The following is a 72,089-nucleotide window of genomic DNA, read 5'->3' on the forward strand; positions in this document are numbered from 1 at the left end:
TCACCTGTTCTCCATTTCCCTCATTAGTCTCACAGTATAAATACCACACACACTTTGTCACAAAGCATTTGCATCAAGCCACCTGTACCTGAAACCTGTTCTTTGTTACCTGTTGCCTAAAAACCTCTTACTGACCATTGCTCTTAACTTTTATGTTACGTGTATGCATTCTGTGTTTGGCTGCATTTCAGTCCTGAGTGAATTTTAATTTCTAAGTTACAGTCAGTTCAAATACCGCCATCCCCCAGGAGCCTACTTGATTGTGAAAGTTAGCAATCATGTCAGTGTAAAACAAAGCAAAACAAAAACAACTCATCATGAGAAGCTTCTTCAGAGAGCGAATTTTTTAACAGGATCAGTTTACAGGGGCAGAAAACGGAAGCTCAGTGTGAATATGAATGCCAAAACAAATTTATCTGAATTACTGTGAATACAGGCTCAAACTCAGCTGCTTCTTTCACACACATACACGCACACACACATTCAGAGACTAAATACACCGTAGAGACAAATCCCTAGTTGATCTTTCCCATGAACATGTCTCCCTGCCTCAGGATTCTCCCCCTCCACCAGGCCCGAGCCTCAGTTCCCTCTGGGCCACGGTGAGGGATTGTAACTATTTTCTCCGCAACGAAAACCTCAAACACAACAACAGCAAGTTAGTCATCGCGACCTGCCATAACATCTTGATTTGTGTTGTGGCGTGGGAGCTGCGATGCACACACACACACACACAAACACGGCTCTCTGCAGCACCCTTTGAGGGATCAACTCATCAGTTGTGCATGAAAAAGACTCCGGGTTCTGGAAGCTCCCTGCGTCTCTCCACCAAAAATGATTTATGAGGCCGAATCATTCACAGCGCTCACTTCCTGTCAGTGAAATCTCCAGACGTCCTCCTCTGTTTTATACTGTCACGTCCCATCTAGATGGCTGGCTGTGGAATTTAGTGCACGGCTGGATTACTCTTGTCTGCACATGTGTTTCGCTGCGGGAAGCTCTGTCCCGTTTGACCGTCCTCGTTCTGTTTTAACGCCTCTTTTCTTTTTTTTTTACGCACAGACTCACTTTGTGTTTTCCTTTTTATTTCTTAATCATCTCTTTGGCAGTCAGTTAAGCATTCGTACTGACAGAAATACAGTGTCCTGTAAGACTCTCAGGCTCCTAAACTGCTCCAAACTTTGGCTTTGAGTTTGGCTTCATCTGTTGACGACTTCCTGTGATATTTTACAGCCTTCTGCTCAGACACTTGAAGATGCTGAAACACTTGTACGAGAGCAGACAGAAAGTGGCCGCTAATATTTCAGTGACTTCAGCAATCATCCCGACTGAAAGATCCACTTTTGCCTTTTTATTGCAAATTAAGCGTAGGCCTCCAAGTAGCGACATGCTCGGGTGATATTTATTGATATGCAACAGCCCCTAAGCGCCTAATTGGCTGTTTTGGAACTGACCCGACCTGCGATGGCTCCCTCAGCTGCCAGCTCTCCTCCCAAAATGGCTGCCCCGACCACAAGCCTTCGGTCGGCGCAGCACTTTTCATAGAGCACGGCTGTAAATTTTTCTTTTCCCTTCTCTCCCCTTCGCCTCTAACGTCTTCATTACCCGAGTCGTTTTGTCAGCACACCATTGAGCGTAACAGAATCCCATACTGACCAACATTTAGGTCATTTCCTCCTCTTAAGACCAGATATTGCGCTGCCGCAAAGGTAGCCATGTTGCCAGATTGGAGGCCTGGGTTGCCAGATTGGGGACCCGGCTAATCTAATTAGAGAGTGAGGGAAAGAGGCCCAAGGGGCCCGCAGGAGTGGGACTGTGGTGGAGCCAGGACTGGTTCCCCCTTTTGAAAAACTATGCACCGCAAAATACAATGTGGTAATGTCTGCGGGCCTAATTCTTCCGGAGGGGAGAGAGCCGGACTCTATCCTGCAGACAGCCACATCCCTCGCTTCAGAGGGAGAGAAAAAGAGGGAGAGAGGGGGGCAGAGAAAGAAAGAGGGAGCAGAAGAAAGAGTCCGAGGATGATTTATGTCCTGCTGTGCAGACGCAGAAATAAATCCAGCGACCTAGCGCAGAGGGGGAAGCAGGCCATAAAGCACAGGATCAATTCAGAGCTGGTTCCCTTTTTTGAAAAACCCCAAATGAGCTAAAATCTCCTCCCATGTCAAAACCAATCGCTTTGTTTTATGTCATCAAGGCCTTTTATGATAGTTGTTCCCATTCTTAAGAGGGAGGCGTGGCCGTCTGTCTGCCGATGACATATGAGGTTCAGTCTTTGGAGTGAACCCGGGGCTCTCGGAGCTGATAATTAGGGTGCTCGGTGGTGAACGTGCTGATAGCTGTGTGGGAGGCCTCTTTAAGAGAGCGCCACTAATTTGAGCCGTAGAAGTTATTGGGGTTATTGCTCCTCGCTTTACCTCCAGCTCTCAGTGGTGCGTGGGACCTGCACGCTGTCTTAGATGTCACACACACTCTCACAGAGTTACGTGCACCTCCAGGTGGCGGAGAGACGTGCATATATTTCACACCCACTCTGCTATGATCAATTTCACCTCCTCGCATGCGTCCAGTGAAGTGTGCAGCTTTTACAAGGGAGCGAGGGATCACTTTCAAACTCCCACAGAAATCCCAGCTTCTTTCCATCTCTATTAAACGGACCTGATGTTGACCAGTAAAATGATCGCGATGCTTATGCGTGACCTCTTGAATCTGCTCGGAGGACACACATTTATTTGTTATGGTATCTGAGTGACTGAGGTGTGAAGTGAGCTTCATTTATGTCGCGCTTCTTTAAAACAATAGTCACCGAGTTCTGGACAGAGGGAAGTAAAGAAGGAGAGAAGCAAGTCGAACAAGACGTTCTATCAAACATGAGCACAAAATGTACAAACCACAAAACAGAAGTTATAAGACCATGAAAGAAACCCCCCCACTTCATTCAGTCTTTGCAGAGGTTTCAAAGTTCAGGAGCAGCAACAGCAAACACACCAACATCATTACTGAATATCTCAAACTACACTGTGAATACAGCCGACCTTCAAGGCCACAAAAAACAGCTTATTTTGCATCATTTTGCCAGAAAATAACTTTTCTTAATGTTTATTAATTTAAACTTTGTGGACCATATAAAAAACTCATTAATTAATAACAATTTTATGTTTCTAAAATGCAAATAAGAAATTCAAGCGCTTCATTTGTTTGTACATATTAAAGCTGCAGTTAATAATAGATTTTTATTCACACTGGATCGAATGACCGTGTGTGATGTTGGAGGTGTTTCTCATGGTGTCAAACCCACAGAGGATTATCACCGACTCTACAGAGAGAATACAGCCCACAGATTTAGACACTGATCACACAGATGGTTGAAATACGTGAGGCACATTTTTTTTTCTTTAAATGAATGTAATCAATCTACCATGTATTCATTTACATTTTATTTTATTTTATTTATTTGACAGTAATCAGTGTGTAGAGATCTGTGTGGGTACATGAGACCCTAAAAAAGTGGGTGGGTCATGGAGGGCACCACCAGTTTGTTCCAGGAGCTTCTCCTCCATGATGGTTGTTCCAAGTACTGCACTTCCACTGCCACACCTTCTCCTTTTCTATTGAGATTGTGGTAATTGCAGTTTGTAAAGTCGTACAGCTCTGGGTATCCAGTAACCACTACCACCAGCTTCTCCTCCATTGTTTACCAACTGTAAACTTGTTGTCGTGACTACCACAGAAGGCCCGCCTCTCAAATCATCCAACTGGACAATGGGGAAAAAGCAGAGCTGACGTAAGGCGCTTTTCTGCTCTGAGTTAAAGTTCTTCCAACTCTGTTATTTCAGAGCACTCCAGCAAAAATACACTTAGAGTGCAGAAACCCAAGGTGCATCACAACGTAAAAACAGCAAGCAAAATGCTTCATTCTCATTAAAAACAATTACAAAAAGCCACCTCAAGCTGATTGACACCAAAGGCACCCTTTAGCATCTTTATAAGACACACTGGGGTTTCAGCAAACTCAAATGTAAACCATGCGAGGCAATTCTTGATGCTGAGAGCAGCTGACGTAGTATGAAGAGCAAGAAAGTCTGTGCAGGTGGATGTGTCAAACAAAAGCGGACTTTCACCCAGGAGCTGCAGTTCATGTGCCATTCAAAACCAAGTCACCATTGTTTTAGCGTAATGTTACCTAATTTATGTACAGCTGTTGAGCAGTGACGTCACTTACATGATGTATTCACATTACGTAACAAAAGTACTTATTTTAATCTAAAACATGACGAAAACAACATGACCTAAACCTAACCCTGACTGCATCGCTATTAGACGCTGAGGGGTGTGAAAAGGCATTGGTTGCTGTTGACCTGGGAATGAGGGCTGGTTGGACGTTTCGCTTAAGTTGGTGGAGACCAAAGCAGAGCTACATTTGTGCTTAATATTGTACATTGTCCCTTAACCCTTAGATGCTCAAGTGGGGTCAAAAATGACCCCAGGGGTTGTTTTTCTTCAATATCTATGGAATTAAAAGTTTTTATCATTTCACGTTTTTGACATGAGGCCATTTGCATTTAAAAAAAAAAAAAAATTATATACATTTTATGAAATTGTTGTTTTTGTATCACTACCCTACTCTTCCATAAGTGGGGTCAAAAATGACCCCAAGCATTTCCTATGGCATATCAGGGGTTAGACCTAGGAATCTTTGATTCTTATCAACTGTGACTGTCTGACTGTATACATTTACTGTCACACTTACACATCTAATGCCAGCAGTCTCACCACCCAGGAGGATTTTTATACAGCAACATACATGTTAGTATTATATTTGTTTTATATCTTGGAATCCTATGACGTTATAAAATATGAACTTATTTTCCACATCCATGACTTTTGTGTGATAAAGTATAGTATTATTGTCATCAAATTAGCCTACTTTGTAGTTAGCTAACAGTAGCTAACTTAGTTAGCTATGATGATGATATTTATAGCTTCCTTGTAATCAAATCTAACCATTACTCTGTGTGTGTGTGTGTGTGTGTGTGTGTGTGTGTGTGTGTGTGTGTGTGTGTGCGAGCGCGCATGTTAGGTCGCCTATTATGCTATTATTGATTATTCAGTGATGTCATTAGTAAGTGTGTGGGTGTGTGTGTGTGTGTGTGTGTGTGTAGTTAGCTAGCTTAGTAAGCTAGCTAACATTATTACATTTGTTGTGTAGAGATAAGCAGACTTACTGTGATATTTATAGCTTCCTTGTAATAAAATCTAACCCGTTAGGTAGCCTATTATACTATTATTGATTATTCAGTGATGTCATTAGTTGTCCAAATGTTAATAAAGAGCGATAAATGAACATGTCAAACATGAAATCATTCTTTTGTTGACCAAAATTTAATACAAATCATCATCTTTAACCAAAATGAAAGAAATTGCTTAAGTTTATCACATAAAACGCATTGATTCTAATTGGGGTCATTTTTGACCCCACTTATGGAAGAGTGTAGGTATTAGTAGGTCATGCATCTAAGGGTTAAAAAATGTATGTGAATAAACAACACATTCTCAGTCGGACCTTGTCACATATTGACATTTGGTCATGGACTTTCCACATCAACGTATGATGTGCAAGGTACCCTGGGTGTGTTGGTTGTTGACGTTCTGGGACGCCATTTCAAGTTCTGTCTCCATATGTGGTTACGTTTTGTTTTTTGTTTTTTTACCAACACACACACTTGGTTGGGTTTAGGAACAAAGAACAGGGTTTGTCTCTACAATCTTATGGGCAGCGAACACCGGATTCCCGGGTGAAAGTCTGTGATTGCTGGACCAAGGACTGAAACATTTGCTGCTGTTTTTATTCACTTTTTTTAAATCATTTTTTGCACTGTGGGCACCCTTGTTTTTGTGCACGGATATTCTAAATAAATTGAAATCTTTTTGCATTGATCTCAGCCTGTGAACCTTTTTTTGTGGCTGTCCAGCCCAGTTACACTGGTGTGCAGGTATCTCCTCTGCAGTTCTTTCTTGGTTGTCCATTGTACCGATGCACCCAAGATGAACTTTTTTGTTGCTCTAAGTAGGCGTGGTTTAACAGCAGCCCTAAGACTTTGCTAGGCCCATCCACCACCTATCCCACCCAGCTTACTCGGACTTCTGCCCACTTAACTTGAGGGAAAAAAAATCACGTTTAAACCAAACAAAAACAGAAAAGAGAAAACAAAATAAAACAAAATAAATGCGTTCCCCCTAACATATACTTCCTGGCTGATTTCAGCACAAACATTTTTAAGCCATATCACAAACTGCAGTGAGTCCTACTGTAGATTCTTCACAACACCATGTTTCTGATTTTAAAATAAAAGCCACACACATCTGCTGATTGTGTCAGAGAGTTGACAGTCTACAGCCTTCTGGATATTAATGTTCTGGTCATTTACTCTCATTATGATTTCACTGTAGCGAGCCCAAAGGAAACACATTTTCAGCAGGATACAAACACCCGCTCTTCCTCTCTCTGTCTTTCTCACACGTTGTGGGTCCCACACAAAGCTCTCCGACTCTCTGACGTTGACTAATTGTGCTTTGTTGTGATTAAAGCCACCAGATGCTCTGAAAGAAACCGGCCAAAAACCCCGTAAACTCACAGCTCTTTTTCTATCGCCTGCTCTTTCTTGTGGAGAGCAGCAGGAATGTCGGCCATCTTCCCATCCACACGGGACGCCACAGCGCGCTCGTTTTTTAAAGAGCGTGTTTACAGTGAAACGTTCCGCTGATGTGGGATAGATTTATTACTTATTTACTCTCCGGCTTGGCTCGAGCCTTTTGTTGGTCCGATTTCTGATCACTTTCGATGTCTCGCGCCAGACCACGAAGTGATGGCGGCATGTAAACACACCCGACACAAGCTGGGATCCAGGAATGTGTGTGTTAGTGTTTGTGTGGGTGTGAGAACGAGGCAGGGAATCAGTGTATTTATACCCACGCCCCTGTGTCTGCATATGTGTGTGTGTCTGTGTAGATACTGTGTGTGTGTGCAGAGTGTGTGAATGTGTTTTTGTGTGTGTTAATGAAGACATTTTCACTTTTTATTGTACATATATGCACAGATGTTGATTGCACACCATGTGTCCAGTGATGGTACATTTGCTCAAGTAGCCTACAATTTTGAGGTCCTTCATTTAATTTGAGAATATCAGTTTCATGCTTCTTTACACTTGCACGTCACTACATCTCAGCTCATATCACAGCTTTAGTTACTTTGCAGATTAAGATTTTACAAAGAAAATGAGATCAGTTTATAAAATGTATGTGGAAGCATTCAGCAGCTACGTGGTTTTACAGTTCTGCATCCGTCAGCTGTCAGTGACTGGGAGGACAACGACAAAAGCCAACTCTTGACACATCTGCTAACGAGACCTCAGGAGCTTAGCTGTCCACATACTGAGCTAACCATCCGATCACCAGGCTCTGATTTTTCCACATCGTAAACAGAATCCTGTGATCCATCTTCATCATAGAAATTGAGGATTTCAAGGAGAAGCGTTAGACGCGACTGTAACTGCCCCCATACCTGTTAGCCTGTTGCTAACACCAAGCACCTCACTAGCATTAGCTAAGCATTTTTTTTTACGTTAGTTTTATGCTGCATTCCAGGCAAGTGTCTGAGTCCGTAAGTCACCACTTCAAGTCACGACTCACGACTTCGTAGCGCTCCAGGCAAGTCACGCCAAACTGTCAAAGCAACATGGCGGACCGTGCAGGGCTTATGTTTGTTTATGATCACTTCTATCGCCAATTTGAGCAAAACAGAGGAGGAGAAATGGCGCATAAGGTCACAGATGCTGTTATACTTTGTATTTTATGTTATCTGTTTGTTTGGAAACGTATTTTGTATTGATTTATTCTTGCACTGGAAACCAGCTGTTAGAGCGGCTGCCAATAATGCGTTAACATTAGGGTTATTTTTTGTCTATTTCCCACCTGTATCACCTGCAATCAACACCGCATCCACAGGGCTGCCATTGTTGTTTAGAGGAGTAAGGTAATTGGTTTAGAGGGCTGTGTGACGTCAGAAAGCGTAACTGGGAGTACTTCGATCTGGTACGAGTTCACGGGTTTGAATGCTGTTCCAGTGCACTTTCACGGGTAGAAGGTTGTAAAAACACGAGTTACGGGTTGCCTGGAACGCACCATTATAAACTAGCCATAGACTATGACCATCGTCTACATTAACCTTCAATGTTAAAAAATTTGTAGAAGTGAGAGTAAAAACAAAAGATGTGTAAAGACGTGTGCTTTTGTAACGTTGCAACATTTATACTATCTGAACACATATAGGAAGTCTAAATGGTCTAAATGTTTTTACTGAGCGGCACTGCTACTTTTACTAGAGTAAAAGTTCTGAGTACTTCTTCTACCACAGCATGTGTCCTTGTGTGTCTTTTAACTTGGTGTGTGTTCCCACAAGTGTGTGTGTGTGTGTGTACGCTGCCTCCCCCTCAGCGTTTTGTAATTGGTCGGTTGTAATCAGCGCCTTATAAAGGATCAATCAGGTGGAAGATAAACACGGCCTGGTTGTGTAACACACTCCATTAAGAAGGAAAATGGATCCCAGTGTGTGATCACAGCACATCGTTACACTATTTACTCTAACGACTGCACTTTTTAAAAAAAAAAAAAAAATACTTCTAGTGTTGGAATCACAGATCATTCTGATTTAACACTCTTTACTAATGCAAATTTTAAGCAAAAACTGGTTTATTACAGATTGGTTCTTGTATTCATAGTTTTGGCAGCAGAGTCTTGAACTGCAACATTTTACTGTTTCCCAGTCTGACCTCTTTTTAGTGATGCCATATTGTTGACTATTAATTATTAAAAAATTATGGTCGGATAAAGAAAAGTCTGCACACTTCAGCTCCCTTTAGGTGCATTTATTCCAACATCCTGGAGAATTAAAACCTTAAAAAATGATGGTCGAAACTTTATAAATAACACCCACGTTGTTATAAATCAGAATTATCCTGTAGTGATCCATAATAAGCATTATGAGTGCTGAGAACCAGAGGGGTGTGAGTGACAACTTTGGGAAAATATGAGTTTTATATATTAAATGATAATTCTTTACGTGCTCCTTCTACAAACAAAGGGAAACATCCAATCCTGAGTTATTTATCAAAACCAAACGATCTAACACACTGAACAATTTGAGGCCAAAAGCACTCATGAAAAAGCAAAAAGTGCAATGAATGTCAAAATATTGTTCAATATATAGTGATCCTTTAATATTTTTAAATTAGGGCTGTCAAGCAATTAAAAAAATAATCAAATTAATTACATGCTTTGTGATTAATTAATCTAAATTGATTGAATAAGTTTTTTTTCTGTTAAAGTATTTTAAAAAATTCCATTCAAATGAATTTTGCTAGATGTTTCATAAAGCTGCTGGATTTTGGACACAATTGTCCCCTGTCCTCTCACACTTAACTGGTCTGCAGTCCATTGCAGTCCATTTTGCAAGGGAGTTAGTCGCTCACAGATAGACTTACTCAGTTTGCGTCTGAACGCCTGGTTGAGTGTGGCTCGACAAGGCTGGCTGCTAGTACTAGCATTAGAGGCTGTGCTAGCTCGGACCTCTGGGTTCGTTGCTAAATGCTTTGCGTTCAGGTGGTATTTCAGGTTTGAAGTTCTCCGATGGTACGGAAATTCCTTACTGCAAAAACTGCAGAGAACAGTGCTTCCATCAACAGCTCCATCTGGGTGTTTTTTAAATGTAAATGTTCCATTCACAGGGCCAGGCAGCTTCATCTCGTCTGCCTCCGTGTGACAAAGCCACTGTGGCCTTCAGTGATGCGCCAGGTCAGAGGGCACCACGGAATGTGATTAATCAGCGTTCATTTCGTTTACGTGTTATTTTGACAGCCCTGATATAAATATGAATATTAAACACTGAATTTAATAAACAAACTTGGGACAAAGTACGACCTTTTTTTGTTTTAGTTTTCCTGTAAAGTTGGTCAAATATTACAAACACGAGAATAAAAATGGGATATTTTGCGGTTTCACTGAAGTAAATAACAACCTGGTCTCACAGAAATATGTTAAATGACCACAAACTCTTAACACTACGTTATGTGGCGGTGTCACGTTATGGGGTAAAATTACACGCCAGCATGACGGAAACAATGCCAACGGGAGGTCACAGTTTAAAACATGGTTAACATGTAAAATGGCAGGAGTTTGGTATGGTTTAGGGAAAAAATTCTTGGGTAGGTTTGGTACGGGATGTAAGTACGTCGTAACGTGACGTAAAGTAGGTAAAGTAGGGAGGTTAACACATCAACACAAACAGCAGCCTCTTGGGTTGAAGTCCTGTGTTTGTTTGACCCATTCACCCTCCCACCCTACACAGACTGTCTTGCTAGTTACACCACGTATTGTGCAATGTCAAAAAAAAATGTATGCGTCCCTCATGATAAAGGATCATAACTGACTATCAATCGTCATTGTTTTAGTGATTGTAACACATTACGTGCCACCACCATGCAGCGTTAAGAAGTCGTTGACATTTCACGTAGTGGCGTAAGGTAGTTGTGAAGGGCTCCAGTGCACGCTGTTGTGCACATATTGTCTCCTCAGTAATCAGAGCCTTGACACTGGATAACATTAACATACATATTACCCAACAATCAACACTGCATATCTATAAATGACAAAAAATACCAGAGATATCAAGAAATTATTGATTTAATTTTACAATTTTAACTGTTTTTTTTTTTTTTTAGTATATTTGGAATAAGAACGACAAAATAATCTCAACTCATAGTCCACTTACTAGATTTTATTTATTTATTTATTTATTTAGCTTCATGATCATAATAACTCATAATTTCAGTATTTCCTGCCCACAAAGGACATTCTGAGGAAAAAAAAAGCACACCTGTAAATGATGGAAAGGGTCTCCAGAGAGTTGTAAATACTGCAGAGAGGATCATTAGGCTGAACTTGCATCTATGGAACTGGATCACAACCTACACACAATGCTGCAAGAAAAAAGCACAGAGCATCATTAGAGACACACATCACCCGGCTCACACCATCCTCAGGCACAAACATTCAGCACACAGCCTGACACAGCAGCTTTTTTTCTGCCACAGTGAGACTAATGGCAAAGCAAATAAGGATGAACTACAGTTACTCATATACCTCAGTTTATGTGCAATAAAAACTGGAAATGTGCAATACCCATACCCTGCAGGTGGAGATTATATTTTTGTATTTTATCATACTTTTTAAACCTGTTTGTGTGCACTTTATCTTTTACTATTTATTACTTGTGTATATCTGACCTGACTCAGAGTGTTTTTTTTGCCTGCAGGTGATTGTCCTGGTACTGTGCTGCAGGCTCACCATCACAATGTCACAGATCACTGGGGCATTCAAACTGATCTGAGCCATCATTAGTTATTACTGTACGAGTCTAAATGTCTGCTGTGGGAAAATAAAGTCTATTTAAATAAATACATTTACAAAAACACCACGAGAAAAGTTTCCCTGCTGTTTGTGAATTTCCGGCTGTCTGCATGCTGCAGTTTATGTTAACGGATGGACTGAAAAAATGTCCAAAGAAATCCCCTTTTGAAATGTTTATTCTCTCTTGTAAAATCAGAGAACATGTGGGAGGACAAACATGCTCAATAAAATGATAAGTGCGGTCTTCTATAATCCTTACGTATGAGCCTCACAGTTACGAGATATTGGTGTTTTGTAGTTATACCAAGATATACACAATTTAATGAAAATAATATATTAAACTTACAAACTATTACATGCATCACTTAATTTTCAATGCCAGTTTATTACCAGTGTGTCAGAATTAAATCTGGTCTGCACAGACCCTGTTATATCCGAGGCTATGTGTCATGTGCACCAACATGTAGAGTGTAACTCTCCTCTGTGTTTAAAGTTTGCAAAACGTAGCAGCATTTTGGACAAATTACCCAGAGAGGTCTTTAACTGATGAACAATAAAAATAAACAGCTGCAGCTGTTGTTTGTCCACTTGGCAAATAGTAGTAGTAAAAACAACAAAATGAAATTCAATGCACAGAATTCATTTACTCAGTTTATTTATTCAGCTTGGAGAACATTGATAACGAGGCCAAGATCACAACAAGTGTTCAACAACGTCATTTTCTTTGTTCAAAGGTGCAAATCTTCTTAAAAAAGATAATTTTACATCTGATTTCTTGTTCAGTTTGAGTTTCTTATTTGTGTATAATAAGTAAATCAGTCAGAGAATGACTCCACATGTGGTGTAATCTGACAGTTTTGTAGCTAAAATCCAATATCATGAATATAAAGTTAATATTCCTGCAATGATCTCTGGTCAGTGAAAGTATTCCCTTTCTTTTTCTCTTATTTCTTTTCCTGTCATCTCTATTTTTTCCGGGATATTTCTTCGGTCACAGGATTATTATCAGGAGTGTCATCTTAAACACCTAAAAATGGAAACATAATTCAGATTTATGGAAAACAGTTTCTGATCCAAGTGGCAGTCGTCCACACTGGTTCCTGAGTGGGTCTGTTGCTTCAGACCGACAACATCTCTATTGTTTCCTGCTGGATGATGAACTGCACTGATGCAACTGTCAGATTCCAGGTGTTCTTCTCCTCTCCACTCTTTGTATCTTAACACAGGTTCATTTCATGCGCTCGCTGCTGAATTCAGCCTTTGTGTAGCCGTATAAGTAACATTTTCTGTTCCAAAATAACTGCAGAAGAAGAGAGTTGATACGATTGTTTATCATCAGCAGTGACTCATGGATTAGTTTTCCGTGCTGATATTTCTGGCTCTCACTTTTCTGGCTGATTCTCAGTTTTGGAACAAAGCAGCATGGAGATGATTTCCAATCCCCCCCACACGTTATTCATTATGCAGTTGTCATGCTCAATAGTGCTACAAATAAGCAATTAATGTTGCAACTGGACATTGTAAAAAAATAAATAAATAAAAGAAGAAATGTGTGCATAGCAACTGTGACATCACTATGACATCAAAACACAGACGCCTGCATTAAAGCATGTATTTAGCTGTCCATGAGCACCAAATGTTTAACTGCACCAGTTTAACCAGTTAAAATAAACCTGTCACACTGAAAATCAAACTGACAGTAAGAGAGCCCGGCCCATTCTCATTCAGAAGGCACCAAACACAGTTGCTTTGTCAGTGATTTCTGCATCAGAAACCTGATGCCAAAAGCCATCTCTTGCAGCCGTGTGATAGGCTGTTTGTAGCGCGGTCAAACAAAACTTTTTGAGATGTAATGATATGTTGCCAGTCGGCCAGACAGCACCTGTTGCGACGGTATGATACACTGCTGGACAGCGTCAGGTTGAAAAGCTGGCGGTGACGACATTGTATAACGATCTGGAAACTCCCATTTCCGGTGGGTGAGCAGGAGGGGTGGTGGATCATCAAAATCTGGTTCTGGGGCAGCAATCAGACACCGACAAAAAAAGCTCTCCCTTAATGTTGGCATGACATGTAGCCAGTCGCCTTTACAGTTTAACACAGGCTCCCGGCGTCAGGGGGAAAGAACAAAAATTCAACCACATGCATTTGTTTTTGAAGGGAAAAAAAACGTTGATACGCTGCATTGTACTGATATAGTGCTTTTATTTTGAAAAAGACTATGCAAACTGTACATTTCCTGTGAAAACAGAAGTGTATTTTGAAAGATAACAATGCATGGCAGAAGTTGACATTGCGTCCCAGAGCGTCAACAACCAACGCACCCAGGGTACCTTGCATGTTGTATCTGGACATGACCAAACGTCGATATGTGACCAGGTTGGGGTGAGAATGTGTTGGGTGGACGGGTTCAGCAAACCCTGGACTTTCACCCAGGAGCCTGGAGTTTGCTGGAATATGAAGGTAGAGCCAAATCATGATGTTTTTTCTGAACCTCACAATGTGCTTTTGTTGACATCCCCGCTTTGGTTGTGGCGTCCTGGAATGTCAACAGCAGATGCAGGAGGATACCTAGCGTGTAAAATCTAGATGTAAAAAGGCCGGTGACAAAGCGGCTAAACGTGACGACTTGGAACGAGAATGTGTTGGAGAACCCACTATTCCTCTCAACTCCACAGAGCATTTTAGAACCTTTCAGCTCACCGTTTTGTTTTTGACTCTCATCAGTGTTGTTTCCAGCAGCAACTCTTTTCAGCTAAAATCCTTTGATAAACCCACTGCACACTTGGTTGGTGGAGTTGGTGGAGATCAAAATAGAGCTAAAAGAAAATGTGAATATTGACTTGTATTCATCTGGTGGACGCAAACGTGACTCAAAATAAATGATAATGTCGCTCAGTGTCTGCTGGACGCGTAAATAAGCTGTTTGCGATCGTGATCATGTCTGTCTGGGTCACATCGATCACTATAAACTAAGAAGAGAAGAGTTGCGGCCTGTATTTCGGCTGTAAGGCATTAACACCAAATTTGGCATCACAGTGAAAACGTCTCTCCCCCTGATTCATTTGAATGTGGATAGTGCATCTAGGTGGTGGCGGTGGAGCAGGAGGGGAAACAGAAAAGACGCAGTGGTTGGAGGCAAAAAGTTGAAACAGATTCAGCTTTTGTAGTGGCCAGTCACGTAACCTGCGATTACGCCCACAGTCCTCGGAAACAACGGTCTCTTCCTGTTGTTAAAATTTATAGCAAGTAAAATAAATAACATGTATATTAATAGCTTTTGTGTAGTATCCTACAAAAGAGAGCCCTCACCTAACCTGTGCACACATGTTTGTCTTTGGTGGCTGTAAAGATGTTACAGTAATTATAATCAAAAGAAATTCTTCAGAGATCTTTTAAGCTGACAAACACTAAAGACACTCAGTTACTGAAACAGGAAGAGTGGCTTTTCTCTCCACCCCCACCCAAATGGGCCACTAAAGTGACACTTCCACAACGCCACACAGCCCTGCAGATAATCACCACAATGCCTGATTTGGTGTGAGTGCAGCCTAATGGGACAGGATGGGTGAGGCTTGGTGAAGTTGATGTTGTTGCAGTTCCTGCTGGTCACCAGTGGAGGTCTGTAGTGGTCATAGATGACTTGAGCAGAGGATAATCTGGCAGCCCTCTGACAGCAGGTTTGAGCTGCTCGGAATAGACGAGACAGGCTGCTGCAGCATGATGGAGAACGTCTGTAATAGATACACATGATATTACTATAGTGTGACTGTAGACCTTCTGTCCACATTAAAAATTGCAGTTCCTATGGGGTAACGGTTGGTCTGCAACATTCCAACAGGAAGTCCCACCTCCTCCTCCTCCGCCTCCTTTTGTTTTAATGAAGCCCCTGGGAGGTTCTGGAAAGCCCTGGAACTGAATGCGGTCCATCCCGTTCCAAACCGCCGCCTCCTCTTCAGTCCCAGCGAGCTTGGACCAAACCCTGCTCTGCCTCCTGCACACTGACCCGTCTCCACGGCAACTGCAAACAGGGCGGGACAGGGTCCTGCTGAAAACGGGGCTATGATTTCAACAGATGTCACGACACACAGGCAACAGAGACGCTGGGCTCTGGTCAGTTTATAGCGTGACTGTTTCGTGGATCTGATCCACAGGCAACACATTTTATATATTATCAGGGTCAGAGCTCCATCGTCATTTATTACAGCTGGCTGAAGGTGTCACAACATAAAACTCAGGATATCGACACTACACTGTAAAGAACCTATCTAACCCTGCCGTCATGACAAAGGGGGGTATTTGCACCCATACAGCATGCCCCTGTATCCTCCTATTGTCCCAGCCATGCGTCACGAGGTCCAGTCTCCTGATTGGGCAACGACATGGGATTGTTCTGGACCACAGTTGGGGGAAATGCTTGGGAACTCCACTTCCCAGCGTGAGAGGAGACGGAGAGCAGAACGGTTCCCCGGAGGCGCAGCCGTTGACCCCGCTGAGTGCAAAATATGCAGAGGTCGCCGGATTCCTATTGGGCAAGAGCTAAATATGACTGACACCGAGCAGCAATAACCCTTGACTCCGGAGCTGCTGGGGAGACACGCTATTTATTTGCAGGCAGATAAATGTCAAGCAAACAGTTCTGGATTTCAAACATGCCGTCAGTAGAAAACAATCCGGGATGTAAACTGAGGGAAGAGAAGAATTTCAGCACAATCAGAGCAGAAAGTAAAACAAGTAAAAACAAGCAATGAAAAAAAGTTTTTGTTGCTCTTCACAGTCATCTGTAGCTGCAGTCAGGACTTCACATATTTATTACAGTAACTAATCCATCATACTGTAGCTCCACTTTTAGATTTACATTCATCTCAGTGGTGGGATTAAAGTGCATATACTCAAGTACAATTTTGAGGTACTTTTACATTAATGAATATTTAAATTTTATGCAACATTATACTTGTACTCCAACATTTTAGAAACTAAATGTGAATTTATAAAATCTGAAAAATGATACTACTCTGCAGTATGTGAGGTAGTGTAAAGCTGGGATAGGCAGAAATCTAGGACAGAAAAAATAGGCACTCTCCTCCTCCTGCGGCTCTCTCCTCTCTGTTCTAAATCCCTCCCACCAGATGCCCATAGCATATGCAAACACTTCATACAATAACCCCATGTTTCTCATACCTTGATTTATTTAATCTTATTCCATCGTTGTGAGCAGCACTTTTACTCAGCCCCTCCTTGTCCTGCTCTTTGTCTCGCTGTTTTATCAGACCACAAATGAGACAAGGATTAGGTCCTAGCCACCCCGCTGTCCTTCCACCTTTCTCCTCACCGCTGTGAACTGCTTTCCTGAGAAGAGAGCGGACAACAGCTCAGGAGACGAACCTTTGGTTGGCGGTTGTAGCGGCTTGAATTGGGGCAGCATGAACCCCCAGTGCTGGTGGCCAGTGACAGTGGATCTAACCTGTGTAACTGCAGCAACAGAAAGTTTGCTGATCCAGCAGGGGGTCGGGGCTGTCTGGTTTGCGCCGGCTTGATTCGGGTTATGGCAGCTGCCAACACGGGGTCCGTCTCTGCTGCCTGCTCTCCTCCCAGAGAGGTGGTCTATAGCAAGGCAGAGGACACACTGTGATTTGAGGGCCTAGCTAGCAATGTGAGCATGAGGCTGCGGTCGTGAGCCTTTAGCTCCAGTTAGTAGAAGGCTTAACTGTTACCATCATTTTCTGTTATCTGAAATGTTTCACCGATATTGACATGTGTTTTATCTATTTTGTTTATGATCAGACTCATTTTTTTAGACTCTATTTTTGAAGTCTATTTTCCTTTTTGGGTTGCTTTACAGTGTAGGCAGTTGTTGCCAATACAGGAATAGCAACTTCCTCTGCAGGATTCTCAGTCGTTGATTCATGGTTTCACCGAAGGGACGTGTACGTGCATCTGCATTTATAGGACAGCCAATAGGAACGCCCTCTCTGAAATGACCTCTGATTTGCCAAAGACTAAAAGCTGAAACAGAGCCAAGAGGAGGTGCAGAAATCCAGTGCTCTCCCAGACCGCTTGAATTACAATATGTTTAAAATTTACTATGGGATTTTTGCCAAATGAAGCCAAAAGTAAACTGCCCACCAGTTTCAGTATCTTCCATCACTGCTGAATATATACATTGTTTTTAGATCAGTGCAAATGCTGCAACAGATGCCTTACTGCAAACTGAACATTATGTACAGCAGCTTCAAGATCATTTTAAACAATTAAGGTCATAAAGCCAGACTTGTTGATAATCTTCTCTTGTATATTGCATGAGTATAAAACATTTAACAACCCCTTAACCTGAGACCTGAGAGTGCCACAGCTGAGACAATTAAGTAAGACTTTTTGTTTCCATCCACATGTTCAAACATTAAGAGAAGCACATCACAGGTCGAGCATGTTAAACATTAATTATCACTGGCTTGTATCTGTACACACACTTGCACGCACACACACTCATACACTCTCACACCTCTTCCATGGCCTACCAGTAGAGGTCACTGTTCTCTTGGTGCACACTGCAGCTCCTGTGACCTCAGAGAGGGTGACAGCAGCACCTTAAGGTCCTCAGGTCACAGAGTTGAGAGCTTCAGCTGCAGAGATGCTGCACCTTCATAAAACACTACAGTTATAATACACAGCTGGTTTCACAGTAAACACCTGGGTGAAGAAGCAATACATTCAGACTGAAGTCACTGATGGATTGTGCAATCAGATTGGCCAATTTCCATCAAAGTTTTTCCCAGTGAGGTTGTGTTTGTGATGATGAAAAGGGTTTTTTCAGCAGCGTGGCACGTTTTATTTCCACAGTCGTTCATCACAAACATGCCTCAGTGGCCACCAATCAACAAAATGATCCAGAAAACAACAAAATAAAACACAAGGGAAGAAAGCAAAGGACGAAATATACGAGCCCACCCACAACAGGACAGCATGTAAGCCGGCAACAAACCAATAGCTCTAAAATGTCGGTTGTCCACAATTACTCCAGTTTAGTTATGATAATAACAATAATCAGCTGCAGCCTCGCCTCATTTAACATGCTATAATTCATGTTTTGGAGAGAAAGTTTGTGGAGTCATGTTTGCCTTGGCTGAAAATAAGGTCTTTAAATGTCCTTATCTGACATCAGAGAGGCTTGATACTGTGGATCAATGCAGCTGAGACATTTTTTAATCCTCAACACATCAGTTCTGTTACAGCATATTTACTCTCTAATACTTTAACTTTTGTGTCTGTGTTTTTGTTTGTTTGTTTGTTTGCATTGTATTCAGCTAATACTCCACAAGGGAGCATTCATATTGCTTTGTTAGTATAACTGTCATTAGTGGTAGGAGTAGTAGTAGTAGTAGGTGTGGTTATTATACTTCATTTGCACAGAAAATAGTAAAACAAAAACTGTCCATGAGAAGAAAGAAACCCAGGTACGAAAAAAAAAACCCTCCACTAATACCAGCTGTGGTCACAGACAAACATCCACCAGAAAAAGACGACACTGTCTGGCTGATATTTGATAGAGTTAAATGAAATGCCCTGCACACATGCACAGGTGTTTTCAGTTTCTCTGATTAGACACCTGGTCAGGCTGAAGTCAAATGAAGGCCGGGTGAGGTGTCATTTGTCCCCAACAGGTGCAACAAAGCCAACAGGAGAGTGAGCACATTCACGCCCACGTGGTCTTTAAAGGTCTCAGTCAGGTGAAACAAGTGAAAGCACCTGTGGAGGTGAACTGTGGGAGTGTGGGGCCCAAAATTGGGTTGCAGTAAGTACAGTGAATTTCCAGCACAGAGCTTTTATTTTGAAGTGCCGTTTCCTGCTGTAGAGTGAGTGACTAATGGACAGCTACAAAAGAGACAGCAAACTAGCTGGACAACATGACCAAACACAAGTATGAAGCAGTGTTTCCCATTAATTAACGAAACTATGGCGGTCCGCCATAGTTTAATTTGACCCGCCATAGTTTCTAAATAAAAGATTTAGGCTGCCGAAAGTATTGACTTCTCATGATATAAATAACATCTCGAACGCCGTAGCGTTTTGTGCCGATGTGCTCAGGCTGTCAGATCCAGCGCTCGACAGTGCGAGCGTTTCACTCGACTAAAAATAGGTGTGTGTGAACTGTAAAAAATAGTTAGGGGCACATGTGCGCATAAAAAAAAAATCAGCTGAAGCAGCCTATATTTTTGTCAATAAAAAATATGATAATCTAACCACAAATGTTGGAGGAACTCCAGCCGCCTTCCCTCTTCCCTCTTCCCCGTGTGACACGGTTATGGGCGGTTTTCCAAGCCACTGTCGACACAATGAATATAAGTCCCACTGTCGGCTGGGTGGAAATAAGTCAAAGGGCTCTAGCTTCCCGGTGCAGCGCAGGGTGGCACAATGGTGGCGAACCCCGCGCAGAGCTAGTTTCGAGCAGCGCAACCCGAGGCGCGCTCAGTTTGGTAGTTTGGCAGACCGAGGTGCGCTGAGATGGGTGTGGTGGCGCAGCAAGGGGAGGTGTCGACAGATCCAGCTTGGCGCAGTTTCGTGCCAAAAGGCTTCGCCGAAGGTGCGCTAAAAGCTCGCCATCTGAAACCAGGTCTACTGTCAGCGCAGGGGGAGCGCAGCCGGTGTAAGCCAAAGTTTGGCTGACCGGTGGACAGTGCGCACACGTCACCAAAACCTCACAGGCAGGTTTCCAGAATATCAGGCACATTAACGATGCAATAAATACCCAAAAAAACACTATTCACTGTAACTATCTGCAATCAGCACATAAATGTATCTCTATATCGACTGTCCCGTCACATGTGATGTCAGATCAAAGGGGATTGGCACCGTTTGGCACGCGTAATGGTAAGATTTAATAACATTAAAGACAAAATTAAATTGCAATACTTTTTCAAAACTGAATGATTTTACCTTTCTGTACATTTTGTATACAAATCCCCCCCCCCCCCCAAATAGTTTCCCAAAATCCTGTGGGAAACACTGTGAAGCTTAATATATTAAGCTTTGTGGACCTTGAACTAATGACTAAGGAGAAATCTGGACCAGTTTGGAACCACTGGGATAGATTATATTTAGAGGCAATGTTATTTATTTATTTTTTTTAGTGAATGAAGCGTTACATTGATGCAAGAGAACACCACAGTCTGGGTTCATATCCTGAGTCCTGCGTGTGGTTAGGTTCAGGCACTTTGGTTCGGAAAAGGTTGTGTCTTCCATTAAATAAACACGTTGTGTCTCACATCACTGTAGACTTTTTCTGGTTTAAACTCGACCACAGTAAAATGCTGCCAGTACCTAAATGTAACTATAAAAACAGTTTAATAATGTTGTAGCCATTACAAGCGGATATTGTTGTATAAGATCAAATATTTTGTCCAGAAAATAAATGAAATACATTGACAAATAACATTTTACTGACACGTTCAATATCTACATTTAAGAGACTTGGCAGATATGTTAAATGGACACTTCAACCCAAAATCAAAACTACATATTATTCCTCCTTCATGCAGTGCTGTTTATCAGTCTAGATTGTTTGGATGTGAGTTGCAGAGTGTTGTAGATATCAGCCGTAGAGATGTCTGCCTTCCCTCCAATATAATAGAATTAGATGGCACTCAGCTTGTGGTGCTCAAAGCGCCAAAAAATACATTTGAAAAACTCAACATGACCTGGTTACTCAAGATAATTCACAGACCTTGTTGTGAGCAGCTTCATGTAGGAACTATTTTCTTTCTATCAAACTACACCCATCAACTGTATCACCGTGCGGAAGGAAGTGTGCATCTACTCATGAATAAGAGGCTCGTGCTCGTGACAGCACGCGGTGTAAATATTAATGGTGTCTTCCTCGGCTGAGCTAGCAGTAGATGCACGATTCCTTCTGCGCAGGCTGTTCTCATGCACTGCTCATACAAATATCTACAAAAAGTATGTTTTTAAATCAGGTTCAAGGTTTGACTAAAATCGCCAAAAAGTTTCACGTACAATGATTGATGTGTATACCGTCAGTCATAGTGATTTTACACTGATGGACTTTTAAGTAATGTGTTGTTTTATGCAGTGAAATATTTACAGTCATGGTATTTTATTTTTTGTGTAGTGAAGCCAACTATCTGTTCAGTGTGTTTGTTTTTTTGTTTACCTGCCCAGGGACATAAGATGTAAATTAGCTGCTAGCTTACTCTGATGCAATTGCTTTTAATTGTGCACTCTCCCTGTATAATAAACATCTAAATAAATTCAAATACATAAGTAATGCAACAAAATTCAACTAATGAGCTGATGGGAGTGCACAAGAAAGTAGTATAAACAGTGAAAGTCCACATAAGGAGGCAGGAAGGGGTAGTGGATGGATCAAACAAGCGCAGGACTTTTCCCAGGAGTCCAGTCTCACTCTGAAGTTGTCAAAATCTGGCACTTGGGCAGTGACTCACAGTGTCAGACACTGAAGAGGATACCTTTCACGCTGTATTTGGATGTGGTCCATGACTGAACGTCGATTTGTGAAAAGGTCAGAGTGAGAATGTGTTGGACCAGTGTTTGTGTCTCATGTGAAACAAAGTGAACTCTGAGTTATTTTAAGGTACGTCATCACCACTTTTCTTTTTAACTTATGTAACTTCACATTAAGTATGTAACCTTAACTCTGTAATATGACGACATCATTTGTGGGGTGCTAATTCACTGGATGTCATACGAAGCATTGTATGTGCTATTTCATAAGATACCCTTGTATGAGGGTGTTGTTATGTGTGGTGATTCATTTGGCGGGTGCAGTTTGGTAAGGAGAAAATAGTTCCTACATGAAACTGCAAGAGTCTGTGGATTATCTTGAGTAACTGAGTCATGATTTCTGGAAAGAGACATTGCTGCTGAGTTTTTTAAATGTATTTTTGGGCTTTGAGCACCACAAGCTGAGGGGCCATCTTGTTCTATTATACTGGAGAGAAGGCAGACATCTCTACGGCTGATATCTCCAACACTCTGCAACTCACATCCAAACAATCTAGACTGATAAACAGCACTGCATGTAGGAGGAATAATATATAGTTTTGATTTTGGGTTGAAGTGTCCCTTTAATTAACAACATCTCCTCATCATGTTGACAGAAAATGTAGTTCAGGTGATGTTAAAGGTATCGGCTGCATACACACATATCCTCTATGAGACGAGGCTGCAGATCAACCTCTATCACTGACCCGCTGTGGTGTGACTCCATGACGACACCTAGAAGAAATCAAACTGATGGTGCTGAGTCTGAATTAAGTGTTAATGAGATTCACCAGCCCCAACACATTGACTTAACATTAGTCAGAAAGCAGGCCGGTCCCCTGTACAGTAACCCAGTGGAATAAATGCTCTGGGAATCATCCAGAAACTCCCAGGAACCTAAAGAGAGAAGGAAGCCGTAAAATCATAAAAGGTTGACTTCACTCTTCTGAATGATTCGCCTTATTGGAACAGCATGTTAAAGCTGGACCATCAGAGTGAAGCAATATGGCCAGGGCTCCTCCACAGCTATTGGACGTGCAGTGTTGTGGAGCAGGAAGTTTAACGTGCAGGGTGGATGGTCGGTGGGCGGGCGATCCAATCAAGCAAATAAAACTCACTAATGGTGCCGTTCACAAATTGAGAAGTCTGGAGTCGTTCCCCGCCTGGCACCCATTCCCTCTCGCTTGAAGATGGCGAGGAGTGTGAAGGGGGCGAAGTGAAGGAGGGCATTTACAAATTTAGTCTGGGAGGAAACGGGCTTAGCACTGTGGCTGGCTGGAGCCGGTGCCGCTTTGGGTTTTTTAAGCGGTTGTACCCGGTCCAGATCTAAATGGAGGTTTTAGTGCGGGCGACCCCGGGCTGTTTGAGGTGCGGTCTGACTCGGTGCGAGGCCCTGCAAAGCATCAACACACGTCTACTCAGGCTCCAATGCCTTCAAGCTGGAGGCGGAGGGGAACCATCACACCAGGCAGCTCCAACCGCCCCCCATTATAGATGATGATCTCACCCCGGCTGTCCGCGGCCATTACAGACACAGAAAATGGCCACCTAAGAGCTGCACGGCTCGCTCAATGTGCTAAATGGCTCTATTAGAGACACAAAGATATCACCAGTGTCGGATGAGAGCTGTTATAGCTCTGAAATGTCGAGAAAATCTGTTTGTTTTTGACTTGATGTCCATGTTAGTTTGAATTTATGGGTTGAATATCATATTTAAAAAAGGGTCATCTGTTTATCTTTATCTAAAGCAGCAAGATAATCCTTAAATTCACACGGCAAATTACAAATATTGGTGCTGCAAGCTTTCCTATAACAGCAGTAATACTCCAAAATGAGTAAGTAAATATGGCAGCTCTTAAATAAGAAAAGTGTGATTTAATAAGACTCTTATTTTCAATTTAACAGACTATGTTTTAACAGTGTTTAACTGTGTTTAAAAGTAAGCCACAGTTCAAAGAAGAAAAACTCATACTGCTATTTAAACAACTTTTTTCACTCTTGTGCAAACAGCAAATAGCTGAGTGTCATGCAAATTGCAGAGGAGTAAACACACATATGGTTTTGTCCATGTCAGGCTGTGTGAAGTGAGTTTTAAAAATAACAAATGCATTCAAAGCTGTCAACAATTTTCCTTTATGCTTTCGTGCTGTCACTGCCCGAGCAGGCTGCTGTTCTCTTCATGTAATCGAGCTGTAAACGGAGACAACATTTACTGTCCCACCTCGTCATATATCACTGACATCCCACTCTGTCCTCCGCACGGACAATATCCCTGACAACTGCTGTAAATCTGCAGCTGAAACTCTGAAAGGAAACGGGCAGCGACGACAGTTTCCTCGCCGCCCGCAGATGTTCATCTCAACACTGCAGCACTGTCACTGTGATTAGCTGCAGGATCAAACCAAGGGAACATGTTATTTATCTCTGAGGTGCTCAGATATTCTGCTATAGTCACATTACTAAGAATCCCAATTTAAATAAATGTGTTTAATTTAAATGTTAAAGAATCTAGAAAAGTTCAAATGTTTCCTGTTAATGAAACTTTGTTGGTAAAATTATTTCTACCTCAGTAAAAGCATCTTTGTCCTCAAACACATTCTCTACTTTTTAGATGATATCCTGTTTAATTAAAAATCATTTTATAAGGGCAGGGTTCAGTTTTTAAAAAAAAAAAAAAAAAAGTGGGAATATTTCACCTGAAAAGAGTCAAAAATTCCATTAAAATCAAACTTGTGACAAAAGAAATCTCTGCTCTTAGATGTTTTTGTGCAGGCCTTATTACTGCAGCTCTCTGTTCACTTACCAGGATATTTTGTTATAATGCCGACCTTCTAATTTAGGATATATTGGGTTTCTAATTCTGAGCCTACTACTGGTCTTGGCTGCACGCGTTATATATCATGAGAGAGGCTCGCTGAGTGTTATACGCTCTGCAATGTTTCCATATTAGCGAAGAGAGAATTAAAAAGGAGGAAGGAGGAAAATGTCTAATAATGATCACACACACACTGGGTCTTTTTAAACGCTCATATTAGCGTCTGAGGCCGAGAGCTACATCAAAGCCTCGCTGCTATAAAGTCTATAACACATCGGGGGCTGTTAAATTCAGGGAAGTGAGAGCAGTGAGAAACGTTATCATACAGTCTGTCTCAGATGCTGTTGGAATTAAAATTATTTGTTTCGTGATTCTAATCATCAGTTATGTTTCTCTTCATTTATCAGATGCAGGGTTTGAAATGTAAAGTCTCTGCTTCATGTTTTAACAGTCGCACTTTACTTCAGCGTTCCATATTTAGCATTTGTAAGCCGTGTATAAACATCTGGTAAAACTATCTATGACGCCCATGTGTGTGATGCATTATTAACGTATTTAAAATGCGTTACAATCTGCTTATAGCGCTGTATAATTATAGTTTTAAGCACTCCTAGTTATCCATAATGCTTTATGATGATAATCATTACACATTATAATGTTTTTACAATTACGTCTAAAGTCAAGTATCATAATACTTTATAATTGCTGGTTACTCACAGACATGTTTTTGCAAGGATCATAGTGTGTTATAATTCTCATGTTACAGTATGACCCCTTAAACAAATAAATAAAATTTACAATTTGTGTTGTTCTTGCACAGATATGATAAAAAAGTATCCTCTCTACTTAAAGCAAACAGTGAAAACCTACACTGACTTTTAACCAGCTTGTAATGCATCATATCTGCTTGTATGTCACAATTTTTTTCACTGCACTTAAAGCAGCACAGGTGTAGATTTCAGTGAGGACACGTTCCCCTCAATACTTAGAACGTGCATATTTGTCCACCCTGTCAATAAAACATGAAAGCAGTAGAGGACTTTTATTTTTGACAAAGTTAAAGACATTTAAACTATAAATTGTTGCAGAGTAAGGACAAATTTGTGCATGAAAATTCCCAAATATGCAGGAAATTTGGTGTTTGATGCTTAAAGTTTTCTGGAGGAGGATCCCCAAATCGCAAAAAGAAAAGTTGCACCCAGTGACGCCACAGTGAAACTTATAATCACATTATAATGCATTATAAAATGATTTCAGCTATGAAAATACATAATGCACTATGATCCTTGCAAGCAAATCTCAGTGAGTGACCGGTAATTATTAAGTATTATGATACTTGATCTTGTAAGTTATTATAAAATGCTTTACATTTATTGTTATAAAGCATTATGAATAGTTAGGAGTGCTTATAACTGTAATTATACAGCACTATAAGCTGCTATAATGCATTATTGACGTGGGTGTCATAGACATAGTTACTATATTAACACACTAATGTAATTGTGACAAAAGGTCGTTTAAAAGTTTTTATTAGTCAACAATGATAATCTCTCCCATTAAGACATAATTCAAATTATTATGACCATGTTTTACTACATTATCTGTTTATACACCAGCCTCCTCTGGAGTTCTGGTTGTTGATGAATGCATTAATAAACATTTATATCTGCTCACATGCATTCTAATGTGTTATAAACCATTTATTAAATGTTTATAATCTGCTTATTAATGCAAATTATTGGAGCTTTAAGTAAAGTGTTACTGTTTGTTTCATGTTTTAGGAGCTTTTAAAGACCCCAGAGACACATTAATGTCTCCATTGACTAATTACAATCAGGTTTTTAAATGTAAAATCTTGTCACTGGGTCACACCCTTCAACCATGCATATTTAGCGTTTATAAACAGTATAGAAACATCTAAGATATGGTTTAAAATATACTATAATGTAGTTGTAACATAAGATCATTGAGCTTATTAAGTTCTAGTTGCTGACATTAATAAACACTTCTATCTGCTCATAAACATTCTTCTGTGTTATAAACTGTTAAATGTTTATATTCTGCTTATTAATGCAAAATATTGGAGCTTAAAGTGAAGTTTTACTGTTTGTTTCGTATTTAAGGAACTTTAAAGGCCTCCAGAGGCACATTACAGCATGTGATAAAATGTGAGCCAGTGACAAGATTTTATTTTTAAAATTGCATTTAATTAATAACCAGTGTTATTGGGTCCAATTTTACTCTAACCACCATAACAAGCATTTATAAACAATATATAAACATGTAATATATGGTTTGTAACACACTGTAATGTAGTTGTAACATCAGGGCATTGAAAATTGTTTATTTATGTGCAGTATGTAATAAACCATTTATTACATGTTTATATTCTGCTTATTAACGCAGAATATTGGAGCTTAAAGTAAAGTGATACTGTTTATTTCATGTTTTTAAAGACTCAGTGGAAATATTAACGCCTCCATTGACTAATTAAAGTCAGTTTTAAATGTTAAATCACTGGTTTATGTCTCTTTGGGTCACAGTTTTAGCATTTATAAACAGTATATAAACATTTAATATATGGTTTATAACACACTATAATGTGGTTATAACATAAGACTACTGAGAAGTGTTTAGTAATGAACAGTATTTGTCAATAATAACTTGCCCCATGTTGATAATTTCATGTTATTATGTCTGTATTTTATGACATTATCATTAAATATCTATTCAGTTGGAGTTCTAGTTGTTGACAACTGCAATAATAAACACTTAAACGTGCTCACACACATTCCAGTATGTTATAAACCATTTATTAAATGTTTATATTCTGCTTATTATTAGTAAAGTGTCTCTTTGGATCACACTTTACTTTAACCCTCCATAAAAAGCATTTATAAACAGTATATTAACATTTAATAGGTGTACAGTGTATGGTCTGTTCAGTATTTGTTGACAATTTTAAGATATGATTTACATTATTACAGCTGAACTATGTTTTACTATATCGTCATTAGCCTCGACTTATGGGTGCCCACAAGAGGAGTGACAGTTTGTTGACAAATACATCATAATTAATTTATTAAATGTTTATATTCTGCTTATAAAAGCAGAATACTGGAGGTTAAAGTGAAGTGTTACTGTTTGTTTCATGTTTTAGGAGCTTTTAAAGACTCCATTAATGATTTTTTTTAAACTAATTGTTACTTTAATTGTTACTAATTGTTTAACTAATAGTCAGTTTTAAATGTAAATTCACTGGTTCTTGTCTCTTTGGGTCACACTTTGCTTTAACCCTCCATATTAAGCATTTATAAACAGTATGTAAACATTTAATAAGCGTACACTATATTGTTTGTAGCACATTATAATGTAATTGTAATAGAAGGACATTTGTGTTTATTAATGTTCAGTATTTGTTGACAATCTAAATATATGATTCATATTATTGCAGCTGAACTGTGTTTTACTATATCGTCATTAATTATGTGTTGATGCACCAGCCTCGTCTTAAAGGTGCCCCCAGGAAGAGTTATAGTTGTTGACAAATACATTATAAATGCTTTACTAAATGTTTATATTCTGCTTATAAATGCAAAAACTGGGCCTTTAAGTAAAGTGTTGAGCTTTAAAAGACTCCTGTGACACATTCATATCATGGCCGCGCTACTTTATTGATGATCCTATCCTTAGATTAAGCTCTGCGAAAATCTATTGCTGCTGTAGGAGCATTACATCTCTGCAAAAACACTAAATCCAGGAGTGAAGGTTGGTTATTATCTAAAGAAAACTGAACCTGAAGCATGCAGCAAATGAGTGTGTGCGCTTGAACTTCATGTGAGAAATGGACCAAAGTGGCGGTTGCATGTTTGTTTTGGTGACGGTGGCACTGAGCTGTGTTTGCTGTAATCCTTCCTGCCTGTGTGACTGACAGCCACAGGCTGAGCAGCAGGTCTACATGTACCTTCAGTTTCTGTCTACTGCGGTGAAAACACACCGCCCTCGACCTCGCCATCAGAAACACACAGACACTGGCGGCCTCCCTCCTCTCCTCTACACTCACTCCTCTTTTTTTTATGACTTACACCTACTCGCCGCTGTGACCTCTTCACCTCTTTTTATTCTTTTTCATTTGACATGCCATCACATAAAAACTCTGACAAATATGTGCTTTTGGAGGCCGGTGCAGGTAGCTTAAGAATGATGTCACTGGCAGTTTGTGCCAAAATATTCACAGTATCTTCAACTGAGAGCTTTTTTTTTTTTAAAGTTTCTGAATGGATTTTATTCATTTCAGACAGGAAAAGCCTCTTAAACAGCACTCACACCATCATGACACACTGAATCTCTTCTCTGAATCCAAACCAATGACATTTATTTTGGGGTTAGCAGCTCTTTTAGGAGCTAAGAGGGCACTCAAAGGTAGACAGGAATGACAAAAAATAGCAAATTAAATGTGTAAAAAACATTTAATTGATGGATGTTATGTGTGACACAAAGTATTTTCACAATAAAAGTCCAGTATTGGCCTGATATATAAGTCTAAGCCACAAAAACACACACACTTATTCACACAGGGATATTTTGCCTCATATAGCCCACGAGGGGCGAAGACTAGGACTGACTGCAAACACCCCACAGGCCATCACTGCTGCGACAGGATTGGAAACACGTGTGCATTAATACCTGCTCGCAGCCCTGAGCAAATATATTGCCCGGGCTAACCTGCTAATAGCCTTAATTTGTAAGGTAAACAGTAGAAGAGTTTGACACTCACTCACCTAAGGTGGCTTTCCTCTGCTGCGCTGCCTCTGCTGCCTTCGGAGGCTTTGGAGGGACTGGGGGTTTTGGGGGTTGGAGGGGGGGGGGCGGCAAAGTTACAGCCTGCCTCCGCCATGATATCTGTTAAAGTAATTTTCTCTCAAAGAGGAATTAATTTCCTTTCTCAGGCGGCCCACAGCGCCTGTGGCACAGCCTGTGTCGTCCAACCGGATCCCCCGAGTGTGGAGTTATTGTGACTGTCCATCTGTGAAAAACCTGCCCGGGCCACGAAAACTCTGCAACACCTATAAATCTATAATTTGTTTTATGTTTCATTTGTCTTTAATCTGAGCTATGTGCACTTTAAATATGTGCCATATATACTATACAGTATTTGAAGGAAGAAAATGTGTGAGGTGATTATTTATCTTTAATCTTTATCACAATATATGAAACATTTACTCACAATATCTTAATTATGTCATTTGCATAAATAAAAGAACTGAATTATTTTAATTACAAACACTAAAGCCTGATATTTATGATAAAATAATCATAATTTCTCCACTTTTTTCCAACAGACCAGGATTATTTCTCACATTTTAAGTCCCATCTTTGTATCGTAAGTTATATAAATGAGTTTGAGCTCAAATAAATCAGTTTTGGTTTTACTTGAGCTCATTAAATTATATATAATAACAACATTAAGGATTAAGAGAAGCCGAAGCAAAGAGGACTTTCTTCTTTCACTCCCGGCTGTTTACCCGCTTTTATTCCTACTTCTCTTCTGGAAGGTGACACTTTTATGGCTCAGATGATTTAGTGAGGCACGGATGTGATGGCTGACAATGTGTGATACAAGTGTCTGATGTAGGTTGTAGGTGGTTGAAATATTTCATCTTCACTCATAAACCATTCCCAGGAGGATTTATTCCTGGTCAATCCCGACGCTGCGAGACGCAGTTTCCGGCACTTATTTGAAATAATGGTAAAACTTATCAATGGTTTTGTTCCATTAAAGAAAACTGTGTTTTGTGCACTGCTGCAGTAATTTATTGTAATTCTAAAGCAAATAAATTTGGTGTTTGGGACACTGTTTCAACTTCATGACCTCATACCAAAGGTCAAACCTGTGTCTGTGCATTTGACGACGTGAGGTGTTTCATTTCAAAATGAGATTAAAATCATTTAAAAAAACACTCCTATAAAATGATTGGTTGCACTAAATTAAAATGGTTGTTTCTAAGAGTAGTAGTTAACTCACTTGGATGGTAAAATGTTAACCCTTAATTCAGACTGGATCACTTTGCACTGCAATGAATGCTTTTTAGTTTCTGATTTTTATTTCGGATAAAACTTGTCATTTTCCTTTAAAAGCATCGCAGAGTCAGACAGAGAGAGAGAGTGGAGCTTTTAACATCACAGACAAACAATGTGCAAAGGAAACCATAAGAAGCAACAAGCGTCCTTCTTCCACAACACTAACAGTGTTTCAAAGGGTCAAAAATGACAAACACAGGGTGACACGCTGAGTTAACCCCTGACACCTCGCCTCCCCCGTCTGTCCACACTCCCACACCTCCCCTAATACCCTCTCCCCCAGCCCCACCCATCAAGCATTAAGGCTGTTTTCCTGCAGTGAAAAAAAAAAAAAAGATGGCCACCGGAGGTCAGGTCCAAGTCCAAAATAAATTGCCCTCTTTCCTGAGGCTCAGCCATTTTAATAGTACAGATTTATTGTGCTGTGCTTTTTGGAGGGTGATCATATGTATGTGGTCAGTAGCGCGTATGCAGTCTGTGACCCAGCCTCCCTCTCACGTTACACCCTATTTATAACATCCCCTCCGCCGGCTCCCCTCGTTCTGCAGTTCCTAGGAACCACCTTCTGCTCCCAGCCTCGAGCTCCAGTCCCCTGTTCCTCCTGACATCTGAGAGGCTCTGCTGCAGCTTATCCTGGGCTAACTGTTTATCCTGTACAGCCTGGCAACCGGCCGCACGCTCCGGATTACCACAGGACACCCATTTCAAAACACACTTCTGCTCTGACTAATCGAGAGTGAATTTTTTTTAACTGAAGGAAAAAGTTTTGGGGATAGACAAAGGAAAGAGAGAAGCATTTTGGATATGTGCTTGTGATCTTTTTGGTTGATTTAGTAACTTTACCGTCTTTTACTTTGCCCTTCTCACCTTTCCTGGAGGGCTGTGTGTGTGTGTGTGTGTGTGTTTGCACGCGATGGATCACACACTGTTCGGCTGCCTGCGGAGCCCCCACGCCCCGGCGCAGGCCCTGCATCCCGCCTTCACCCAGTCTCCCCTGACTCTGCACGGACGCTCGGACCACGTCTCCTACCCTGACCTGGCCTCTTCATCCTCCTCCTCCTCCACCTCCTCGCCCTCTCCCTGTATCATCTCCAGCTACCCGGTGGACGACGGCCTGTTTCCCGGGCAGCACCACCACCACCCCCACCGCGGCCACCTGCCCTCCCAGCAGCATCACCACCCGCCTCAGCACCATGCGTCTTGGCATATCCCACAGATGCCGTCACCTGGCAGCGGCACGCGCCACAATCTTTGCCACCCGCACTCCCACTCATCCCATGACAGCGGGCCCACACCCCCAGACCTGGGCCACCCTGGTGGGCCCAGTATGTGTGCCAGCACCCCGAGTCTGGGCATCGGCAGCACCCCTACTGGGGCCTCCTGTGTGCCTGCAGATTTTGGCAGACAGACTCTGTCACCTGCTGAGGCCGAGAAGAGGAACAGCAAGAGGAAAAGTGACAGTTCAGGTAAGAAGATCAGATCAGAGTTTTTTAGGGCAGTTTTTTAAGCCTTTAACGGCAGGGATTTTATTCCTCAGATAGTTTTCTTACAAACATTTTAAATAAACAAGCTGTTTGTGACATATTGCACAAGTAAAGACTTAATGTAAAAACCTCTGAAGACTTTCCAACATCTCTTTGTTCACTCTTATTGTTAGATAAACACCCTCATATAAATATCAGCATTTCAAAAAATTCCAAGCAGAGCTCAAGAATAACACAAACATCTGTAGTTGTCATTCTGAATCTTTCAACAGCACATAAATGTTGAGATCTCTGCAGCTCTGAGGGGAAAGCAAGAAAGTGTCTGAGAGGCCGTTTGTAGGTGTCGGCTGACGCGCAGCAAGGCTGCTGCAGCAGGCGGGCTGAAGCGTGGAGCAAAGGCCACATCGTAACTGTGTGGGCAACATCTGACTACTGGCATGTTTTGTTTAAAAATCACATCTGGTTCGTTGCGACACTCTTCAGAGGGCAGAAAATGAGGCACACAGTAAAGAATTAATGTCATGGATTGTAAAAGACAACACCGGCGCCTCGCGCCACACTAAACACCCGACAGACAGACGCTTTTCTGCCTTTTTTCTTCTCAAAGTCTGTGATTAAAATAAATCTCAGTCAGGTTCACTGAAATAAAATCAAACAATCGCAGACTGCGGAAGTATCTGTGTACTAATATGATGCAACATTGATTTATTTTACCTGTAAATAAATCCATTGGGTTTCTTTTTACAAGGATTATAAATTATTTTAAAACCACAAATAAATCCTCATCATGCCATAATTACTTGTTGTGCTGAATCACAGTCACACAGATTTAAAATGGCTTTATATCCATATAAAGGGCGATCAGACATATTGTATGTTCTGTACAGTGAAGTACACCCGCGCTGTGAGCTCCAAGGACACTCTTTTTGGGTTTTAGGTCATTTGTGACTTTGTAAAATTTGTGACTCGCCACCTCAAAGCGGGTGCAGGTGTTCTGACCGTGATCTGTTAAAAATCACCGGCCAGTGTGTAAAGTTTTTTAAGATAATGCATAAAATATAAAGCTGTGTTTAAGGCTTTACAGCTTACACAGTTCTTGAATTATATGACCTGTATATTAGTTACAATAAACATGAATTAAAAAACATTTCTTTGCACCTTTATGAGCAATTCTCTCCTTTAGGAGTGTACTCAAGTAGGTAACACCTCCCTGTTGACCTGCAGGACATTTCCAACCTGCAGTCACCACAATAATCAATCACGGCGTGACAAACTGCCGAGGTCGGGTCACAGGAGTTCTCGCAGGGAACGTGATATTAGTGAGACTTCTAAGTTTTCCAGGGAAAGTGTGCGCACCGTCCTCTCTGTCCATTTGAGGATTGCGGGGCCCTCGGCGCCGATCCTGCACCCTTTTAAAGGCCTCTTTGTATGCAAGCAGCATATCACCTGCACTTGACCACTGACTGATATTCTCGCATGTGATTAGTTTTCGCTCAGGATGCTGGTGGTCACCTCAGGGAGCGTCTGTTCCCTCTGACAGGCCCGCTGTGGCTGCAGTTCACAGCCAGTGTGCAAAATATCACAGGACTCTTGACTGACTGTAATTAACAGAGAGCGTAACTGCAGTGGAAACATGTATTTCTGATAATTTAGGTTATAATACCAAATACTACATTACTCACTGATTTAGTAGGAAGTCCAGATGTCAATTAAAGATTCATGCAGCACAGAAAAAAACAAAATTATGTAACACACAGAGCTTTTCAAGACCTCAGACAGCTTAACTTTCAGTTTTATGGTTCTGTCTGTTTTAACCGTCCTGTGATCCTCGTGCGAAATGTTGCAATAGTATATTTAATCCACAAATTCAACACACCACCTCCTATTTCCTTTCCTCCTTTGTCAAACCAGTTGGAAGCGGAGCCCCGGCCTCCAAATCCCACTTCCCCTGTAACAATAGTTAGTGCATACTCATTACATGTGCCGTGCATTCCCTCCACGCTAACACCAATCACGCTGATTATTGGGGCTAACAAGGCTGCTGACTCAATCAGCTGTCTAAATATCACACCGCTGCCAGTCGCATGAGATAGAGCCCCGATTAGGTTTCACCATCTGGACCAGAAAACTTGAGCGAAACCTGAAATTCAGATACAGAAATAATAACAAAAACCCGAGAGCTCATTTCCATGCTAGGTTTAGCTCGAATATGAAGCATCTCAGCTTTCTGAGTCTAATACTCGGTTGTGATTGTTTCCTCAAGGAAGGCCGCAGGGTGGGCTAATGAGATGAGCCAGCTCCTTGGTATTTTGGGTGTCTGGTTTCTGCGGAACCGGCTCATTTTTTGTGGTCAAGCTGGAGGGTTTTAGCCCTATAGAGTGTCGCTTGGTGCACTTGGCTGAGTTCACGGGTTATATTTGCATGGACTAATGCTGTCAAGGGAGTGGTCGTCCCTTTAAAAAAGTTACTAGATTTTCTGCGTGGAACAATAAAAGGTGCTTGAAGTCTTATTTTGTTGTGGCAGCGTTGTAAAAAAGGAGGAGTGAAGTGCTGGAGGCCTCTCGCTGGCAGACACTTTTTCCTAAAAGAAGGTTGAGAAAAACATTGCGGATGTGTCGGTGCATTTGACTTCATTCTTGTGTGAGCCGCTGCAATATTATTTCACCAAAGGAAAATAAAAAAAATCACAACTTTCACTGGAGGAAAACAACCAACACGCAATTTCATCACAAGAGGAAAAAAAATCTGAATTTCTCTGACATTATTTCTGCGAGGGTCCCTCCTGCACTGAGCTCAGTTCATTTGGGAGCCCTAAATGACGTGCCCTGTCTGGCTGCGCGTATTTTCTCATATTATTCCTCCTTTTTTGTGGAGAGATGAAAGTACAGCGGGGACCTAATTGCTGTGGTGTAGTGGCTGTGTCATAAAAGCTGCCGCTCGTTTTAACTCCAGGCCTGCTGGTCCGAACCAGCTGGCTGTGTTATTCTTTTATTTCTCTTTACACAATGTCTGTGTTTACCAGGCTGAGAGCGGATAAATACGTCCGAGGGCCCCGCTTCAATCAGCCACACACTGTTTGGAGCGCTCGGTTTGAAATTACAGGGAGGGAAAGGCAAGGTCAAGGGGGAGCTGGACACAGGCTGCGGGTCAAGCAATGATCTGTTTCATTTCATAAAATTCATGTGGGAATTCTTGCAGTTTATATATCTGTTTGTCCTTGGTTCTAAAACTGTGTGAGTGCCACACAAATATAACTTTTGTAGAGCAGTTTCAGTTTACTCCTCTTCAGCCTCTCAAGGGAGTTATTTTGCTCTGAAACAACACACACTTAATTAGAAGGAAGATCCTCTTTCTGACAGCAAAACAGAGCAGACAGGGGTCCCTCTGGGTGGAAACCGTAGGTGAGGAGATAGCTGCGCCTCTGACGTGGCCTCAGGCTTCGCACCATTTGTGAGTCTGGCTCCGGGCTGCAGGACTATTTACAGTTTGGCTTGACGCAGGCCTTCTGGATTAACACACACTACAGAACAGGACCGCAGATGAATTAGCATGCAATCACTGCTGCCTTCAAGTGCAATGTGCAACTGAAGCGCGTCCAACAGAGAAACCACAGAGGCTGCTCACAATAGGAAAGTTCTGGAGGGCAAATTAACCGTGCGTGTTTTCTACGGAAAGTTTGTGGAAATAGCAAAACAAAAAGTATTTTTCTGGGTTGATGAGCTGTAGTGGAGATGACACATGCCGGGGATTTTAATTTTAATTTTTTGCATATGTATATCCCATATTTTCCTGAGCACAATGCAAAATATGTAGCCAGTACCAGTCCTCAGTTTGCTGCTCACACATTCGTATTTTTTTTTTTTAATTTTCATTGAAAGTAATGCCTCATTTATTCATTAAAATTTCCTCAGACCTTTATCTATGAGCAAAGTCATAGATTCTGTGTCATATGATTTTTGAAGATCTTTGCCTTTTCCTTTAGAAATACTTGTCTTGTTATTGCTGGATTTTTTTTTACTGCCATTCTGAAAGTTGCAAAGAGAATGTGTAACAAAAAAAGGTTTTGCAAATAGCGGCAGATTTTGCCACCTAATAAGAAGCTGCCTGTGAGTTCTCAAGTAAAAAAGAAACCAGGAAATATATTTCATGTATCCTGCAAAGCTGCTTTGTTCCATATTTAAAACATAAGGTTGCAGCAGCAGATTCCTTTAAGACAAATTAAACCCATGTTGGCAGTATAAGAGCCAGCCTATTGAAACAGCACAGCTGCCACAGTCAGACGCACATGTGTAGCCGCCCGTGAGTCCTTCCAGCCACTTAAAGTGTTCATAAACAATGACTGAACAATAAAGTGTGATTGACAGCTCCCATTGTTTCTCTTACCTTCGCCTTTTTTCTCTCCCCCTGCTGACTTGCACCTGCCACATAACACTCGCTTTATTTTTCATTTTTGTTGCATATAAATCTGAGTGGAACCTGTGTGGTGTTTGGTTTCAGAGTCCCAGGACGGGAATTACAAGTCAGACGTGAGCAGCAAACCCAGGAAGGAGAGGACGGCGTTCACCAAGGAGCAGATCCGAGAGCTGGAGGCCGAGTTTGCCCACCACAACTACCTAACCCGACTAAGGCGCTACGAGATCGCCGTCAACCTCGACCTCACTGAAAGACAAGTATGTTCCTACCCACCGCAGCTTGTTTCCCCCTGGGTTCAGACATTATTGAACCCCCCCATTAGCACATTAATGCCATGTTGTGAAAACAGAGGCGGCCTCGGGACGTCGAGGAGGCTTTTCAGCTCGCTACTGTGTTTTTGTAACTTTGGTGCGAGGGGCTATTGTGCTCCAGATGCGGCTGTGTGACGGGACTATCATATTCCAGATGTTCCTGTCTATTCTTTCAAGCAGGCCACAGTCAAGGCAGGGAGACGGGCTGGAGGAAGTGCTGTCTAGCAAGTCACTTCCTCTCTCCCACTACCCTCTGCAAGCACAAATTGGTCTCTGAGCGTGGGCCGGTTGCTGTAAAATGCAGGCACATGAAATAAATAACAGGAGACAAATGGTTGGGGGAAGGAAACGGCGTACAGCCTGTTGTTCTCTGACACCCGTTTGGAAGCTGTAACTCACACTTAGTTGACACCTTGCCAGTGATATTGTGCGGTGTGTTACAGTGTGGATTGAATGTAAAGAACAGACTGGAGAGAGAAACCTGAGAGTTTCAGGTGATGCCTCAGATGCAAATTACAAGTTAAGATTCCGAAGACACAGATGTGTGACCCTTACAGATCATGTGTTTGTAAAAATGTGTGCGATCATTATACTTTTTAGGTTAGCAATAAGTTTGTAAGTACATGCACAACCACACAATTTGCTGACAAACTATCAAAATCAGCAATAGCTCCATCCTATTTAGTGTCAGAGTGCTGCTTTTTATTGTGCATGCTGGTTTGTACTGGGACATCTAAATGGAACACAGCCATCATTAATGTTATGAGGTACACCTTGTTTTCCTGCAATCACATATTAAAGGAGCAGTGTGTAGGATTTAGTAGCATCTAGCGGTGAGGACTGCAGATTGCAGCCAACTAAAACTTCTATGTGCCGAGCGTGAGCTCCCGGTTAGAATTCCTTCAGTGTTCTTTGTTCCGGAGGTTTTTACCGGGAACAGAATTATCCCCAGACGTCCCTTCTTCTCCAAAACAAATGGACCAGGTGATTAAAAATGGTAAAACACTGAAAAAAGCAGTTTCAAATTACAAATTGGTGTTTTTCTGATGCTGTTCGGCATGTCGGAGACAGGCAGCTTGCCCAGCACCTGCTAATGTGTGCTTAAATTTTTCCTCTGATACCTTAAGATCCAGACATTCAGGAGGTTTTTACCGGGAGCTGAATTATCCGCAGAAGTCTCTTCGTTTCTAAAACAAACAAACTAGGTGACTTCAACCAGTAAAAACACTGAATAAAGCAGTTTCATGTTAAAAATCAGTGTTTTTCTGATGCTATTCTGTTTGTCACAGAGGAGCTGCTAACTACAGTGGTCGGCACGCAAATGCAAATGGCCCTGTGTTTGGATTGTCCATTCTGGGCTACGGTAATAACATGACAATCTCCGTAGACGAGGATTCACTCTCTATGTAGAAATAAATGGCTCATTCTTAGCTAATAAAACCACAAAAATTCTTATTTTCAGGAGATTAAACACTAAAGAAAGCATACTTGTTTTTTTGTTTTTTTTATTAAATTCCATTTTTTTTGCCAGTACAGCTCCCTGAATCCAAATGTCTGCCATGACGAAGGTCTACAGGCCTTGAATGTCTTAAAAAATGTCGGCTGTGTCTCCAAAACCATTTTGCTGAAGCTGAGAACATCAGTTATGCTGTCATGATTCGTGTTTCAATTCCCACTTGGGCCACCAGTGCTAAAAATGTATAGTATGCACCCAGAGTTCTGTGTGAGGGACTTCAGATAAAAGTGTCCATCTAAGGAAATCTGCTTCTCCCAGTACATAAAAATGTGTGTTTTAAGGGCCGAGTAGTAAACCTGCACAGTCGCATTTAGGTTCTCACTCCTCAATCTCAGAGCGACTGCAAACCTGCGACATGAGAAGTGATAAATGTATCATACATCTCACGAGTAATTCTCTGCTTTTGCTACTTAAAACACTTCAGAGGAATTCTTCTGAATACCACCATGTCAGGAAAAAACTCCAGAGCCACCAAATACATCACTGCTCCTGGACTGCTGCAATTTATGTCTTTGTGCCTCGAAGCAGCGTAAAATGTGCGTGAAATTTCTTCAGTGCAGCATAGGTTGTGTGTGTGACCTCAGTTTTGTCTGCAGGAGATAGTGAGGTAAATATTGGCAATGCAAACAGTTGTTGGCCTTGGCACTTGATATATGCTGCATGAGCCGTTTGGAGGAATTTGATGGATGTTTTATGTCTTTGTGGGCCGTGACACCTGGAGTATTTTCAAAGATGGCCGAGGTGGAGCTACAGGGCCAAAGTTTTTGCATGTTTGGAGTGTATATCAGCACGGGAAAAGAAGGACAAAACACTACTTATTTATTTGCTACATGTATTTAAATTTTGGGACAAAACCCCAGTAACCATACATTTTTAGATGGATCAAAAGTTAAATTTGGTTAAAAAGTACACTTTTTAAAACCTTTAAGCTCCTTTAAACAATTGTTTAAAGGGCATGTTAATGACTGTATTTCAGCGTGAAGTAAAGGGAAACTACACACTGTAAAATAGTAATTAAAATGCCATTAAAACAACTGGTATGAGTGACCTAGACGTCACTTTTTAACCAAATTTATCCCAGTTTTTACCAAGATGTCTGGATATCTTCTGACTTGCCCGCTATTTCAGTGCTTGTTGCATTCTTTTACGCAAGTATTTCATCATCAGTAGTGTGTTCTGTTTCGTGTTTTAAAAGTGAAGGAGTAGAGTCGCCCATCAGCGCGCCATGGATGCGTAAACGAGCCATTTTGAAACCATGGTTTGGCAGCTTTTTTTACACCTATCAAATGTTAAAATGGAAGTTGAGGTCACGAGTCGTGAGATGTGTTTAACTGAGTGTCACTGTGGATGTAATGTCACACAGTGCAGGTACAGTGCCGATGAGTCAGTCCGAATACTGTGTGTGTGTGTGCGTCAGCCTCGAGGATCACATGGTTGGTTTTGACATTAGAGCCTGGCATATATAAATGATCCTTAGCTGGACTCTCTCCTCCTCTGCTGCTCTCAGAAAAGGCCCCGGGGCTTGTAAAGAATCCATGTGATACTCAGCACGGCGTACGCCCCTGACGTATAAGACAAACGTTTGTGCTCTCAGCTAACTTCCTGACCATGTGACTCGGTCCCCTCGGAATGACACTCCCCAAAAATAAACCCACCCCACCCTGCGTGACATGAGCAAGTCCCCCCTCGCTCCTTTCCCTCCCTTCCTACAGGCGCATGTGTCGACACTCAGGGGGCCTCTGCTGCTACTTGACGTGTAAACCGTTTTAAGCAACAGCTTAATCATCAATCTGAGAGACGTAAATATGGTTGAGGCTGTTGAGTCAGGGAAAAACAGGTAGACGCCAAGTGGCAGATGGAACAGTGCAGCCACACATAATTGCTGCTGTAGGAACAGCTGCCAGACTTCTCACAGAAAGTTGCCTTCAAGCAGGAATGCTTCCTGATTGCCTCTGAATTGTTTTGCTCTTTCCTTAACAACAATGAATTTGACATTTTCTGTGTGCTTCACCCCGCAGGTGAAGGTGTGGTTCCAGAACAGGAGGATGAAGTGGAAAAGGGTGAAGGGCGGCCAGCAGGGGGCGGCAGCTCGAGAGAAAGAACTGGTGAATGTGAAAAAGGGGACGTTGCTGCCGTCAGAGTTCTCTGGCATCGCGGCGCTGCACCACTCGACGGACTCCTTAGCCAATGAGGACAGTCACGACAGCGACCAGAGCTCCGAGCATGCTCACTTATGATGCACACATACCCTTCTCTCCCCTCCCCCCCTCAGAGGACAGGCCCTGCGCTGCCCCAGGACCGTCCTTAGAAGGACTGCTGTTTGCTGATTCGACATCGTCATACAACGATGTTAAACAAGTGTACAAATATACAGAGGAATGATGTGTGGTAGATAATGCAGCCATCATGCAGGCAAAATGTAAATTTCAAGAACTGAGCACATACAGGAGGATCCTGACATATTTCAAAGTGCCATTGGTTAAAAATGTCCTTGATAAATGCCAAAACAAGCAATAATATAAATATTGAAATGTGATGTTTTGGCTACACAGTTTCACTGAATATTGCAAAAACATTTTGGAAATCAAACTCCGTCAAACTGTTGTAAACATTCCATGTTGTGTGCCTTGAGAGAAGCGGGCTTTGATTTGCACTGTCGAACACACAGTCTGCGTCTCAGTCAGTTTCTACTGTATAAATGTAAATTACGATGTAATTGAGTTATTGATCAAATCAAGTGCCAGGAAATCAAATTTGCCTAGCTAATATAAATGACCTGTAAATAATTCTCTGTATTGTCTTACCTTAACAATAATTTTATACCCACTACACTATTCAGCTCACGCAGTAATAAACACTGACAGTTCTTTAGTCGACACTTTTCTGCCTGGAGATGATGTTTTGTAAACAAATCTGAAACCTGAAATCAGTATTTTATTAAATCCTTTCAGGGACAGTTGCAGATCAAATAAACTTTAACCAGTGGTAAATGGAATTCAGTATGATTCAATAACGTTTTTTTTTCCATCTGCGCAGCCATCCGTCCGTGTGTGTGAAGCTGAAATGAATTAAACATTGCAGAGAGTGAAGAAAGCTGGTGATGGGGGTGCATGCTAAATTCACCTTAGCCTCGGGGCAGAGTCAGGACTCCTGCCAAGACTCAGAGAGAGAGAACCCGCAAAGGATCAGATTCTGTTTCAAAATCCAGTTGAAAATAATTTCTTGACTTGATCTCATCTTTCACCACATTGTGATTGTGCATTCTAATTTTTTGAGGAGGCACTTCACAAGGCATGAGGTTTTTAATTTTCTTTTTCTCCCCCCCCTCCCCCAAAAGCAAACCACAAGATGTATGCGATCCATTTCTTTTAACACTGGAACCAAAATTCAGTGCAAAGTATTCACAAATATGGAGGACGCTCAAGGCCTTAATACTCTTACACATGCATAATATCAACCCAGTTACCACAGACTATATACTAACACATTTTAAAGTATAAATCACTGAACTCACCTCCAAATACGTTCTTCTCACTCCACCTGCAGCGACCAACTGTCTGACTCCATAGTCTTCCCTGTTTAATAAAAATAACAACAAAGTACGCACATTAAGCCTAAAACCTTCAACATGTGCATTTAATCACAGCTTCCCTGCTCTAACTGTTGACCTACAGACCCGTGTCCAAGACCCTGATGTGTTATAATGGTGTCAGTTGGGTAAGGAAGTTACGCCGGGCCCCAGTGCACACTATTATAACAGGCCCTGATACTTTACATGCTATTGTGCATTTGTTGTCTTGACACAATGACAGACGACATTGGAGAACTTTAACACACATATTGCCTAGCATTCATCATTAAAAAAGAATAGAATACATGAACTTTATTGTCTGTCTGAACAGTGACAGAAATTCTCCTTTGACACAGCAACACATTTAAAACACATTTAGTTTTTCCAGCCCAGTGGGACTTTGTAGCATCTGCCTGATGGTAGTAACTGGGAGGAGTGGTGGAGGGAGTGAGAAGGGTCGTCAGTGATCAGGGTGGCTTTCCTGACCACTGAGCGGTTACACAGCTCACATATCTGACAAAAATATCAGAGAAAGTAAGACATTCATCATTTAATTTAATTGGTTTTAATAGTATATTTATAGATTTTATTGTTCATATAGAAAAAGCATATCATTTTGTTTTAGTTAGCTACTGACTATTTAAAAAAATAAAATTAAACCACATTTTGGAGGACATATATAGCAAATGGCATCATTTTCAAATTAATAATATTCTTTTTTTTTTATAATTTATCTTTGAACACAGGTATATTCCCAAGGTGGCAATCTGAATCACTTGCGAGGGCCCCCTCTTTCTGCAGGCCCTTCCACCCCAGGAGCCTGGTGCAATCAAACTGTCTATATTTACGCCCCTGAACGGTATTAGGTATGAACAAGTTACTGATTTCATTATAAACCACAGTTAAATTCCCTATGGTTAGCATTACCGTTTCAGACTTAAATTATCATTAAAACCATGTTTAATAACCGCACTTTGAAATTTTTTTTCCATTTCTCTCTAAATTTTATACAATAAAAACTGGTCGATGGACTCAGTGAGCTCCAAGATCATCAAAGTCATTAATTTAAGCAGCTTCTCCTGAGAGTAAATTGACAGTTAACAACACACGTGGTGAATTGTGAAACATAAGCTACGTGAGCATTCCTGTGGAGGCACCTTACAAATGATAAATGATGTTTGGACATAAGCCCTGCAACGTTAATCACGCAGTCCATCATAAATCTACAACAGCCCTGACCTATCGTACCTTTAATCTGTCACTGAATCACACCCTCGTGTAAGCAAAGAGCAGATACTCGGCTGCGTAACCTTCATATCTTCACTGTATCTGCTTAGGCTAATCTACCGTGCAACAGCTGGCCCCACTGGCTTTATGGGCAGTTTCACCTGAATCCTTTGTCCCTTGACCTGTCTTACCAAAGAACAAAGAAGATTTCTATATAACGTGTGTGTGAGCGCATGCAAGTGTAGAGTGTCAACAGGGCACCCTGTCGAAAACAGTGCAAGTCAGGCCCATGACTCAGAGAAGTTCCAGCGTCCCAGGACCACCCTGCACCCACACACTCAACACAGCCCACTGAAGCAAGTGAACTCTGTTTGGCTACAACACGCTACTTGTGCAAGAACAAGACCAGTCATCAAAGCAAGTAAATCCGGCTTTACACATCCGTTAACATATTAAAGACATGGCTCTGACCTGGCTAAGAAATCAACTAACAAAGGGCCAAGCTAACCAACCTAGCTAAGTTACCTCGCATGCTAACTAACTAGGAGATTGGCAGCATTCGGCCTAAAGCTGAAAACACAGCGCCCCAACACACACTGGACACATCGCACTGCAGCTCGTCAACAGACAACCACACAAAGTTATTACTACTTCTACTGAAAGATCTGTTCTTCCTTCACTTCTGCATTAGCTTAAAATCATGTGCTTAGAGCCCCTACTTAAACTTGACTTCTCACCTGGAGAGCCGATCTCCAGAGCTATGACTCACCAGGCAATATTTGGCCATTGTCTTTATAATGACAGGATTGTGTCTCTCCTCATCCATTCTTTATCACACACGAGACAGCAACAGCTACAAAGTTCTCCTCGCATCAGTAGTGAGGAGAGGAGTCGAACTGCCACAGGAGCAGAGAAAAAGAGCTGCTACCGGAGCTGGTATGTACAAGCAGAGAGTGAGGTGGGGAAATTTGCATTTAATTCAGGGAGCGGCAAGGCTGGAAAGAGGCCAGTGGTGTGAAGTGCTGCAGGGTGGTGCCAATACACATCTAGCTGCCACCGCCGGTGTGGGGTTGTACATTGAAAATAAAAGGGGCATATTTTCGGACGTTCCCCATGAGTGTGTCTTGGCCTTAAACCTGTCAAAACGCGCTGGAGAAATGACAATTTGTAAGGGTTAAGAAATTATTTGTACTCGTAGAAAAAAATTGTCTTTCTATTTCTATACAACCTGTTAGCTTGATTCTAATATCTGATATAAGAATTAGACTGACTGGATTAGTTTAAAGATATAAATATTAAAAAAAAAACCATCATGACTTTGATTTTTTTTGGTCAACTCAAACAAAACTTTTCTGCGACTAAAAGTTTGAAGGATATAAATTACTAAAATGTCACTAAAACTAATGAGCAGTTTCATCTCAAGAGTAAGGCTTAGATTAAATCTAAAATAGTTGTCATTATCAACTCTGACATTATAATTAAATAAGAGAACTGAGTCAATAAAATGTGAAATTTCCAGTAATCTAGCTAATTAATAATAATACAGACCTTTATTTTGGTGTTTGGTCAAAACGAGACATCCAGTGGGGAGGAGAGGGGGCCTTCCTGTTAATACAATCCTGGCTACGGCCCTGTTGAGAAGCCTCATTTTAACTTTTGATACTCAACCATATCTTACATTTAAATACAGTTTGAACGCGACACAAAGACAGTGTGACCATGAGAAGTCTGACAAGCACCCTGTAAAACAAACTGCCAACCACAAACTCTCGCGAGATAAAGCGACGCTTAGAAGTGTCCCCCTGATCAGAGATAACCTCGCCTGTTATAAACGACTCAGGATCTGGTGTAAAGTTAAATGTGACAGAAACTGTATCCTGCAGCTTTAAACGGTCACACTGTTTCCTGGATGTGAGAAGTTTCCTCATCAGCTGGCACGCTCTCCATTACACAACTGACCTACTTTACGTGCAGCACAGGAAAAACAAGGGTGTTTCACGGCGGATAGAGGAGTTGAAAGAAACGCCCCTTCCTCCCACGCGAGCTTAATACCTGCACAGGTAAAACACAGACACCTGGAGCAACGGTGTGCACGGTGCTGTCTGCCAGTGCCAATGGCTGAAGCTGTAGAGGTCGGCTCGGTGTCCGCGGGGGCGCGGGCCATGTTTTTCATGCTCTCACCGAACGAGTCATCTTTCCAGAAGGTGGAAGAGGTTCCTCAGTATGTGCAGCAGGTGGGTACAGCCGGGCTCAGTCACTGCTATCATAACTTCTCTGTGTGTGAGACACCTCAGCTGACCTCTGCTGTCATCTAAGGACTGCAGAAACACTCAGAGCCTGATTGGTAATGTAGTGAAACCACATGAGAGAGACAAACAAGTGCTGCATGCAGAAGTTTACATACAAGTACTCAGAGATGCAGAGAAACGTCGATTAATCGATTAGTCAGAGGATTTGTTGCTATTGTTTGTCACATGACAGCAGAACAATGAAAACAAGCAAATTGAATCTATTTGTAAAATCATTGTCTGGTATAATTCAGTGTTTTCTGACATTTTATGGATAAAACATTCAATTAGTCATGAAAATAATTGGTTGATTAATTGATAAGTTGCAGCGCTAGTCAAAACTTATTTACTAATTGTGAAGAATTTTCAGTGTCATGGAGTGGTATGAAAATCCCCCAAAATTGGAGACCATTTTTTTTTTTTTTTTAATAGACGCCTTGAATCTCCAATAGAAAATTGACATTATTGATCAGTCTACAGTTAAGTTGTTCGAATTGAACAGTTTGATTAAAAAAAAAAAAGAAAAGTTTGTAATTTCTTCATGTCCTACCAGCTTTTACAAACCCAAATTTATTCAGTTTACAACAATTTAAAAAGCAAAACTCAGCCAACCCTCCTTCTGGAGAAGCTGGAGCCAGAGATTATTGACTGAAACAAGACCAGAACGATTGATTATCAAAATCGTAGCTGGTTACTTATCTGTCAGTGGACTAATCCATTAATCGACAGCCTTATCTGGTACTCTACAACAGCTGGAGGTGTGCACACTTCTCTACAGGATAAGAAACTTTTACAACCTCTTTCCCCTTTTCAAATCTATGAGGACAGCGTCTAAATGTTATGTAATCAATCATAACGCAGAAATAAAGAGCCGAAAAGTTTATGCTTTTTAGTTACAAGATTATTAACCAACCAAAGTCTATCAGTATTTATGTAGGTTTAGATTCATTTATTCACTGTAATTGAGATTAAGATTTATTTTTTGCAAGCGAGACCTCAGAAAAAATAGTCACACACATTTCACAGACAGATTGATTAAAACAATCACATCTCAGTTAGAGCTGCAGTTATTAATTTATTAATTGATTAGTCTATTAGTCAGTTAGTTAAAGGAGAACTGGGTCCATTGTCAAAATTCTTACATATTATTCCTATGGTCTAAGGCAGTTAATATATATTTGTAAACATGAACAAATCCCATCATAAAGAGCAGAGTGCTAAAAGTCAAATTTGTGATGTCACAGGGTATAAAGCCTGGAGCTGCTCCATAGACAGTGATGTTCAAGATGACACTCACGTACATTTACATGACACCAGAGACAAATGACTTATTGAGTTAGTATGACTAAAACCGCACTCGCCAGCAATCGAATTTCTCAAAGTCGGACTAACACACCCAGATAATGTGTTTGGGAGTCAAATTCCTCCCGTTTATATACAGTCAATTGGACCCAAACTGGCCCCAGGCTTTGACGTCAAATAGCATTAAATGCGTAACAAAAGAAGAAGCAGATAACAACACGGCGCAATCTACATCCAGACAGATGCATTTTGGGATGGATGAAGATACACAGTTCATGCTGTGTCTCCTTGTACAGAGCTTTAAAGTTGTCCACCATGGCACCAGTTTGCCACTAGCTAACCGTAGCTAACTTGTTGGTCGCTTGTTTGATCTCTGATGTAACAGGTCAACCGAATTAAAGGTCCAATACTAACAAGCTGAAAGGGGGCACATCTCCTATTGTAGCAGAGTCAGTCCCCTCCCATGCTTGTACACTGGGACAAAGACTGTCTAATTAAATGGCCTGGTTGAGCTGTAACCGTAGTTCCACTTTACTGTGCATGTAAATGTACTGACTGAGAGCACTCACCAGGAAAATGTTCAAGTATATTATTGGTACATTTTCTGTTTCAGAACTGACAGCACTACAATAGAATAAAGCTTATTTGGGTATAAAAAAGACAACAAACATTAAGTGGCTCCCATTCATTGTTTATGGAGCAGCTTCAGACTTTATACCCTACGACATCACAAGTTTGACTTACCTCTCTGGTTTTAAGAGAGAGCAGCTCATGTTCACAAATATTGAGTGAGCTGTCCTCGAGTGTGGAAATAACATATCTGAATTCTTAATGTAGGTGGTGGTGTTCACCTTTTAAACAGTGTAAGCAGCAAACTTCTCTGAAAATGTGAATATTCTCTGGTTTATTTCCTCCTCTATGACAGTAAACTGTTTATGTTTGGGCTGCAGACAAAACAAGACATTTCAGGGTGTCATCTTGGGCTTTGGGAGACACTAATGAACAATTTTCACTATTTACTGACATTTTATAGACCAAACAACTAATTGATTGATCAAGAAAATAATCAGCAGATTAATTGACAATGAAAATAACTGTTAGTGGTACCCTAAACACAGTTAAATTAGTACCAGTAGTAATGTGCATACTACCTGAAACCAGTGTTTCTCAGTTCAGAGAAGCTTTTACAAATGATTTAACAAAGATAGACTTCGACTGTCTCAGATCTAACTAGTAGTCAGACTTCACATAGACATCTAGATGCTAGTAAATAATTTTCCTTCTCTACTTTAACGTTCAGTGTGTAGATTTAGGGGGATTTAGTGGCATCTAGCTGTGAGGATTGCAGGTTGCAATCAGCTGAAACTTCTCCCAGTTACAATTCTTTCAGTTTTCATTGTTCAGGAGGTTTTTACTGGGAGTTGAGTTATCCACAGAGGTCTCTTCGTCACCAAAACAAAGACACCAAGTGACTAAAACAGTAAAACCACTGAAAAGAGCAGTTTTATGTTACAGATCAGTGTTTCTCCAACGCTGTTTGGCATGTCAGAGATGGTTGGCTAGCCCAGCACCTGCTAATGTGTGCTCACCTTTTTATCTCTAATAACTTACGATCCAGATGTTCAGAGGGCTTTTACTAGGTGCCAAATGACCCGCAGAGGTCTCTTCCTCTCCAGAACAAAGGGACCAGGTGATTAAATCCGCTTAAAAGACTAATTAAAGCAATTTTACGTTAAAAAGGCTGCTAACTATTTTGGCCCACACAAAAACGTGGATGGCCCTATCTAGAGCCAATGTTTGATTTGTCTGACTGTTCGGGGTTACTGTAGAAACATGGAGGTGTAACATGATCTCTGTAGACGAGGACCCACCAAGCCCCAGGAGGTGCGCTGGGCTCTGAAGCCAATTTTTGTCGTGACCACACAGTAGAATTACGACCGGCACGTGATGCCCTGTGGCCCAAATCTCTTTCCTATGGACTTGCATTGGGAAAGAGACGTCTGTAAAATGTTGGACATGTTCTCTGAGCGTCACCACTCCTGCGAAATGACTCGTTTCACTATCAGGATTCAATCCATTCTGTTCGATAACATTTCAAAAGTCTAGAAGAGCCACAAGGTTAAATCATTTCATCCCCATTCAAATTAGCGGAGGGCTAAACTGGAAGTAGTTGGCTCGGCAGGTGGAGGTCTCAAGCGCGCTTGCTCTGTGGGCCCAATGATGCAGATGCACTGTTGATCATCAGGGTGATTTCATACCACGGACCAAGCTTTTTTACTTCATGTGCAACTTAGCAACTTTTCATAGGAATGGAGAGTCCCTCGTCCAACACTGTATCCAGTTCTCTTAATGCAGCCATAGGACCTGCTCTGTATGTACAACCTATTCCAAGAGAAACAACGATTCTTATTTTCAGGTGATTATACACTACAGAAAACATACTTATATTCCATTTCTGCCAATATATCCCCCTAAATCCAACACACTGGACCTTTAAAGCACAATTTTAAAACAAGTTTGGGGTTTGTTCTGCTTCTTACTGTCAGTTTACAGTGTCTCAGTCACCATTTATTGCGGCGAATGTCTGGTGCAGGTTTAACAGCACATGTTTGTTATGAGGCTTTATGAGGTACATCAGGGGAGGAGAGCAATTACCCCCACAGCAGGAGTCCTTATAATCCACTACCAAACGTGATTAAACAAATTTGTTATTGCTGCAGGGCTCGATGGTGATAAAAGTTTGCATGGGCGTGTGTGAGTCAGCACTGTTTACAGTTTGTGATGTGTCATTAATTATTCTGTTCTCTGATTCCGACGGGCGAAATTAATTAGAAAAACAAAACACAATCTTCTAATTTTAGAGTTGTTTGGAATTATGGGTTTGTGGGTAGTTGCCAGGTCTCTCAGCTATTCAGTGATTTGAATGAAAACACAATATTTTTTTGTCAGACAGCAGTGATAAAAGTGTATTGTCAGCCAACATCAGTCATCTGTGACCTTATAAAAAAAAGTCTGTTTGGGGAAAATGCAGACATCTGGTCCACAAATGTCATGTTCCACGCAAGGCCGAATTCAAAATAAAATAAAATTATTAGATGCCACAACAAACGGTCCACAGAGGATGCAAGAATGCTGCAGTATAAAGTAGGCTTTCTTTGGTGTGATTTTTAGTTTATTTGTAAAAAGATAAAAAAACACAAGCAAAGACGTTTTCGGTGCATGCAAGATCAAAAAGGGACTGAAATATCTCACTGAAGCAGAGGAAAAACTAAGACAAGTAACATCAAATAAAGGAAAAAAATGAGGAGACAGGGATAAAACCATAGACAAGCATTTTCCCCTCGCCTTCTTTTTTGCACAGCATGAGAATCAGCTTGCCCTGGCGAATAATTTCGTCCCGAGCTGTCAAGAACGTGGGGCTGCAGAGGTAAAACTATCTGCTAGACAGGAGAGAAAAAAGGAGGGAAGGTTTTAGACCGGCGTCCAGAATGATAATCTCTCTCTCAGCGGGTTTGGAGGAGGACTGCTTGCGCTGCGAGCCCATTTGTTGGCTGCAGTTCTGCAGTCTGCTGCCAGATGTTGGGAGCGTTGCGTGTGATCGCAGGTCCCTGGTGGTGCTCTCGCCTCTGCTTGTGCACACACACACTCACATCACACACCTGCATGCTAAAGTGGAAGCATTCACATGTGGATATGCACACACATGCATGCACACACACTCTCACTTACATCCACACACACACACACACACACACACACACACACTTCCTCCCTCCCCACCTGCAGATGTGCTCCTCTGCGGTTTCGTCACGCCCTTCATTCCTCGCGCTTGGCGGGGCCATGTGTCCCGGTTACGACTGCAGTCACTTGGTCAATGAGCGCCTTCAAGCTAAAGCTAACCAGCAGGTCTGACACGCCGCTGAAGTCGCAGTCGTGACCTGTTTGCTAACCTCGTCCCTCACTAATTTGTTCCATGTTTGACAGACCCATTAAGAGGTTATTACATGTTTCCAGCACAGTTAGAAATAGAGGCCTGTCACTGGCTGTTTGCGTAGTACTTACCATTTGTTTTGTCATAACTAGTTACTACATGTAATTTATATTTTGCAACTTTTGGAAACTAGAATTATGCTATGTAATGTTTTGTTTTCACCATAAAAAAGAAAATCATGTGGCATCTCACGCAAAAATAGCTGCTAATCAAAACAAAAACCATCCTATGCATGTTTGTCTTGATTGATCACAAATTGGTCTGCCATATGGCTGCAATCTGTGTTTCAATTTGGTAATACAGAGAAAATTGCAAGTTATTTTTCATGAAAATGAATTTCCTAATGTAATTCAAATCAGTTAATTTAAGTTACTTGTAATAGCATTAAACAAAGTCAAGACAAATAAAAATCAACTTGTAAAATCAACCTTGTGCAGCCAATTTAGTTAGGGGATCATGCTGCCACAAGATGTGCATCAGCCTGGAGGTCAGTCTTTTGAAAAAAGTTTTGATTTCTTTATTGTTGTGCCAACTTCGAAATGGACCTTGCATCTTTAAACTTAATATTTACATATATAGAATTACAAAATGGAATAATTTCGGGAAAGCAGGGTTCAAGAAGTGCAAGTCCTTTTAATTTTCTGCATAGATAATGTTAAGATGACCGACACTTGGAGCACCTCCAAGGTTTAGATGGACATGGAACCTTCCTGGTTGAACCACCAGCACAAAAGGTGAGCACTTGTGTTAGAAAATGTTCTTTGATTACAAAGTCAAAGGGTACAAGCATGTTAATAAAGAAATGAGGAGAGAAGTTAGCTATGATTCCCAGCTTCCAGTTTGGTAAGAAATATCCAGACACCAAGCTCACTGTTGCCGCTAACAGCAACTCTGTACAAACCAAAAATATATACAGCAGTTTAAATCTGTTTACTTTCAGATCTGGGTCAGTGTTTGATACATTTTAAAACTACAGTGCATCATTTTATTCCTAATTTCAATAACAAAACAATCAATCAACCAATTTCACATAGTGGCCAAACCTCAGAATTACAACTTCCAGGTCCAACACATGATATCATGGGGCCCAGAAAGTCTTTTTCCCATAGACTGACATTGTGAAAGAGACATCCGTAAATCAGTGGATACATTTTTTGAGCGTCACAACCCCCACAAAAAGACTGGTTCCACTACCAGGATTTGATCCATTTGGTCTAATATCTTTTTAAATCAAGAAGAGCTGCACAATTAAATCACTTTTATCCCCATTCAGGGTAGCAGAGTGCTAAACCAGAAGATAGCCACATGGTCGGCAAAGTCTCTTGTGTGCTTGCTACGTGGACCCAATGATGCAGAAGTACTTTTCTTAATTTTAATTTGAACTTTTTTGGCGTCATGTTCCACTGAGCAACTTTCGCATGGATGACTGGACTCCACCTCCAACGTCGTATCCATTTCCCTTCATACATCCATGGTTTCAAATGGGAATTACAATGGAGAAGATAAAACACTTCCAAAATTTAACAAGAGCTAAAGGACCTTCTGGAATAAAAGTTGATAATTACCAAACTTGGGCAGCAGAGAAGGACCACTGAGTAAAGTATAAATTGAAAAAATAAATAAAGGTTAGTTAACTTGTACGCCTTTATCTGCAAGTGTGAGTAGCCATAATGACATGTAGCTAACAGGCCAACTAGCTGAAGTTTAGATGACTAATTTATACAATGTAAAATGCCATAGGCTTGTGTTAACAACATTAGCATGTTGTATGTGGGGAAAATGTGTCCAACAAAATACAAGTGTTTTTCTGTGAATCCTGAGAGTTAGAGTGAAGCCGATTTGTGTACTTACAATTGAAATTGACGCTTTGAAACCATGTGTAATCCGTGTTTTGGGTGTGTTTCAAATTTCCAAACTTTAACAAGCAGCATGCAGAGCTAATAAACCTTCTGGAATGAAAAAATTGGTAATTAGAAAACTTGGGCAGCAGAGAAGGACCTGTGAGTAAAATATGAATTGAAAAAACAAATTACAATCAAATATTTTCCTCTTAGACCTTACTATTCTCTTTACCAGCTAGCCTGAGTTGCCATAATGACGTGTAGCTAACAAGCTAACTACCTTAAGTTTAGATGACTAATTTATACAATGTAAAATGCCATAGTCTCGTGCTAATAACATTAGCATGTTGTATTTGTGGGGAGAATGTGTCCAACAAAAGAAGAGTGACCTCTGATTAAAATATCAATTGAAAAAATAACTAACAATCAGTTAATTTTGTCTTAATCCTATTATTCGTTAAAGGTCAGCTAGCTTGTACGCTATACCAGCTAGCCTGAGTAGCCACAATGACATGTAGCTAACAAGCTAACTAGCTTAACGTTAGAAGACTTTGTTTTGTTGTATCTTGTCTGTAAACACGAAGACATTGAGGTTGCAGGTCCAGCACGAGATCTCTGTATCCTTGTTTTATGGTGCTTGGCTCCCACCTGACACCACTCAAAATGAAAAAATATGTGGTTTGTTAGCACTGATGTTTAAATCAACTAATGAGATCATTTCTTCCTCCAGTGCAGCTCTGCTCAGACAAATGTTTGTGATGTCCCGCCTGCCAATACATTGTGGCTTTAGCTTCAGTCTGGTACAGTGAAACAAACATCATGGATCACAAGACATGAAAGTCCTGCAAGCTTTAGCTCATCTGCCAAGACAAATACTCAAGCTCAACACAACTGCTAAAGGCAACAGTGCACTTGAAACCATCTTGTTTTCACAGTTTGTAACCGTAACAGTGCTGAATCAGGATTTCATGTGTGTGTGTGTGTGTGTGTGTGTGTGTGTGTGTGTGTGTGTGTGTGTGTGTGTGTGTGCAGGCCACTCCTTTCTTTGTAGGGCTGATGGTGCTGGAGCTGGTGGTGGGCCTGCTGAAGACAGGAGCCCCAGTGGTCACCATCAGCGATGGACTCACCTCCGTATCTTGTGGAATGATCTCCAGACTCCCAATGTGAGTGTTCAGGCAGCTCATGGTCAGGTCACTGTATATTATAATAAGATAGCAGTGCTGTTAGGGCTACTTGGTTTGATTTTTATGGGGATACACAATATTGGATTTTTTCCCAAAACCGTATATGCCGACATGTAACAACTAATTTGACCGCTAACCGATACCAATATTGATATATCCACTTTTTTCCCTACCAAATTTAGTCATCAAGTCTCTCTTGTATCGGAATTTTGCATGCATGCTCTTATCATGATGGCCCACCAGCTAATGGAGACATGAAATACAATACTTTCTAATGTACGTAATATATATTCATTGTGAAAATTAAGAAAAAGCATGTCGCTAATTCAAATATTTCATTTTAAAGCTGATTTCTTGACTACTTTATCATGTGTCCCTAATTTTTATCTTATTTATCTGACATTTTTATCATTATCATAGCTGCCTTTCCTGTTTAGAATGAAAAATGTGGCGCCCAAGGAATCGTGTAGATTAGAAAAGGGTTTTATTTTTGGGTTGCTGTAACTTTAAATGTTGCCCTTTAAAAGTCCATTACCTTGTCCAAAGTGAGGTGGGCCCTCTGGCTGCAGAAAAATATGATAATTGTGTTGAGCTGCACTTTGCTGCTGTTTGGTGTGTTTTCAGCATCAGTGTGGACTGTAGATGGACAACGTGTCTCCACTCATTCCCATTGTTCAAAAATGAAACCAAAGTTTCCTGGTTACGCCTGCTGCCGTCTTGCGCTGGTGATGTCATTTGAAGCCAGAGTCTGTGTAGTAAGGGTCTCTGCTGTATCAAGTTCCCGCCCATACATGTCTGACCAAGACTGCCGCACATAGCTGTCAATCATAATGCCACGCCCCTTTTACTACGAACTTATAAGAAACATGTGTCAGCGTGATGAGAAATACCCCAAATGACAGAAACCATCTTTGGGAAAAGTTGTTTGGCATGTATTTGGATTTTTTAGTTTGGCCCATGTCCCATCCACTAACTAACATAGAGAGGGCAGGCTTCATCCAGATGTTTTAGGGTTACCTTTGGGAAGCTGTCATGTTGTCCATCTTTTTATACAGTCTGTGGAGTGAAGACTGTAAAGCACAATAGTCCTTGTCGTAAAGATGTAAATATAATATTGTCTATCAGAAAGTATCAGGTATTTCTAAAGAAAATGCCCTTTCAGTAGTGCATGTGCTTTGACAATACAAATATGTTCTAACAAGTTACACAAATGAACTGACATGTGCAACTGAAACATGAACTGCATATTGTACTCACGTGCACACTGTGGACTGACACAGAGCTGTGACTGCCCCTCCCTCAGGCTGTTTATGAGAGGCTGTGAGTTGACTGCTTACATGTACGTGTGGGACCGGTATCGCCTGATGGAGCTGCCGTGGGACTCCGCCTGGACCTGGTGGCTCACCTTTCTGGGCGTGGACTTCTGCTACTATTGGGTCCACCGCTTTGCTCACGGTACCAGCTCAAGACACTCACACTGATGTACACAGCCCACATAGAAGGACATGGGTATTCACAGCTACTAGTTTATTCACATTTCTGTGGTAGTTTCTGCTGTGTGGTTTCTGCTCTTTCAGCTTCCCATGAGATATTTGTGTTATTGTGAGAGTTCAGAGGAGAATGTTCAAAGTGAAACTGGTCCTAAATCATTTGAGTGAGGGGGCTTTCAAATTGTGGATCCAGGCCCTGCTTCGAGTACACTTGACCCTAAAGTCTTGTTTATTTGATTAATGTGTACTGTACTTGGGTACGGTATGCCCATCCGTGGTCGAGTCCATTTGAAAAGGTGGTCTCAAGTACAGTTAATGGCTACTCTGTTACGCTGTGCATCAGGTGTGAACACCAACTGTACAAAACACGGAAGTGGACTGCTGTTTAACACCCGGAGTACTGACCAGTTATGAAACAGCCTCAACATTTCCATTTCGCAGCGTAGTACGGAACAATATTACTAGGATGAAATTGGAAAAAAATTGGGAGAGAAGGGGAGTTATACCTGGGGATGATACAATTGTTCTTAATATGAAAACACCCTAAGAAATCAGTCACCTTTCTGTAGGCTTAGGCTACATCCACAGAAATACGTTTTCGTTTTAAAATGCATTACTATTGCCACAGTTACACCTAGCATCCACACTACTCTGGTATGTTGGAATCCCTCAAACAGAGACCTCTGAAAATACAGCTTTCCCTTTTTAGTTTGAAAACTCTGGGGTTGTGTCTTGGTATGGACGGGCAGAAACAGGGACTTTGGAAATGCTGATGCAGACACCCACGTTTGCTTCCTGATTGGGTCTTATTAGTCAGGACATGTCAAGCCAAAACAATTTAGCTAGGTGTACGTACCTTTTGTGATTTTATGTGGGTACTCCTTTCCCATTGCCATGGCTTTCTCCGGCAATGAATAATTCTCGCTGTATCACTCTGATAGATCGCCGTTATTGCTGCAACAATGCCAAATCTGTTTTCCGCCACCTTGACCGCCTTATTCTCAGAGACAGTTCCACCTCAGCATTGGTCTTGGCAAAGAAATTTCTGGGGCAAGTCTGGCTCAGGAGGTAAAGCAGGTCATCCCTTAGTGGAAAGATCGACCAGCTCCTCTATACACATTTTGAACTATCATTGGGCAAGATATCAAGGTGTAGTAGTGCTAAAGCACTTTGAGTGCTTGGAAGACTAGAAAGGCACTATGCTATTGCAGGTCCAATAACCATTTACTTTTCGCCGTCTCTGTAATATTTTCTGCTATTAAGCCACCAACCACAGAGTAGACAATCTGCTTTCTGTTTACAGAGACACACACAGTCCCAGTTTAGCAAATGGTCATGTGATATGCGTTTTCAGATGTTACACTTGTGTATGGGGATCATTTTTGTTTTAAAAGACCATTTTAAAATGAGTGAATGTGGCTTTGAAAAGGTCGCTGTGGCAACTTTGAGTTTGTTCCTTCATTGAGCATGGTTGCTGTGGTCAGCTTGGATTTATTGTGTTTACTATGGACTTGAAAAGTGACCACTTTTCCTGGTGGAAAAGTAGTAAAAAGTCAGTAGGAACTTTCCAAACGCATAATCCTCTTCACGATTGATCATACAAAAGCTCAGTGTTTTCAAACTATTATTATTTTTTGCACAATAAAGGCTAAATAAGCATCTCATTCATGCTTCAACAATGCACTTTATATGTTTTTACACACTTGACTTGTAACAATGATGGTGTTGTTTATGTGTTCTCAGTGATAAGTATATTGAATGTTGGATTCTTTTGCCAGTATAACTCCACTACCTTCCAACTCCCAACCAACAATCCCTCCCCTTCCTCTTTCATGTGTCACTCAGATAATACTAACAAAAAACTACAAAGCCAGCTGATGATAAATGGTTGTAAAATGTTGATTTAGTTGCCATCCCTGCAGGGAGGAGCGCACAAGATAGCACACACATCATGCTGTCCTGGACGTTGTGGAGGAAGCAATTATTTTTGAGTTACATGCAGCTGGTTTGGAGCTGTGCAGATGTGAGAGGCCTTGGTCTCCGGAGAGCTGTGGTCTTAACCCGGAGCTCTCACAGCAACAAGCTGTATATAGTCACGGCTCTAAAGCGGCGACGTCCTGCAGTATCACTATAAAAGCAGAAATAAAAAATATGTACCAGATACAGTGTTTCTACAGTCATAGCTCGGCATCTTTTAAAATCGACTTTTCCTGTGTGTGTTGGCTCAACTGATACACGTGCCAGATGCTCAGCTGCCACACAGTACACCGGAACAGAGGTATTTATTTGTGGCCTGCACCAAAGTTTATTTGTGTTGTGGCACATCAAGCTGCCCACTGTCTAGTCCACAATGTTTTGGCTCCAAGTCCAGAACTGGTTAAACAGAAGCAATGCTTTTAAACTGTCTCGCCAAGAACTGCCTGACATGATTGACTCTATAGTACCACTCTGCTTCTAACATGCACTGGAGGCATTTTTATCTCCCACCACCATGGCACAGGGCATATTGGACATTATTATTGTGATGATGATGTAGGCCTATCATGATAATTGTTATTGACTAATTGTACAATATATGGACATCACCGCTATCATTTTGCTGACCTTGGTCTTGCCCATTTTGTTTACATGAGAAGGTTACTAACATTTCAGCCAACATGATAAACAACAGGGTTTTCCTGACCATTATATGACTTGAGCGCAGCAATTCTCCTTTTTTTTTTAACTCTCCAGAGAAAGAAAGCACTTACAAGATGACACGATGTAGCTTACCCATAGCCTGTAGCCATACTTCTAAGGTGGAAGTAGCACAGTCCTGATGGTTGTTAGCTTGCCAACCCCTGGTAACATGCCAAAAAGTCCGTCATGGAGGTAACTGTGGTGTTCCTGGAGCTTTGCTAAGTTTGTCTGTTAGTTGCGAAAGAGATCACTTGGTTTTGTTTTTGTCGGGCAAATTTAGTATTAAGTCTTAAACGGAGTAATTACTACTGTAGTAACTAGCCTTGGAGAAAGCTTACGGTCGCGTCCCACAGGGAGTCTTGTTGGGGGGTACTGTTGGAAAACGGAGTACTGAGGTTGTTGCTACGAGCCATCCAGTCCTTGTAACCAAAGTGAGAGCTGTGTCCGTATACTTGGTACAAAGTTAAACACATTCTTAGAGGGCGTTGGCCTCCGCCAGGGTTGTCCCTTGTCTCCGATTCTGTTTGTGATATTCATGGACTGGATCTCAAGGCGCAGCCGGGGGAAGGAAGGGGTCCGGTAAAAGGTCCTCAGAATTACATCTCTGCTTTTTGCAGATGATGTGGTTCTGTTGGCTTCATCACACTGTGACCTTCAGCATGCACTGGGGTGGTAGCCGACTGTGAAGTGGTCGGGATGAGAGTCAGCACCTCCATGTCTGAGGCCATGGTTCACTGCAGGAAAATGGTGGATTGCCCCCTCATCAGCAGTGATGCAGGCACTGTGCCGGACTGTTGTGGTGAAGTGAGTGCTGAGCTGGATGGCAAAGCTTTCGATTTACTGGTCCAACTACGTCCCAACTCTCACCTATGGTCATGAGCTCTGGATAGTGACTGGAAGAATGAGGTCACAGATACAAGCTGTTGACATGAGTTTCCTCCAAAGGGTGGCTGGGCCCAACCTTAGAGATAGGGTAAGGAGTTCTGACATCTGGAGGGAGCTCAGAGTAGAGCCGCTGCTCCTTCAAGTCGAAAGGGGTCAGTTGAGGTGGTTCGGGCATCTGATCAGGATCCTCCTGGGTGCTGGTGTTCTGGGCACGTCCCACTGGTAGAAGGCCTCAGGGCAGAAACAGAATATGCTGGAGGGATTACATATCTCATCTGGCCTGGGAACGACTTGGGGTCCCGCAGGAGGAGCTGGAAAGTGTTGCTTGGGAGAGGGGCGTCTGAAATATTTTGCTCAGCCTGCTACCCCTGTGACCCGACTTCAGATAAGCGGTTGAAAATGGATGGATGGATGTAGCAAGTTGTTTTTCTCAAAACCTTGTGTAAACTGTGTTTCAGACATTTTCACATTCATAAATCCCATTTTCAGTGGGGCTTTTATATGTGTGTACTGACAAGACAAAGACCAAGGACAGTTAAAGTATCACTGTGGTAGCGGTGCATTGGCATGACAAATCAATACTTGAAGCTGTGTGCCCTTGAAACCAAAATAATAAATCCAAAGTCTGCCTGAAACAGAAAGTAAACTCAATATGAACTTTCCAGGGACTGGATTCGAAAAAAAAAAAACAGTTATTCAACAAGTTGTGTAATAAGCCTTTGTAGCTGCGTGGATATTTCTGCATGCCCATGTTTTACATCGTGTTGATTGATTTAACAAAGCATAAAACCAAACCAGTACCTCAGACAGAAAAAAACTTTGCATGTTACCAAGGCAGAAAACTGGGTTGGATCAGTTTTTCTTAGGTAACCTTTAGTGTTTGAACCAAAATGATTATTTAAACAAAGCTCCGGACTCATGTTTTGATAAGCAAGGAACCCAGGTGAAAGCTCAGGCAAACATCCTATAATAAACTTTAAGCATATTGTAATTGAAGTGGTCTGAGAGAATATTAGACTGCTGCACCTTTCTTTGTTCTGTTTTCAGGCTTTAGAAAATCTAGGCCACAAGAGGACACTTTGGTCAGTCACTGGTCATTTCAGAGATGTCCCTATCGGCTGTTCTACAAATGCAGATGCATGTGCACATCTCTTCAGTGAAAACTTGAATGTCAGAGAAGCCTTCAGAGATGGAGAGAAAATCTTAGTAGTTTAGCCTTCTACTAAACAGAATCACAGTGTGTCTTTCACATCACTCCCCGCCGCTAGAGACCACCTCGCCGGCAGGAGAGCGGGCAACAGGTCTAGAGAAGGAACCCCAGTCCGCTGCTGCAACAACCTGAATCCAGCCAGTGCAAACCCTAGCTCCAGGGGATCGGCCAACCCTGACTCCCCATCTGATCCGCAAACTTTCTGTTACTGCCGTTACACAGATAAGACCTGGTTCTGCCTCTGGCCACCAGCCCTGCCCCACCTGCCAGTCCACAGTGGCGGGGAGTGAGGTGGGGGGAGTGTGAGATGGCTAGCTAACTAATTCTTGTCTCATTTGTGGTCTTATAAACAGAGACAGAAAGGGTGGAGCAAGGAAGCGCTGAGTGTATAAGCTGTGTGAAAACCTGCAATGAAATAAAAATAAGTAAATCAATGTATAGGAAACGGTGGGTTACTGTATGAAGCACGTGCATATGCCTGTGGTCATGTGGTGGGAGGTTCTTAGGACAGAGAAGGGAGATCTTTAGGAGGAGGGCATATTTCAAATTCTGCCATTTTTTGTTTATTTGTTTTTTACCTTTCTCAGATGTCTGCCTACCCCAGCTTTGAGCCGCACCAACCCCATCGCCAGAATAAATGTTTGCATTATGTGTCTCTGGAAACAAAGCACAAAAATTTGTACATTTCATAAGTAGTGGAGATGTTGAAACTTTACCTTTTTAATTATTCAATTTTATGTTGTGACGGTGTGCTTAATGTGTGGTTGGGTTTAGACACAGAAACCACCTGGAACCTGTATCACGAAGCGAGATCAACCTTTCCTGGGTTACCCAGACCTATCCTGGGTTGACTAACCCTAACAATGGCAATCAGGATAATCGGTATCACGACGCTGGATATCAACTCTGTAACTCAACCCAGCGTTGCTTTATCAAGAGCCGTGAACGCGCACGCAGCGGACCAATCACAATCATGAGAGAAGTGCAGCGTCACTGAGCGTCACTGATCGTCCTGACAGAGCGCCGTATGTGAGGGGAAAAGGTATTTCTCGTGAGGATCAGAGATTAATTCTACTAAAATATGAGGAGGAGAAAAACAACATTACAGAAAAGGCCAACACTGTGGCAGCTGCAGGAGGAGGAAACATGCGTGGCAACGCATAACGGGATGAATAATGTTTAGTTTTAGTTTAGATTAGTTTATTTGCACATACTGTTAAAACAGACAGTATAACATTTACAAGATTAAAAAAAAGAAAAGTGCCAGAGAGGTTAGAAGCCACTAAAAGCTTATCAAAGAAATTCCCCTGTCAAAACATCAATGAAATCACATAATAGAGAAGAAAAAAAACGGGTCAGGAAAGAAGAAATAGAGGAGGAGAGAGGGAAAAATCAAACCAAAACAAGGTAGCAAATAAAATTATGTGTAGGTTAAATTACTCATCACTGGTTCAAGTAGCTACAGGACCTGTACCTGTACATCTGACACTGATCACACCCTTGAATCCCATGAAATCAATGCTGCTCAGATGAATTGCGTGTATTACAATTATCGTCTAACATCATTGCATCTGATAAATTGGTCTTCTTTGTCATAATGTTATATATGCTACAATAAAGCTTAAAGCTGACGCCACAATTAAATCATATCAACACCAAACTGATAGTCTGAATAAAATCATCCTGATATTGAGCTGTGTTAGAAATTAACAGCTGCGCAAAAATATACCTAGTCTCCCTCTTTAAAAAACAAAAAGGAAAATCCCTCAAACACCATGAAGTGTAGACATGATAGGCTACTTTCCACATTTCCAGCAGCAAAGCTGTCAATTAGGCCCATTATCTTTAACAGGGATCATTTCCTCCAACAAAACAAAATGTTGGCACTAATTAATGGTGCTATTAACTGTCCGCAAATGATCAGTTTCTTTCTTATGAAGGGGTGGGATGAAAGTTCGACTTCTTTCCACTCCTTTTTGAACAATCTTTTCATTGTCTGTTGTTGTTGCTTTCTTTTCTTTTTTAATGTTCAAAATAAACTTTCAAATCATAATCAATCAAATTAATTAAACTTCCCGTCATGACTGGGCTGCATTTCTGTCAGCGGAGTCATTTTTTTCCGAACAGCTGATTGGCCAGTGGGTGGTGCTTTTTATAGGATCAGATTCAACCCTGAACTTACCCTGCTCTGGAGCAGGATAGCCGTCCAGAGTAAGTTACCATGGTGATCTACCCCGATAAGAACTGAACCGGCTTCGTGAGACCGAAAACCCAGGGTTAACCCTGAAGTTACCTCGCTAAGACATTAATCCTGCTTCGTGATACAGGCCCCTGGTTAGGGTTAGGAAAACATCATGATCATCATCAAAACATATCGTTGAAAAGCACCCAAGTTTGTTGTTTGTTGGTCTCGAGCAGTGTTCTGCTGCTGTCTGCTACGTAGCAGCCATGTCCCCCAGGTGGCACGCCATTCACTATCCCTTCTTCCTCCTGATGAGAAACTCAGCTTGTATACATGTAATCTGGTCACTGGGCTGGCAGCACTCATTGATGTTCCGTGTGTGACCTTATTTTTAGAATTACAGCTGTGATGTGTCTGCTAAATAACATTCAGGGAAACCTGAATGAAGCGTGTGCTCCCGCCGTTGCCCTCATTGTCTGACGATGCAGAGGAATGACGCTCACAGTATCACATATCTGCTCGGTTTATTTGGTCGGAATTCTTTTATTTTTGAACTGCAGAATCATTTTTATGTCCCAAAGAGAAAAAAAAAAAAAGAAACTTTCCACTTACTTTCATTTCCTCTTCTTCCAGCCTGTTGGCGTTGTTATTATGGAACATTGTGGGGTCGCAGATAATTGTCTGGTGCTGAGCGCCCGCAGCGCTCACTCAGGATATAAGCTTTTCCCCTTGTTACCAAAGTGAAGCGGCTCTCCCTGACCACAGGACAGGGCCGGCACGGTCCTCACTCGTCACTCTGGTCAGCCGAGGTCGTTTCGGTCAACTTGGCTTTGACCTCCGGCTTTTTCTAGAGCAAGGTTCAGCCGAGATCTTCCAGTGTGTGGGATGGATGTTGCCTATAATGAAGCACTGGGGAATGCGACAGATGTAGGATGTGGGTAGAAAGTATTTTTCAGCAGTTTAATGAGTGTCAAATTGTCATGTAACACTGCTTGAGGAGTCTTATTTTATTGTGCTCATATCTTGGAGCAGTTTTACAGTCTTGCTGGATTTTGTCTCAAAACAGCGAGAAGGCTGCATCCCTAATCCTATTGTGTCACAACATATGAGCTATAAATCTTAATATTGCATAATGAGGGAAAGATTACAATAGAAAGCTGCAAAAGTGGCATCTTCTGCTGGGAAATATGAGCCCTTATTAGCCCCAGTGTAGAATATCATTTTCAGTTTGACCAGTTTTATGGCCCTTTTTTTTCATAGTTTCCCTCTCATGACTTCCACATGAAAGGACAGCTCAAAGATAATTAAGTGGAAAATACTTTGAAAGGCCGTCAGCCTGTGCTGATGCCATCTTTACTGAGGAGACATTACCACTCGGCTTCGCTCTTGCCAGACGCTGTGATCTTGGAGATAACAACAGATTGAAAGGAAAGTCAGCTGCCCCTGTCTGCAGGCGTTTTGGATGAAATTCAGGGTTCTGTATTGACATAAATACGAGCAAAAGGCTTGTGACTAGACCATACTTGTGGCCTTTGCTTGGCGATAGGTCTGAATCTGCGTAGATAAATACCAGTTGTGGTTCAAGCTGAGGTAAATGGGGAATCTCAAACATTTGAACGACCTTTGTGCACACACCGAATCAAATAAAGTGCTTGTGATAAACTCGTGATATCAATACTTGCCTAAACTCTTATCATCGGTCACTGTCATAGAATCAATACACTGCAGCTTTACTGAGTCCTACTTTCATCATTTTCTGTTGTTACATTTTTTCACTGTTTTCTAAGAGGAGAAGATTGAAGCTTTCAGTTGTTGACAGATTGTAAGAAAGTATATCTCCACTAACCCCTGAAATAACACGACCCTTGCTCCGCATTTAACCACCATATAACCACTATTTCTAAACACATCGGGTTAATAACCTGGTGACTGACAAGAATAGAAAACAAATTCCAATTTCACCCACATTTAGTCATCTGCGCTCCCCTCAGACAGACTATATATGTTCAAACTCTCCTATTCTGGAACCAGATGGTTTTGGGTGAGCAGGAGGCCGACTCGGTTCGGATGCGGCCATGTTGTTGACAGCCCTGTTGATTCTGTTTATTCTAACCTCATATCGCAAGCGCCACTAATAGCAGCTCAGCTCTCGGGCGGCATCTATATCCAGGCATGCCAGCCAGGCTGAGGCCATTAATCAGCCAGTCAGCTGTCCGTACTCTGATTATATGTGAGGTAATGGAGTTACGCTGCAGTCGTCTCACCACACTGGCTGTTGCTGCTCTGTGTTACACTTATAGCTCAGGAACATCAGAGCATCACTTAAAGGTCCCGTGAAATGTTATCGTTACTTCTTTAATGTGATCTATTTCCTGTTGAAACTAGATTGATCCGTAAGAGACACTTGGCAGATTTTCAACCTGGGCTGTGTCACTGCGATGTGGGGAATGTGTGCAGATGAAAGGTATTAAGTAGCCCCCCTGTGTCGTCAGTTCAGGGAGCTCCCCGTCTGTTCGCCAGCTAAAAGCCACAAGATGATGCAAAATAATGCATTTTCCGTCATGCGAAATGACGTGTCTGGCGTCATCTGCCAGATTTTGTACACAGCAGTGGCGGGGAGTTCCAGGTGCCTTTACAGAGCTCACACAACAAAAACTACAACAAAACCTGCTGGGCAAAATTAATATTTCTGAGTCACGAGTGTCATGAGAGACATGTCCTCTAATATCTTCAGAATATCAGCTCTTTATGTGACATAATAATGAGGTTAAAGTTGACAGCATACAGACTTGTTGGTCCATGTGAACACAGCCTCCCCCTTTCACTCCTTCAACCACCTTCTTGAAAAAGTTGCCGTTGAGATATTTGCACATATCCATAAACCTGTTGATACCCAGGTCTTTCATGATATTTACCAGTGGGTGTGTTTCTACTGCCAACCAGAAATGTGTGCTTTTCCTTTGGGCATGCAGCTCTACCCCAGCCTTGCAAATTGTTGGTGAGTTGGTTTGTGTACAATGTCTCCATGACAACGCACAGAGATAATCGTAAACAGATGAGGCCGTGTGTCGCAAACTGCAGTAAAAACCCCAGTTGAGACACATATTCCGAATTGGCTGTATACGTGCCCAAACAATGCTGTTAAAACCCGACTAATATGAATCCTCTTTTTGTGAAAAAATTGCTCACCCCCCTCAAATACGTCCTGGCTGTGTGATTTAATGTCATTTCTTAAAGTGGAAAAGAAATTTTACAAACACTGGCAGCCTCTCATATCCCAATTCGAAACAATGCAGTCTATGAAGTATGACCGCAGAAAGATAACTGTTGATTGTTCCAGGGTGTATTTATATATACACACAGAGACATATTGGTGCATTAATTGTGTAGACACAGCTATGTGTGAAGATGTGACAGTGTGGATACATACATGTTGGATTAGGCAGTTCCTCCAGAAAATGTGATCGCAATGATTAACGCAAATTCAACGAAAGCAATTTTTCAAAAGTCCCACGATTTTTGCATGTTTTTCTGCATTTTCCGGCTGACCGGAAGTCGTTGCGCATGCGTCGTCAAATGCGCTAATGGCATTGTAGTATGGAGAAACGCTCTGTATTGACATAAAAATTTTCACTGTTGAAATGCATACAATATGTGTTGAATGTATTAAAATGTTATGTTTACAGAAGATGTAGCTTACATGTTGTTTTACAGTCACATTGTCTGGTTTGAGAGCTCCAATATTCACTCAGGATTTTTTGCAACATTACTGGAGTCCATGTTTTGAAACTAATTAAATAAAACTAAAGAAGAGAACTATAAAAAACATTTGCAGCTATTTTTGTAACATTCAGTATGATTATTATAGCAAGTGATTACATGACTTATTTTTTTGGAGGTAGTAGTTTGAAAAAATCACACTTTTTTCTCCTTTTGTCAGTAGCCACATTTTTTGTCATTTGCTGCAATTTCCCACAAAAAAATCACATAAAAATGCCAGATTTTTTAATCGCAGTTTTTGACAAAATTGGCCGCAAATTCAAGGTATTTTTGCCACTAGATCCTGGAGGGACTGACTAGGGAAATGTGAGGTTGACATCTTGATCTTGAGTATTACCAGCTGACCTTTATTTTTATTTCATTTTATTGATAGTATTTATTCATTTTTCCATTTGTTTATATATTTATTTTGAATTAGTTGCACACCTACTTTTAGTTTATGTAATTTTTTTTTTTTTTTTTTTTAAATCTATCTTATTTATCATTACTTTGCTCTTATGAGCTCAGAGGGGATTGCTGGGGGCTGGAGGGTTAATATTTCTGTTAAAGAAAAATGAAACAGTGTTACTGTATCATTATATATGCAAATTGATGAATACATTTTTTTTTTAAATACAACTAACATCAGCATATCCCACATGTCTCTAGTGGAAAATACTTAATTCAGAAAAAGGTCTAACTACAAAAAATCCAAAAGGGATATGCTGTTTACATGACCAGTGTCAAATTCAGAATATTGTCATTATAATGGTGGAGTTTTAGTGTGCATGTAAACGTACCCATTGTTGGGTTTGATTGGTGACCAAATGGTTTTCCAGCCATGGTCAGTTTTGAACTAGTGATTTTTAGTGTGCACTTTACAAGTTACTATTTCTTTCACTATTATGTCACCAGAAAAGTCAGATTACCTTTTTTTGTGTGTTTTAAACAATAGAAAGGCGCCTAAAAGTATGTTTAAAAAAAAAAAAAAAAAAAAGTGTATAAAAACTGTAAAAATGTATTCTTCCAAAAATTGGATTATCAAACAGTTGCAACCACCCTCAGCTCCTTTAAGTTGAGTTCAGACTAAAGATTTGTGACAAGACAAAACCGTTTTAGAATGTTGCAAAGACAACTTGCAGCAGTGTGAACTGGCCGTCTGAGCTCGACTCAAGCCGGCTGGTGGTGTCGCCTGCAACTCTGCTGGTCCAATCACTGGCGGCAGGTCTTCAAATGTAAAGCACGTCATTTGTTTCTCCGGTGTCTCCACCGATCCCTCTGTGTGCCGGTGTCGGGCGATGGGTTGCTGGGTGCTTATGCCCCGCCCACACACACATATATTCTCACTGACTAATTTACTCTGGTTATTTATGTTAAAGTGGTGTGTGTATTATGAATACAGTCCATCTGATGCTTGTTTTATGTTTTCGCTGTTTCATCATTACAAATGCAGCTGTAGCCAGTATCTCACTATCACTATCCTCATTCATATTGTTATTAAGAAGCTACATATTATATTCAGCTGTAAAATAAACCTGAAAAGCTGGAAATCAGAACAGACGTACAGAGAGTTGTTGCATAGAGATGATACACCACCTCATCTAGTTGCATTGGTGTGAACCAGCAGGTTTAGAACGTTGCAGAACGGCACATTGCAAGAAGTTGTGTTTTTCAACTTGTCTTGTTGTGAATCCTTGGTCTGAACTGAACATTTTTTTTTTTTTGGCTTTGCGAGCACCTTATTGCATCCTCTGTCTCTGTTTGCTGCTGCGTCCACACCCCTCCCACTCCTTCGGCCTTGCAGACAGCAGCAGTTGTCAAGACAAACAGATGTGCTCAGCACTCCTCCGCTGTCCTCCGTCCCCGAGGAGACACAGCCGATGTGGATGTTATTGTTTAAAGAGGAGCTCCTCCTGACTGTGTGGCAGGGCGGGAGGTGGTGGTGGTGGTGGAGATGGTGGTGGCGGGGGGGGTTAACCTGCCCCCGGGTGGCCGGGGCTCCATAAATCTTCACCGTGACGGCGAGTTCCTGGCCCGGTGCAGGTTGGAGGGCCAACAAAAGAATCCGGGGCCCCCACTTGGTTTGCTGGTTCTGTCGGCGGGGTTTGGTCAGGATGTGGGGGTCTCGTTCACAGCAGCAGAAGGGACCAAGTGAAAGTCCTCATGGGAGGCAGAGATAACATCAACAGTGATCTATAGGTCACTGAGCTCTCACTCTGTGTCTGCTGTGTGCGATGAAAGAGAGAGAACGTCCACTGAGAGAGACAGAGAGGGACTGCTCTGATTGAACGTAGACATCAGAAGGTTAATGTCCACAGGGCCTGTGTGTACAGCATTTAAACAAAGTGTAGAAAAAGGAGAGTGTGTTAGGATCATTGAGAGGGTCGCTGGGCTCAGCAGAGGCCACGGTCCGGCTGTCTGCTGCCCTCGTGTGCTCCCCACGCTGCAAGGACAGACTTCCCTCCATCAACTGCTGACAGATGGTTACCGCTGAGGACAAACCTCCACTGATTGGAGGGATGAAGTGTGAATATGAAGGATGGATATGAGTGGTGATTCATCACATCTGGATTACTTTATGTTCCAGAGAACTGTTTTTTTTCACAACCTCTGTCTCTGTCGTCATGATAAATTTGTATCAGGCAATGGTAGCTGTCGGCATCTAAAGATGTGACATAACAGTGGTAGAAAGAAAGTTCATCAGGGCAAGAAAATATCAGAAAGGTCCAGTTGTCACCACTTTTCTGCACATTTGATAGGTTGGGGGAAAAATCGACACAGCATAGTATTGCAGTATTTTTGAGCGGCAATATGGTATCGTCACCTAGTGCCAATTATCGATTTTTTTATTATATAAATTAGGGGTGGGTGATATGGCCCTAAAATAATATCACTATATTTCAAGCCATTTTCACAATAACAATATTTTTGACAATATAACAAATTAGTAAAAAATAAATAAATAAATAAATAAATAATAAAAATAAACTTAACAAAAATGATCTCTCATTTCTTTAGTTTGTGAACAACAACAGTAACTCAATATTAATATTTCAGCAAAATAAAATCTACAACTAATTACATATTTAAACAGCTCCCAAATACAAAAAATGTCCCCTGGGATCTATATATATATGTATAAATTACCAGGTGATTTCCTTCTTTTAGTAAAATCCTAAATGATTGAGTTGGTTTTTTTTTTCCCACCTGGACCTTTATGCTCTGTCAATCAATCAGGCATTTTAAGTCCAAAAAACGCCTTCAAAATCCTGAAGGGACTGCTTTGTGTTTGCAACAGAGTGGTAACAGAGGGAGCAAAGAATAAAACAGTTTATGTCTGAGTGTGAAATATAGAATAGAAAAGCCATTTTACGTCACCCTTCACTTTCTATACATAGTTTTACACCCTGTTAGTGTGAGCTGTAAGTGGGCCTGACCAGGGTTAGTGTGTTTAGTTTAGTGTGTGTGACTGAGCTGTGTGGACAGCATGAAGTATGGCAGCGGCAGAGGGGAGTTGGCTGACTGTCCCACCGAGTACGGCACTCGCTGTTTGGGTTGGCACTCCATCCAAGAGTCCACGGATCCAAACACTGGAGGGCTGTTCACAGGCCATTACTGCTGTGATTGACAGGTCGGCCCACCACTCAGAGGGCTGCACATGAAGGACACCGTTTGTTGGTGCCAGGAGTTTGTCGCTGAGGGTGATGATTTGGCAGCTGATTGATTGAACTGTAAAAGCATTTCACAAGGTTTTGGTGGTTAAAGAGGGTGGATTTGGACCTCCGTCTCTGCTGATTATTTTTCTTTTTGACTATTCATGCTTTCTTTTTATGGCAGCATTATCAAGGTACAGATTGATCATTATCGGCACTTACTGCAGGCCTGCACTGCAGCTAAATTTATGGAGCTCAATAGGACTTTGCTTTCTTGCGTTTATACAACTCTGGTTGTGTAAGCACTGCTCCTGACAGGGCTGAGGTGGACATAAACAGACTCTGTTAAAGTCTAACTCAGTCATGTAACATGAATGATGATGACTTATAGGCCTTCATTATGTGTCATGATATAATTCAGTTACATCACCCTGCTGCCAGACTTCTTCACACTGCAAGGTGAATCCCAATGGCGGATATCGGTATAATAAAGCTTATTTTAGTTGCCAAAATATGGTTGGATGGTTTGATATACCATCTAAACAATGATACATGACAACATACAATGGGCTGTTAGTGTGTATTACCATGTCTTTACTACAGCCAATAATTATAGGAAATTGTCATCCAAATTAAACCCCTAACTTACCCCAATAGTGGAATGTGCCCATGCAGATATTTTCGATTAATTTGTCCAGATTTAGAGATATAAATATCTCCACCCAAAACCAATTAAAGTGAATTGAAAAATGATTTTTAAAAAGGTCAAGTGCAACATTTCCAGAAAGTGTCCCCTTTACTCTGGATACCCTTTGTCTGGAAAGAGATGATGCTGTAAATTTTTAATGCTATGAGCAATCCTGAGTCACCACATTTTCCGATTGTTCAGTGGTTCACATAGATGTGCTGTTTTACCCATTTACGGCTGTTTTTACCCAGTTAGAGGTATAGCATACAAAGCTAGCTAGCTAGCTACATCCATAAAATAGTGACAGTAATTGTAACAAGTGTGAATGAAATTGACGCAGCTTTACGAGTGTAGTAGGTCGACGATTGTGATTTTAACACCACACGACTGGCTGACAACAGGGGGTGGCACACTACAAGATCTGAAAGTCACTGAAAGTGACAGAGCAACGTTCTGAGCAAGTTATTAGGCTAATAACTTACATAAACATTGCATGCAATAGTCCACCTTCCACTCTCTCTTCCCCACCATGTCACTTTCTCTGTGTATCTTTCGAATGCACACTCACACACCTTGGAAAAGCTGCAGTGCTCAGTCCTTATCTATGTTTTCAACCAATGTCTTCCGGGTTCTTTCGCTGTAGCTCACCAACAAAGTTCCGTAAAGGTCCAGGTAGCACTGATTTGCAAGCGCAAACGGCAATTTGCCTCTAATGTTGTTTTTGTCTGAGAACTCTAAAAACTGTCTGCAAGTGGAAAGTCAGGGCTAAAGTCGTTTAGTGTGAACCAGGTATTACAGATAGAACAGCTCTCTTTTTTGTATTTTTTTGTGGGATTTTAGGTATATGTTTATAAATATTTTTATTCTTGCACCTTTATTGATATTTTGTAATTGCCCTCTTTCGTACTTTGTCCTTCACCTACTGCACAACAATTTACTTCAAAATAAATTAAGTTTTGTCTTATCTTATCTTATCTTATCTTATCTTATCTTATCTTATCTTGTCTCATCTTGTCTCGTCTCTTCTCGTCTTGTCTTATCTTACATTGTCATATTGTTTTTATAATTGTAAATTTTTTTTTTTTACTAATCCTACGTCCACTCGGCAGCTTCTGTTTTTATTGAAAAAGACCCCGGCAGGACAGACAGGTCACTAGCGACTAATCAGATCAGGCAAAACAAAATACGCCTCCTACTCCTACAAAAAGTCAACTAAAGTCAACACAGTATCATCAAAACCTTGACGAATAAAATCAAAACTATCTGTATGGCTAATTAAACCACTAGATTTAAGTGAGAAGACGTTTATAATCCATGGTGAGGTCTATTTAACCAACCAGAGATTGCTTAACTGTTAGCTGGTAGTAACTATAGCAAGTACTGTTGCTATGAAAACCTGTGGGTAGATATTCCATGCTTGCTGATATAAAAAGGAACTCCCTTTGACTTTAATAAACACACAACAGCCAGTATTTTCTGTGCCCATGAAATAAGCAACAGTTCCTCCAACACAAAAGATGAAACCGGTTGTACAGTTC

General features: G+C 41.4%; 2 protein-coding genes and 1 long non-coding RNA gene across 5 annotated transcripts in view; 2 read left to right on the top strand and 1 right to left on the bottom strand.

Annotated features, from left to right (window-relative positions):
• Positions 1-10,800: 10,800 nt before the first annotated feature.
• LOC125892973 (uncharacterized) lies at positions 10,801-29,641 on the bottom strand. 3 transcript variants are annotated; one of them, XR_007449816.1, is made up of 7 exons: positions 29,578-29,641; positions 17,982-18,103; positions 16,928-17,067; positions 16,645-16,812; positions 15,315-15,484; positions 14,986-15,197; positions 10,801-11,033 (listed from the first exon to the last, which is right to left on the bottom strand). It is a non-coding gene; the product is annotated as an uncharacterized LOC125892973 (long non-coding RNA). The 3 variants fall into 3 exon arrangements; XR_007449815.1 differs by lacking the exon at positions 10,801-11,033 and having other exon boundaries at positions 12,102-15,197; XR_007449817.1 differs by lacking the exon at positions 10,801-11,033 and having other exon boundaries at positions 12,102-15,197; positions 29,574-29,609.
• A 1,773-nt stretch (positions 29,642-31,414) lies between these two features.
• On the top strand, positions 31,415-41,596 carry meox2a (mesenchyme homeobox 2a). Its single transcript, XM_049583354.1, has 3 exons — positions 31,415-32,343; positions 36,859-37,031; positions 40,620-41,596. The coding sequence occupies exons 1-3, from the start codon at positions 31,791-31,793 to the stop codon at positions 40,836-40,838; spliced, it is 945 nt and encodes a 314-aa protein (XP_049439311.1). The 5' UTR covers positions 31,415-31,790; the 3' UTR covers positions 40,839-41,596.
• A 3,555-nt stretch (positions 41,597-45,151) lies between these two features.
• The window catches only part of agmo (alkylglycerol monooxygenase), a 78,298-nt gene continuing 51,360 nt past the window's right edge, over positions 45,152-72,089 (top strand). Inside the window, exons 1-3 of the mRNA XM_049583339.1 lie at positions 45,152-45,633; positions 53,854-53,984; positions 55,309-55,460. Of these exons, the coding sequence (XP_049439296.1) occupies positions 45,514-45,633; positions 53,854-53,984; positions 55,309-55,460 (403 nt within the window). The 5' untranslated portion in view covers positions 45,152-45,513. The remainder of the gene's footprint in view (positions 45,634-53,853; positions 53,985-55,308; positions 55,461-72,089) is intronic.

Source organism: Epinephelus fuscoguttatus, linkage group LG8, assembly GCF_011397635.1.
Source record: "Epinephelus fuscoguttatus linkage group LG8, E.fuscoguttatus.final_Chr_v1".
Classification (NCBI taxonomy): domain Eukaryota; kingdom Metazoa; phylum Chordata; class Actinopteri; order Perciformes; family Serranidae; genus Epinephelus; species Epinephelus fuscoguttatus.

Coding starts and splice junctions, on each gene's coding strand:
- meox2a (XM_049583354.1), top strand. CDS start 31,791: ATGGATCACACACTGTTCGGCTGCCTGCGGAGCCCCCACGCCCCGGCG. Junction 32,344..36,858: donor GAGGAAAAGTGACAGTTCAG/GTAAGAAGATCA, acceptor GTTTGGTTTCAG/AGTCCCAGGACGGGAATTAC. Junction 37,032..40,619: donor TCGACCTCACTGAAAGACAA/GTATGTTCCTAC, acceptor TTCACCCCGCAG/GTGAAGGTGTGGTTCCAGAA.